Raw genomic sequence first — 72,089 nt, 5'->3', positions numbered from 1 at the left:
ATATAGAGGAGCATTACGTGACCGCGTGATGACCAACTCTAAAACGGCTGAAACAAATCCTATTGTGTTTGGTATCAAACATGTTGGAATCATACCCCCACACCGGAAACCAGTGTGGGTGGTATGTTTCCACCCCTCAGAAGCATGCTTTGTTTGGTTCCTGGTGTTCCCGGTACCAGCCTTCTAGTCCCGGACAGCACAAAATAGTTGCTGCTGACCAGAGACACATGTCTGCCCTTGTGCTGCTAAGCCAAGCTCGAGCAGGGGGAGGCAGAACAATAGGCATCCTGTCACAGGGAGATATGACCACCTCCCAGACAGGATTTAGTGTATTAGGGGTGCGTGGGGGTGCATGCCAGCGACTGAAAGTCTGCATGAGGGGCACATTTGGTATCCCTGTGCATAGTCCAGTTCAAACCAGTCCTGGAAGCCACTGGCTCCCGCTCTGGCGTGACACTGGACAAAGGACATGGGAGTAACCTCCCCCGTGTACAGACCCTCCCCCTGGGAGGGTCCCCTGAATCTTTCCAAGCCTCTCCCGCGGGTACTTAAGGGCTTACCTGGCTGTAGGACCTTAGATTCGTCGTGGACAAGATTCTAACCTGAAACTACTGCACTTCGACCGTCTGGACACTCTGGACTTCGTTTGGGCCTGAATTAATCTCCCTCTCAGTCTGCTGCATCGTCTGTGTCTGTGCACCATACAGGATCCGTGCAGGTCCTGTGGAGCATCAAGGACAACCGAAGATAAACTCTTTTGGAGTGAAGGAGTCACTACCCTGCATTCGCAGGCACCTCAATGCTGCTGACCGGTCTGTTGATCCAGAGCTCCTACGGACTCTGAAGAGTCCAGCAACATAGGAGGTGGGTTTCTACATCTTTCAAGCCCCAAGCTGCCCTCTTACCGAGTTTGAGGCCAGTATCCCTTGTGGGGGCTACATTACCCAAATCCTGAACGTATTCATTTGCATGTGCATGTGCTTTTTGACATTCCTTTAACAAGTACATTGGGCTCCATGTAGCCCCAACTCTTTGGCACCATTTCCTAGAAAGATCTTCGACCTCCTGGCACCAAGTGCTCCGTGGCCTGTTGTTTGGTTAAACTGCTTGAGGTCCTCACGACTCCTGTGCCTCCAGCCTGTGGGTCAATTTGAGGGTCAACTTTGCTTTTCTTGGACTCCCCTGGTTGCTCCAGGCCTGCCCTGACTCTCCTTGCTGTGGCGAGTCTCTTGGATCTTGCCGGTCCGAAACGTAATCTGTATTGAGATTCTGCATTGGTTTCTGTTGCCAAGGCTTGTTAGTGCTCCCGCCGAACACCGAGCCCTCAGTACTCAACATGCTTCATGGGACAGCTAACATCCAGCTCCTGGTCATCTTCAACGTTGATTGGTTCTGGAAGTTGCAGAGTCAAGAGCACCATCAACGAACCTGAAGCACCCGACATTGTGGGCATTCGTCTACCGAGCCCCTGGTCCCTCCTAAGTGACCTGGACTCTGTCCCCTCTGCTTTCAGGTACTCTCCATTAATAATCCACATTTGGATTCCACCGGACACTTTTCTCCCTTCCAGCAGCGGCACAATCTCGAAGTCCTCCATTGAGTTTGAGGACGGTTCCCGCCGCCATTTCATCCCTAGGCACCCGGCTTCCCTGGGATAGGTAACTTGGCTACTTCAGTATCCACAGGTGGGGTGCCTCTCCACCCTTCTGTCTTACACAGGGTTTCTTTGAAGTCCACTGGGAAGGGTCCTTAATCTCTAAATCTTCAACCGTGACTTTCCCATAGAGTTGTACAGAGCACGCAGTTGTATTCCCACACTGCACCTGTCCTCCGTGGGGTCCCTACTTACTCACCTTGGGTGGTTTCTTGGGGTCTCAGTGATTCTATGTCCTCTCGACATCGTCCTGACTCGAGTTGTGGTTTTTATACCACTTTCTTAGTATATGGTTTGGTTCTCCTCTGGGGCCCACTGTGTATAAGTGCTATTTACTGTCATTTCTATGCTTAAGTATTGTGAGCTTTGTGATTGTCTTCATGTAGGAGATTCTGTGTCATACTAGATAGTGTTATATTAATAACTACTTATTTTTTTCATTATTGTGTGGGTCTCCTTTCATTTAACCAATACTATAAGATTGCATTCTGGTAAAACAAACTGCTTTACATTCCCTCAAGACTAAGCCTGAAGGGTGCTCTCTACAGCTACCGCTTTGATAGCTTTCTAAGGTTATCTTAGACCTCTTAAATCACCATAAGGGTTGTCTGAACTGGTGCAAGGTGCCCACTTTAATTAGTGGACATCATATACCAGACCAACTTCTCACACTGTGGATAGGTCTATTCAGGGTTGATTGTTCATCACTGTGACCAGATTCCTCAGTGATGCAGCGCTGCCATGTCAAGGGTTTCTGGTAAGAGAGCCAGCTGAGCCTTCCCATCCGAAACTCTGCAGGTTCCCTAACTTTAACCTCGTGCGCGCTAGCGGAATTCCGCTCGCACGCTGAGATTTTTCAAATCGCATGTTACGTGACGAGCTGGGCTCGTCATCAGCGTGCGAGGAGGTTACGCCATGACGAGCCCAGCTCGTCATCAGCGTGGAAGGGGCTAAATGAGGCTGGAATACTGCTTGTTCACTGGGCCAGAGAACCACCTGCATGTGGGGTCTTCCTGCACCGCCAGACTCTAAAGGAGTGCCATATATGTGCTTTATGTCCACTTAGTATTTTGCTCCTTTATTGAGGAAATGACAAAAGCGGTGGAGAAAGTAGTGGAGCATCAATTGCCATTCAATCCCTTGTCTCTTCTTAACGAAATCACGTCTACTTGATAATTGATTGGAAACTTCACTTTCCATGTCCAACCTGTTGTTGGCCTCTTTGCAGGCCCATTCCATCTTTGGCCACTTTGCTACAGTCACAATCATACACATGTAGCACTGCAAATAAGTGAATACATCTTTTTAAGGACTAACATGGGTTGCACTTTGGGTTACCAGAGCACCCCGAGTACAATGAGCACATAACCAGTAAATGGTGTTCAGTAAAAAAATATCTCTGTTATAATATGTTCAATTAGGCAAATAAAAACAGCAATTCCCAGAATGCATTGGTTTACTTACTGCACTACCAGGTCTAATGCCTGGGGGTTAGAATATCTGGATAGTTCTGGCAATCCAAAATGTACAATGCATTTTGCATCTGGTAACTTTATAAAGTTTCATTTTTCACCTAAGCATGCATGCCATGTTACTATGACCAGACAAATCTATTGATATGACAGAAAAGCAAACCACCTATCAACCAGCACCAGGCAAACGAATGCAGCAGAAGCTGTTTGAAGTGTTGAGAAGACCCATTGGTCCAATGGCTTAACCAATCACAAATCGAGTAATTTCACATTTAACACCAGGTCCAGGCGTCTCTGATTCTTACGTGTCCAAAAGGATCTGACATTGATAAAGCCGAACTTATAAGAAATGGTATTATAACAATACACATGTTTTGAGGAGGTATTGATAATCTTCCAATCTGTATCGGAAATGTTTTTTTTATAAAATAGGTATATCTGTATGACAGAATATTGTTAGAAAAACACCGTATGCCAGAAATGCTATCTTAAATAGCGTTTTAAAATATTGTGAACATGTTATCTATTATTAACTCCAATAGTGCAAAACTTTTGTAAACAATATTTAGGTCACAATGTTTCGTTCAATAGTTTTTTCTTGCACCATACCAATAGGAATATCAACTGACTTGAGCACTTACAAAAAACATAGCTGACTCAGATTTTGTCGTCAGAGTTCTGTGAACTTCCAAAGAGTTTTCAACTGGTGCATTGAATGTCACAGGATGCGGGTTGGTAATACTGATTCTTTGGGGGAAAGATGTGGTCTAGTTAGTGCCTTGTTGCAAACTTTGAAACTAAAAGACACGGCCCACATTTAGTATTTACTAGTCACAATTTGCGAATAGCATTTTTACAGCCACTAACATTTTTTAGATGACCTGTATTAATGGGTCAGTTCGTAAAAATGTCAATTCAGAATGTGTACAAATCTGACCTACCTCATGAATATTAATGAAGTAGGTCCCAAATTGCGACTCATTCTGACTGGAGGTCATCACAAGGGATGGTGACCTGCTAGGGTCAGTAAACCACTACGCATGTGATCATCTTTTAATAAAGTAAACTATATATGTTTTAAATGCTGCCCAATTTCATTAAAGATAATGAGGCTGTGTTTATATAAAAAAAGGGGGAAAAAATTAAAGACTTTCTGAGTTGTCAATTTATCTGGACCACTGCCTATTCCTCAACAGACTTTTTTTTTAAAGTTCACAAACGAAAGAGGTTCATTTAAAGAATGATTTCACACTCCACCTAGAGAGTCTAGCCCCAGATGCATCAAGAACACATTTTTCTATTCCATAATAGCTGATAAATAACGATTCGCTTATTTAGGAATAGCTAAATGCAATGCATGAAGAAATCACTAAAAAAATAGCGATTTCTTAAAATTCCTTAATTGCGACTCGCAATTAAGCAATACCTCCACATTCATTCCTATGTTCCTAGAGGCCAATAGCAATGAATGGGAAGACATTCTCAATTTGCGAATCGCAAATTGAGAATGCGATTTCAAGGGTGCAGGGGTGTCCAAAGGACACCCTGTTGCACCCCAGAAATTGATCTGTGCACATATGTTGCGCACACACATGCCCTTAGGGCATGTGTGTGCGCAACATGAAACTTTGAAAAATGCACTTTAGTACATTTTTCAAAGTTTTTGCAAATTACCATGAAGTTCAACTTCATGGTAATTTGCGAGCGCTATTAGCGAAATCGCTATTTTTTAAACTTTAATGCATTGCATTTAAGGAATCTCAATTTGACATTCCTTAAATGCAAGTAATCACAATTTTGAGATTTCTTAATTTGTGATTTTTGCATTTGGGATGATGCATCCCAAATGCAAAAATACCGGTCGCAAAGGGGCAGATTCTGAGAATCTGCCCCTTTGCAAGCGGATTTTACCTTGATGCATCTATGCCTGTATCTTTTCAATATTTTGAGACAAAATTTCAGTTGCAAAACATTGATACCCTTCATAGCAAATTGGAATTTGGAGGAGAGGCGTAGAACACGACCCTTCCAAATACAGATTCGGTACACATTTATAACACATTTAACAATTCAGAAAAAGTACTCTGAATTGCTTTATGTATTTAGCACTTAAGAAAAAGGGTTTTAGAATTTTCAAACTCTCTGATTTACCAATTAGGAGGGTTTGCAAATGCTAAAACCGTTTGTACATCTGGCCCATCGTTCTAAATCCCAGTTTATCACTTTCTATACCTGTGCCTCAGATCGCTTTCTGGTGTGTGCACAGCAAGAAAATTCAGTTGGTTTCACTGATGCCATGCAAAGTTCCTGATGCAATCTGGCTTGAAGTATGTCAGTTTCATTTCCAGTGAAGCTACAAATTGTCAAATCTACAAGCATTAACATGTGCTAGGCTAAGGTGATATGAAGGTCTATTGACAGCCATCCACGCCTGCCATGATTGGTTGTGTGTTCCAAGCTACACCTCTAATATGGATTGACCTCTTTTGCCAGTCTTGTTACTGAAAGCCAGAACATCTGAACCACCTAACTGCCTCACAGCGGCTGACCAGGTCTCACACTTGTCCAGAAAGCCAATCTCCCTGCCCATCTGCTGGGGTGCCATTGTGTGCACATACTTGGCAGACCGGCTACCTTCTTGCAACTTCTGCAGCCCACCTATGCCCCAGGTGACCAGCCAGATGAGCCTCAAACAGAGGCTGGCAGTTTTTAGATGAAGGTGCCATAATAGATTAAGTTCATTTATGCCTGGTCTAGCAGGAAAGCCTCATCTATGCTCAGCAAAATATTTCCTCCCAATCTGATCCCTCAGTGAGCTCCCCCAGAGACCACCGGTGGATATATTTAGCAATCCGCGCCGTGTTGGTTTATGAGTCAGAGGAGGCTGGCAGTATGTGTGAAAATTCTGCTATTGTATGCGATCACAATCGCTGAAGACATAGATCTTTGTAGCGAATACGCAAATAAATCTGTCACCTTATACTGTAAAATGTTAGAACTAGGAACACACCGTAAAACAAGCCTCAGACAAAACAGACTGAACCCCCATAGCATCTGCTCTGTTACAACACCATGGAACAGCGGCGACTGAAGAAGCCACTTGTTTGAGCTGTTGAATAGTATTTATCAGAGAGTTTACAACACTTCCTTGGGTGCTCTTTAGTTTTTATCCAAGTATTTATGCCTTTTTTGTGGTCATGGAGCTCTGGTTCAGTCTAGGGTCTATCGGGTGCAGAGATAGTCTTTCCTCCACAGGTCCAACAGGGCTCTTCTCTGTGCCTGTTGTCTCTTCCCGACAGGTAATAGAAGGTACAGACTCATTGCTCATGAGCAGGGCCTTTTATAGCCCTTTCTTGCTTCCCATTGGTGGATTCTGCCAATAGCCTCTGGATGTGTGACTTTATTGGTGAATTTGAATTTGGGCACTCCCAGTGGAAACCAGTCTTTTCCTATGAGAACTCTAATATTGTTCTTTCATTCAGGGTTGGGCAGTGCCCAAGGATCTTTCCTCTCAGTCCAGGGTTGGTGGTACCAGCTTTTTGCGAAGGACTTTCGGTTCCCTGCCACATGCCTGCACGGCCGCCTCTCTTCTAGATGTTAAGCCCGCTGAGTCTGTCATTTCCATGAAGCCCTTCCCGCGGCTTCTGCACAGCCCAAGCCCATCTGAGGCAGACCTGCTCCCGCCCTAGGCAGCAAGCCTATACCTGCACTGGTGCAATCCACAGCGCCACCCCTGTGCTTCTCCAGCATAGTCCAACACTGTAACAGACTTCCATATGACAGGACCAGCAAGGTGTCCGAACTACGACACATGGTGCTCTGCCTGCTAAAGGTTGAACCATCTCTTCCCCCAGACTAATGAAGCCAAATTATAGACAAGGGCTTCCTAAGCGAATTCATTCTGCAGAAAATCAGGTTGGGACATCCCTTTTAGCCCGGTCTCACCAACACTTTTAAATCTCATCTCCCTTTACCTTTCAAAAGGGGAATACACTCTTCAGCTATGACACTCACACCATTACATCTTTCAGAGCTGAAACTAGTGGGCATTATACCTCGTAGAGTCGAGACACTTCAAGGAAGCATGCGACATGGGGGGTAATATAACTCAGAAAACTGAAACCTATTCAGGGCACCTGCAATATTCAAGGCATTACTACTTACAGAACTGAAACAACTTCTGGCACTAAGGGCACTATACCATCCAGAGCTGAAGTCCAACCAGGACACTCACAATATTCAGGGCACTATATCCAGCCAGGAGACTGGTGACATTCAGCTCATTACACTTTTACGAGATGAAGCCCTACTAGGGCACGAGCAACACTTGGAGCACTACACCTTCTAAAGAGGACATGTATGACACACATAGCACACTGTCACCCAGAACTAATATCCAACCAGGACTCCTAAGACACTCACAGTACTATACCTTCCATAGCTGAAACCCTAGCAGGACAACTGTGATTATAGACACTATTCCTTCCAGAGCAGAAATCTGTGACATTCAGCGCACCATACCTTCCAGAGCTGAGACCGTACCTGGACGCTTGCGACACTCTAATGACTACTCCTAGAGCTGAAATCTGAAAAATATACTAACTACTATCCTGGGCTCAAACCTAACCAGGATACCTCAGACACTTGCAGCACTATAACTTCGATAGATGGAACCCTAGCTGATCACATGACATTTAGGGCACTATACATTCCAGAGCAAAAACCTTTGATATTTATACCTTCTAGGCCTGAGACTTAACCGGTGCATCGCCAACATTTAGGACATTTGCCTTCTAGATCTGAAACCTAACCAGGAAACCTGTAACCCAAAGGGCACTATCCTTGCCAGAGCTGAGACCCTACGAGGACATGGAGGATACTATACCTCTGAGATCTGAAAACTAACCAGGGCTCTTGCAGCATTCAGGGCAATACAACTTCCAGAGAATAATCCATACCTGGACATCTGCGACACTCCGAGCACTATATGACACCCAGAGCTGAAATCCAACCATGGCACCTACAACATTCAGGACGCTATACCTTCCAGAACATGAACCCCAAACAAGAGACCTCTGATATTCAAGGCACAATGCCTTGTAGAGTTGAATACCTACTAGGACACTTGTGTCAGTCAGAGGACAACACCTTCAAGAGCCGTAAGCTGCGACACTGAGGGCTTTATACCATCCTGAGCTCAAATCCGCTGTGAAACTCATAGGAGTATAATTTCAGCAGCTGAATCCCTACCAGGACACCTTTCACACTTAGCACGCTCCACCTTGCAGACCTGAAATATGTGCCACACCATAGGGCACTATGCCTTCCAGATTGAACAGAAGTCCAACCAGGACACTTGCAACACTCATAGTACTATAACTTCCAGAGCTGAAAATTTAGCAGGACACATTTGACACTTAGGACAACACCTCTCAGAGCATTAACCTCTGGCACGTAGGACTTTATCCGATCCTGAGCTCAAATTCAAGCAGGATACCTGTGAAACTACAACTTCCAGGACTGAAATCCTAGCAGAACACGTGACACTCGCAGCACTATACTTTTCAAGACGTAAACCTGTGGCATTGAGGCCACTATGTCTTCCAGAGCTCAGACCAAATGAGGAATCTGCAGCATTCAGGAAGTTCTACCTTCCCCATCTGAAAGCTAACCAGGAAGCCTGCAACACACCGGGCACTATAGCTTCTGAATCTGAAAATGTACCAGAAAACCTACAATTCTCACAGTGCTACACTATCCAGAGCTGAAACTCAACCAGGACATATTCTTTTCAGAGCTAAAACCTAACCAGGATTTGAAAGCTGATCACCTTCCAAACCAAAATTCAACAAGGTTGAGAGCGGATGTTATTACATCAACAACCAAAACAAGGGAAGAAATTTAACCTGGTAACATGTTTTGACACCTGGAAGACAACTGATGAGTACTACGATACCTTATGTGCTAAGATTTCAGAGACACCAGATAGGGAAACACCTATCAAAAATAGCAAAACCCATCAAAGGCCTTCATCACTTTGGTACACAGAATTGATAAAAGCAACACAACAAGCATGCGAAAGTTAGAAAGGAAAGGGTGCAAATCCCACTTAGAAGAAGACAAACAAATAATAAAGATTGTGCTAAATGAATACGAAAAAGAGGTACATAAGTAAAAGAGAATTACTATGCTACGGCAAAAGTATGTATTTGTGGCACACAACATACCTTCCGCCATATGTGGCTCCGTTACATGTATAATACAAACATACAGCCATTTTTTTTTAAATGGGACAAATTTAAAGGGCAGAAAAATGTTCTGCAAAAATGTTCAGATATGGAACATTTTTCTGCACTTTAAATTTTCCAACTTCAAGAAAATTACTGTCATTTTCAGTTATAGATATGGCACAGTGCTAACTGGCCACCGGGAGCAGGAGGCCTGCTGTTTGTAAATACAACACTTTGAAATGGGAGACAATTAAAATGAAGAGTTAACTTAATCATTAAGGTAATTTTTCATTTTAATTTTCTTCCATTTCAGTGCATTCAGAAACATAATTTTGTTCTCACACTCCAATGCTGAGTTCACAAGGACTTTTGTTTAAGAGTTAAATACCTCAATTCTCCAGGCTCTGCTATCTGCAGCCTGATAACAATGTAAAATAAACACAGCCTTCCCTTAATTTTAAAAGGAAAATGTGACCCTGCGCTTATTTTCAAAATGAACTCAAGGCTGTGAGCTACTCTGAAAGCGTCTGGGAGCTACTGGTAGCTCACGATCGACTGGTTTGAGACACCTGATCTATATGCACGAGCACACTACTATCACTGCTGGTTGCATCCTACTGTGTTTCAGCCACACACTGTGGTTCAGGCTGATATGATTTGGCCTTGCTCACTCAAGACAACTATTTGTTCCCGGACTGGGCTACTCGCTCAAGAAATACACAAAATGCAATGTATGGTTGGGTTTAGGACAGACTCTAGTCCTAGGGCATGCATAGAGCAGATTTATGCACCTGGTATCCCTCTAATTAACAACCCCATGGTCCTACTTGTGAACCAAAGGGTTGCACACAACCTGAGGGATTATAACTGAACAAACTTGCGGGCCTGTACCTGGAGAATCAATTGCTCTCCCTAAGCCGAGTTCGACATGTGTTGGACCACATGTCCCCTAACACTCTTCTGTACATTCATATCCGGTAAACTTTCAGGATCATTATTAGACATTTCCCTTGCCCCCTGCTCGCACTTCATGCTCTGACTTTACTTTTGGCATCTCAGTCCCCCAGGCGCCTGGCATCTAGGCTCTAAACTGCAATGCAAAATACTGTTATAGACTATACCCTAACTGCTAGGTCAAAATGGTCAGCGAGCTTGGCCTCTCGTCTGTCTGACAATCAGTGGACATTCAGTTGCATCCTAACACAATACCTTTCGCTCACCTACAAATTTAGGCTGGTCAACATTAAATCCCTGCATAGAATATATTATGCACCACACCAAAATACATGCATAGGCTGGGGCTCAGAGATTACACCAGGTGTCCTAGATGCGGCACCATAAATGCGTACTTCCTTCACTTAGCATGGTGATGCCTGGAAGTGATGGCCTATTTGCTTGGTCTACTGAAGATGATAGCTGAAATTACTAGACTCGTGGTCCCGCAGTGCCACTGGTGTTAATTTTAGGAGATGTCAAAGAGATCGCTGCCACCAGGGGCGTAACATAGGCCCCCGCATCCCCCGCGGTGCGAGGTGGGCCCCAACTGCAGGGGGCACCCTCAGCACAGTACTCCGGTCTGAGCGCTCCGGATAAAATCCGGAACGGGGCACCCTCCATGTACATTGCAGGGGGGGCCCTTAAACTTTTGTTACTTCGCTGCCTGCCACAAGTTGTAGATTTGTAACCAAGGTGCTGCTTGTGGCTAGGCAAAGAGTGGCCATGTACTGGGGAAGGGGTGTCTGTCCTGCAACACGATTGCCTACTTGACCTAACTGTCAAGAACAACTGGACAGCTATTGTGAGTTGACGCTGAACTGATTGAGACCTAAGAACATAGGGGATCCCCTTCGAGCATATGCAATAAACCACCCAACTCAGCTAGTCCCTGATTCTATCCAAATTGAACCTGCTAACCAGGAGTCTGGTTCTCCAGCAGGACCTGTGAAGCAACCCGAAGAGGATACATGAGCGAGACGAACCAGAACTAGACTGGCCCTTGCAAGAATAACAAAGTGGGATACAATTATTATAGATTTTCATAGATTCTTGTTACATAGTAGCTTCCTGAACATGTGCATGTGTTAGAACTTCTGTTGGTATAAACTAAATTGTGATTAACAGCTGTAGACTGTAAAATGCTTGTTTTACATTGTGTGAAGTGTTATTGGTTGTTGATTTACCTGTTTATTTGTAAAAAAACAATAAACAAAGTTTAAAAATATACAAAGGCAGTCCTTTGCTGTAGGAAGCTGGCTCTGTATATACTATACCAAAGTAAGGTATAGTATGCACAGAGTCCAACGAATCCCCAGAGGCTTACAGAGGCTTAAGTAGATAATACTAAAAGCTTTATTTGTGGTAGTGTGGTCGAACTGTGAGGCTTATCAGAGGGTTGTGTTAAGCATTTATTGTAAATGTTTTACAGTAAAAAAAAACTTTTGTAGAATCAAATGATCGGAACACTAAAACTTTGCAATAGACGTAGATGGAGATTTGTATGCAATAGGTTTGTAAATGCAATGTAATCCTATGTGAGGAAAACAGTGTGATGCATTAGCAGGTAAGTATTCAATTTACAATCCTAGTCTTCGGGGGTTCTGACCAACACTGGGCAAGGTTCAGTTTCAGGTCGGTACTGCACCACCAGCTGCACTGGAGCAGCCATGTGCAGAGGTCACTGGGCCCAATGTAAATCAATGGAGGCTTGGGATTCTGTGAAGAGGCACGGTTTGCAGGTAAGTACCCACTGTTTCAGGGCACAGGCCCCAGGGATTAATATCAGCCTGGGGGGTGCAAAAGGCAGCAGCAAAAGTACACCATCAGTGGCACAGAGGCGGCCAGAGCCAGGATGAAAAATCAGCGTGTAGCGCCCAATGCATTTCAATGGAGGTTGTCAGTCTCACAAAGGCTCGGACCAGGAGTCTGGTTGAAGGTCACCACCAGCTGGGCATGTAAGTTGGAGGGCTGGGGGAGATTGAGGCACTGTCGTTTGAGCTCCCCAAGGCAGGAGGGCTGAAGATGCAGGGGTACCTTTTGGTGTGGGATCTTCTGAGTTGGAGCCATCACATTCAGGGTGGCCATTCGGGTTGAGGCTGCAGGCGGTTTTGTGGGGTCCAGAAGAAGTCAACCACTGATGGATACATGGTCAGGATCGCTGGGGGACTTCATTGGACTGATGATCCACTCGAACTCGGGCCGTGGGCGTCGGGTGCACACTGGGCCAGGGTTGCGGATCTGCCTGGATCCGGAATCCTTGAAGATGGATTTTTTTGGACAGGGCTGATGCCCTCACAAGATATGGTCTTTATTGAAGAGTGGCAGTAATCCTGGCGTTCTTGGAAGTTGCTGGCCACGGGACAGACATTGTCTTCTTCGCAGGCTTGAGAAGCAGGAGACAGGCCGTTAGGGCTGGGTCCAAGGCATTAGGGGCCCGATGTAGGTGCTCTAATACCGGTCGGAAACTGCCGAATTCGGCCGTTTCCGACCGGTATTACGGTTTTCAGATGTAGGGCATGCATTTACAGAATCGGTATTTTACCGATTATGTATTTACCGATTCGGTAAAATTAGCGAATCTGTAAATACAGGCTCGGTAAAATACCGATTCTGTAAATGCAGATGTAGCTGGCACATGTCAGAGTGCCACAGGGCTTTAAGAATCGGTATTTTACCACCCAATCCTATTGGGTGGTAAAATACCGAATACCGAATACAGGTGTGCATGCACATCTGTGCATGCACACCTGTGCAATGTGACACACAGACGTGCCCTTAGGGCATGTCTGCGTGCCACATGGCACACAAGTCCGGAATTAGGGTGCTAGAGGGTGTCAAAGTGACACCCCCTGCACCCTTGCAACAATCGGAATTTACCGAATCGGTAAATACCGATTCGGTATTCCACATTGATTCCTATGGGCTTCAAGGCCCATAGGAATCAATGGGGGATACCGATTCGGTATTTACAGAATCGGTAAATACCGAATCTTACCGATTCGGTATTTACCGATTCTGAATTACCTACATTCCCCCCCTCTAATTTACCACTTCTTAAATACCGAATCGGTATGATTCGGTATTTTAGAAGTGGTAAATTAGAATTACCTACATCGGGCCCTAGGTGTCTTCTTGCTTTGCTGCATGGCGTCCTCTTCATCCGTCTTCTGCTTAGGTTGCAAAATCTGAGGATTAAGGTTCAGGGGTGCTCTGAATATTGAATTTAGGGGCGTTTCAGGTACTGGCAGATGGTAGCCAATGGGCTACTTTGCTTTTAGGGTGACTACACCCTTTGTATGTCCCCTCCCTTTGGCGAGGAGGCATCCCCTAACCTGACTGGGTAGAATCCTTCCATTCAACATGGAGAATTTCCTAAGGAGGGGGTCACCTCGGTACAGGGCCCCTTAGGGGTGGTCCAGGCAGAGAGGGGACACACCTTTGATGACTACTAATTTTCCACCCAACTTTGCCTCCAAAAGTAGGGCTTACTACATTCACACACGTACTCACATCAGAACACAGAACCCACATTCCACTTCATGCTGATCAATACTCACTTCACAGCCATGTACACAGAATACATGTCTGACCTCATCGCCACAACCTCAATGTCATCATCTTTACTGAGACCAGCTTCTCCTCAATTACTACTCACACTCCATATGTCCAGCTCCCACAAAGCTACTGCATCTGCCACAGAAGGTGGCATTGCAGGTATCCATCAACCAACATGGCCCTGAACTTCACAGCAATATATGTCCTTTACTGCATTTGAGCTCTTTTTTCGTCACTTCCCACTGGCAGGAACACACTGACATCTTCCATCTGATCTACTGGCCTTCCCGTCCTCATCCAGCAATCAATTTTGAGATATTCGAACTGATCAAAAAGGCCTCTAATACCTACATAAACAACTTCTTCCATGTTTTGTTGGGCAGTTTTCATAACGCCCTCGAACAGAATATATTGGAGAATTTTAAAAGAGTACAGTTGCATTACACAAGGTCACGTTCATTTGTTAGGCACAAGGAGATTAAGTGATTTGCCCAGAATCAAAGTTATGTTGACAGGACCACTAACATTTTGCCTTCGACCTGCCCCATTCCTTATCCATCTGTCAAGGAGAACCTAGGTCATCAAAACAATAGAGCAAGACAATCAAAATTGCTCTCACCAATGCAGTCCATGACAATCTGACCTCTGTAGTAGTCACTTCCAGCTTAAACACTCATGTTGAGACATTGCTCCTCAAATTCAACCATACACTTGAGATGATAGCAGACATCCAGTCTTCACTCAAGTTCTGTCCCCAGTAAGGTAAGTCCTCCACACTCTGGTGCAGCAAAGTTTTCATCAAAAGCAAATATGCCATTAGGCAGGGGAAGTGGTTACAATCACAGCTGCAAAAAGAACTGACAACCATGAAGAGTTTGCTTCAACTACAGGAAGCTTAACATGGAGGCCAAGGCCACAGAGGTCAAAATCCCCATCAGCTCAAAGCTTCAAACATGAGCAAAGCACCTTTCGAAGTCAACAAACACTGTATGAACAACACACTGGCCCCAGAACATGAGCACTTTCTCTGTCGGCAACCTAGCATACCCCCCCCCCTCCCGCTGAAAGCCACCACTTATGAAAAAAAACATCATCCCATCACTGATGATGGAGAACATTTATTTATATATTTTTATGACCAGTGAACAATTCCTGCCATATTATATGTATGGGAAAATATCTCATACAACACTTCCTTTATTTCTCTTGGTCTGGGTCAAACACTGATGATGAAAAATAATTCCCTTCTTTGCCCAAAAAACGAGTGTCAATGCCCACCGCCTGAAGCCTCAGGCATAACTGTGTACCAGGCCCCGCAGTCAGGACTTGTGTGAAGGAGCTGTGTTTTGGAGCAGAGATACGAGGCAGATTCAAAGTCCCCGTTCCCCTTGTGGAAAATAAGATTTCCTTGCGACCTGGGGGCGTGTGTACGTGTGCCCCAGCTGCTCTGTACCGCGTTACGCATCCCTGCGTGCATGACACAGATTAATAGAAACTGCGAATGCAGCACATTTCATTTCTCATTGCTTCGTTGCCCACGTAAGCAGATAAGCTAACCACGGGCTGGATACGTGTTCTAATGAAAAAGAACAAATGTGTCATTTTTATCTTTTCTGCCTCGTCTTTGTTCTTCAAGTCCATTTATATTTTTATATTATTCTATTGTTTCCTCGCACGCTACTTACAGACATATCCACTTTCTTGCCAACGTCGGGACCTCACCTCACTCGTCCCAGCTCCCCGTAGTCCCTCTTTAGTGTCACTCTCTTGGGTTGCAGGATGTTTCTATAGTACTTACGCCCTAAGAGCTTGCTTTACAGCTCTAAGGGAGAAAAATCAGAGGAAATGAGGGAAACCGAGAGAGGGGAAAGGGTATTAGGAGCCTGATCGATTTCATCCCCAGAATCTGCCCAAACCCTGCTGACTTGGAGTTGGCTTGGAGTGTCCCTTTGAGAAGCAAGGGGACAACAGGGCAGGAGCCTTCTGAAAGAAGGTGAGAGAGTAGAGGCATATAGACATATGGCCTTCATAAAACATATGTACAGCTTTCCTCTGCCTACATTTTCTGCATCTCTTCTACTGTGGTGTACACTTATATAATCCCTCTGTTTTTATTACCTTACCTTCAGCTGTTCTGTGTATTTTCATCTATGTTAGACCTGGCACCATTGGCGTGGGTCTCCCTTCCATATTTGCTGTTGCCTCATGTATTTATGCTGGTGTTAGATGCTTTGGGCAATGTGCCACTGCTGTCAAGTGCCACAGCGCAAGTGCTCCCTATTGTAAATTGATATATTAATCAGTGGTTCCATGTTTGGCCATTTGGTTTACTTGTCAGACCCTAGTACAGTGCACTAAATGTGCCCAGGGCGTGTAAATCCAAATGCTGCTGGTGGGCCTGCAGCACTGGTTGTGCCACCCACAGAAGCAGCCTAGAAAATGTGTCTAGGGTCTGCCATTGAAGAGCCTGCATGCAGTCTGGTACTGTCATGCTGACTGGGCAAGTGCACCCACTTGCCAGTCCCTATACCATCCCTTGTCTTCATATCAGACACCCCTATGGTAGGCCCAAGGGCAGGGTGCATTGTAAGTATAAGGTAGGACAAGCCCTGATGTGTGTGGCATGTCCTAATAGTGAATTGCAGCCATTTTCGTTTTTCACTATTGCACGGCTACCTGTTCTCCATAGGCCAGAATGGGGTTTAAGATTATTACATGTTTATAATCCTAACTGACTCAGAGAACATGGTAGAAATTTGAGTTTAGTATGCCTGGACTCAGAATGATAGAATACATCTTTTGGTGAAGTTGGTTTTAACATTCTGTGTTTGAAAATACCACTTTTAGAAAGTAGGTATTTTCTTGTCTAACTATCCAAAGCCTGCCTCTGTTAGGTTATGTATTTCTTTGTCTGGTTTTGTGAGTGACGGGCTGGGGGATTCCAAGAGACATGATGAGTCAGCCCAGTGGTGAATAGAGAGATCTGCATCTAGATGGGAGGGAGGAGTTACACCTGAACCTTGAATAGGGCTGTGGCTGCCTTCCACAATGCTGGCTCCACCTCCTGAGGGGCGTCTGATGTTTCTGCCCTGCACTGTGAAAAGAAAGGAGAAGTCTGGTAAACAGAGTGCTTCAGAACTGGTTTGGACTGGGCAAAGGCCCCTCTCACCTCAGAGAACAAAGGGTTTGGGGGTATAAATATTGGGACCCTGATCCCATGAAATTAGATCACTTTTGGACTACAAGAAGAAACCTTTACTGAGGAGAGGAACCTGAAGTAACTGAGGAGAGGCTATTCCCAAGCCGAAGTGCTGCTTGGGGGATTGGCCCGCAGTGGTTGCCTTACTGCCAAAGGAAGCAGAAAGGAACTTTGTGTACTTTGCTTTCAACTTGTGAAGGATCTCCAAGGGCTTGGAAAAGAGCTTGTCTCCTGCTGAAGTCTCAGGGACAACAGACTTCACCCCCAGCTCCCCAGAGTCCTTGTGGAAGTGCCTGCTGCTGTTTTGGGCCTTCTGAGGGACTGCGTGTCGCAAGTAGCTGTAAGCACAACTCAATGAAAACGAAGCGTGTCGCCGTTGCTACTGCTGCCGTCACACTTCTGAACAAGGGTGTCGCTGCTGGAGTAGTCGCACTGCACCCCATTGAGAGAAGAGTCTCGCAACGAGGTCAAAGCATGTCGCCGTTGCTGTTACTGCTGTCGCACTTCTGAATAAGGGTGTCAGCGCTGGAACTGTCCCATTGCACCGCATCGAGGAAAGCGCCTCGCATCCCCTGAGAAGCACGGCGCCATCGGAGCTGCTGCTGTCGCATTTCTGAACAAGGATGTTGCCGCTGTAGTTGTCGCATTGTGCGGAAGCTTCACGCAAACGAGGGAGAAGAGTGTCGCAGCTGAAGCTGTTGCCGTCGCACTTCTGAACAAGGGTGTCACCGCTGCAGTCCACGCATCGAACCGAGAACTTCTCGCATCCCCGGAGAAGCATGCCGCATCTGGAAGATCTTCACGTCTTTATTTCTTTGCACCTGAACTTTGCAGAATTTCCCTCGCTGCGCCATTGCTTGTCGTGGAAGGGCAACGCATCGTAAGGTACATTGACGCAAAGTGTCGCATCTTAACAACTGAACTAAACTAAGCTAAAACTACCATCTAAAAGTAAAAGTATTGTGTATTTTTGTCGTTTATGGTCTTGTGGTAAATCTATATAAAGTATACTTATTTTTTTATATAAAACCTTGTGTGGTGTACATCTGTAGTGTTGTCACTGGGTTACTGTCTGTGGTCACAAATGCTCTACACATTGCCTCTGAGATAAGCCTGTCTGCTCGGGCCAAGCTACCAAGGGGGTGAGCAGGGGTTATTTTAGGAGTGTACCTCCTTACCCTGACTAGAAGGGTCCCTATTCGCCACAAGTACATACCTGTGCCAACTAGAGACCCCCAAATCTAACAATCTACTTTCCCCAACATCATATTTATGTCCTATCACTCATCCATCATTGTATGCCTCATCTTCCACATCTCTGTATATTTTTTCCATCTTACCTCTTTATTCATGTGAACCTCTCCTTCCACTGCTCTAGTTATTTGTTTCAAATCACCTCTATATTGATGTGTACCTCACAACTGCGGCCCTCATTGCTTTAAACAGGTACAGCATTGAGGTAGGCATTGCACAGAGCCTGGGGCATGCACTATCAAAAAACGCTTTTAAGAGGTTTCCACCTGTGTTCCTGACAGGCGCCCCCGCGCCTATGGGAGGGGTGCCCTTAGTAGCGCCACAGGGCTGAGCCTCCTCCGGGTCCCCTGAATAAGGAAGGGGGTTGGCTGGCCGGGATGACGTAGAAATGCAACTAGCAGGAAATGAAACCTAGCAGGCTATTTAAGGCTGTGCCACAAGGGCTTTCATTCTCTTTGTCCCCTTGGTGTACAGCCTATTTGGAAGAAGTGTCGTTGACCACCCACCCACCCAGCAGAAGAGTAAGGCGTTGCAGAGCACTGACAGTTAACAGCAAAGACGGATGCACAACAATGGAGGTGCAGTCATTCCATGGACCCCAGGAGGGGGTAGATTCCACATTTGCAGTGGATCGGCGAGGAGAAGGGACTGAGCTGCCGGTAGTCCTGGACTCTACTGCCCTAACCCACGACGTATGGACTGAGAACAATTTTGGGGAGGTTGCCTGTGGGCAGGTACCCCTGTGGGCCGGTGCGTTATGTGGTGCCCTGGATCTCAAGTAGTACAACTGTTGGCTGTAGCACGTTGGGGCCTTCCAGCACAATGTGCGCAGCAGAGTTGGACATTGGTGGCCGAGACGCCCAAGTTCAAATGTATGGCCAAGTTCTAGTGTACGGCCGAGTTAAAAAGTTAAAGTGCAACTGTTGGCTGTAGCGTGTTGTGGCCTGCCGGCATAATGTGAGCAGCAGAGTAGGACATTGATGGCCGAGACGCCAAGTCAAATGTACGGCCAAGTTCTAGGGTACGGGCGAGTTAAAAAGTTAAAGTGCAAAGTTCAAATATACAGCCATGGTATTCTAGTGTACGGCCGAGTTAAAGTTAAAATGTAATGTCGTACTTAATTTCCTTACTGCCGTTAACATGTTGATGCAGCTAAAGTGTGATGCTGTGAATAATTCTTATATATCCAAGAAATATACTTTACTTGGTAATGGTCTGTGGTTAATTCCTTGGCTTGATGTGAATAAAAGGCTACGCCATGGACAACCTACCTTGATTCTGAGAGTTCTTGGGCGTAGTGGGGCTAAGGTGACAGAATTTGGGGGAGGAGGGAATGTCACGTTGTGCGCTTACTATGTCTAGACCATAGTTACATAGGCTGTGGCTGGGCTGCTAAAAACACTTATAAGGTAACGGCTACTTTTCTATATATGTGGAAAACCAAAGAATCAACAAAATACACAGATCTCCATGTGACAACAGGAGGAATTTTCGCATGCTGATGTGGAATCTTACCCAAGTGAGAATAGTTGGCTTAACAATACCTCCTCACCTCTCATTGACCTTCTAGTTCCTCCCGTTCATGACATTATAAGATTGGACAGATCTGACAGAACTGGGGAGGTATCTCCTGCATCCACCGCAACAATCCAGCAGTGAAACACACTGTCACAAACTCTTTCCTCATGCGAATAACCTTTGCATCAACATTGCAAGTAACAACAGATTACTATGCAAACTGCACTCGATTTATCTTCCACCAGGGGATAACCTACTGTTCCTTGGACAAATCATGTAAATCGTCTCCTCCAACGCAGGACAGCACTGCCCCCAGATCTTCCTTGGAGATTTCAACCTCCACTGGAATGACCAGAAGGACTCAGCAGCAATCAGCCTAGAAGCCTTCCTAGAAGACCTCAGCATCATCCAAATTTGCAACAGCCCTAAACATAACAAGGCTGAGACCTTAGATCTATTCATAGCCAAGTCCAATTCCATTCTCCTCGAATCCATAGTGCCTTGTGATAGGACCAACCACCACTGCATCACTTTCCTCATCACTGAATTGCTGATATCTAATAAGGCCCAACCAAAGAAATCTCACCACTGTAAAAGGAGCTTAAGAAATATAAATTCAAATGATCTAACAGGCATCAGCAACAACAGCGTGCCCTTTCCAGCAGAACTGCTGGATATCCACGAACTCACAAACCATTATAACAATTCCGTGATGAACATCCTGGACTCTAGTGCACCTCTTTAGTGGAAAAGATTATCCACCAAAGACTCCATACCATGGGTACTGCCAGTTTTGGATTGGTCAATTGACCACACCTAATCTAGGCACAGGGAGTGTGCCCAGTGTTGAAGGATACTATTCTTGAGGATGCAACCTTGCATCACTTTTAATATAGTCTCTGAAGACCACACAGGAGCGGCAGAGGAGCCACCCTCAGGAATGAGGACCATGCAACCAGCCATAGTATGTATATTCTCAGTGGAGCCTACTCTGGTGTGGCAGAACAGCAACCCATATGAATGGGAATTATAACTAGCCATAGTATATGGTCAGTTAGATGCACTATGCAGTGACAGACGGAAAACCATTATTTGACCAGCCTTGTGTACAGCTGAGAAACCCACCCAAATGTGGCAGGTAGCAACTTTTCGCAAGGGGCATATAGGGCTATTCTGATGGGTGACAGTGGAGTGACACAGAAGCAACCCTTATCTGATCCATCATAGTAAATGCCTGAGGAGTCCATCCATGTGCAGCAGGGAGCAAAGGGACACTGTAGCCAGAATAGTAAATGCTTTGGATAGTCTATAGAAGAATGGCAGAGGAGGAACAGCCACACTATATGGTGGAAGGACCCACCCAGTAGTGGCAGAGAAGCAAACATATAAAAACACGCATTAAACCACCAAAGAACATGCTCAGAGGTATCCACTGAGGAGCGACAGCAGAACAACCCATAAAAATGGCCATTGTGTGATCTCATTTACTGCATGGCAAACACTGACTCACCCACCCCTATGGTGTTTGCCCCTCAGTAAATAAAGCTTTATTTTTGAACGGGGTGCCCTTGCCGTAGATCTGTTAGCCTTCCCAACCTGGTGCATTTCCCCATCTACAACTGCAGCACTATTAAATTAGGCGCTGCAATGTAGTCAGCAAAATGTCTGTCAGCAATAACGACATGACCCAAAGTCCACATACCATGCTTTCTGCTACAATATGTGCTCTGGGGAGTTCACCCAAAGCTTTAGGGTGCACTCAATGCAAGCAGGCATTACAAAACCAGCCATAATACATGCTCTGATAAGTTGACCCTGTTCTGAGCCTCTCCTTCATATGACTTTTACATTGCTTTTCACCGCTTCCACATGTGTTCCTCATACCTTATATCAGCACTACATTGCTCCCCATATCTCTCTACAACGTCGTGTATCTCTCGCTGGTGTCACCCATCCTTTGCTCTTTACATCTCTCCTTTTTGTTCTGTATCTATAACAAGGTCAGTAATGCTGGTGTTAACTACATATACCACTGAGCCTCTCAGAACAGACTCACCACGCCTGTGAAAAGTGAACCATTTGGTGATCTAGACTGAAGAACTAATTGGGAATGGGGAGCAGGGTCAAGGCTGATTTGCATATGGCTGGGTCCAAACTGGGGTGGCAGGGTGAGCAAAAAAACAATGGATTTAACCTAGATCTGTGACTGGGAGTGAATGGTTGCAATGTTCAGAATTCTGTTCATCATCTTTTTGTGTTGGTGCAGTTCTCGGTCCAACATCATTTCTTCGTTCATCTTCTTGTGTCTGTGGATAAGACTGTTCAGGGTATGGGGGTGCCATGTAAATACTAAATTAAGGGGTGTTTATAAGGGAGTGACAAACGGGCCCCTTATCTAGGTGTCTACACGCTCTATTATGTCCACCTCCTGTGGAAGGGGAACATAGCTCCAGCCTGATTGAAGAGGCCCACCATCTTCAAGAGGGTGGGCACTGAAAAATGTACTTCAACTCGCCTCCAGCACCTGAGAGGTAGAGTTAGCAGAGGGGGACATGCTGCCAATTCTTCGTTTTCCCATCTGTCTTCCCACCAAAAGGGGTGGGGACATGTGGGGAGGCTGCTCCTTCTATCAGGTTAGGCTGGGGTTGCGTTTCGAAGGCGGTAAGGCCTTTAAAGCTTCTCCCCACAGATGGCTATTTCTGATCAGGGTGAGGTGTGCACTCCTTACTCTGGGACAGGCATTGTTCTCGACCTCTGAACATGTAGGCCCTCACCCCATGAGGCCAGAACCTTATCTGGTGGTGACAGGCTGGCTTAGGCCAGTCAGTGACACACTAAGAGTTGGTAGGTTTCAGGGGACCCCTCTAAGGGGTACTCTGTGTGTAATTATTAATAAATCTGTTACTGGAATCAATGCAGGTTTATTAAGATGAGATGTTTGCTACCAAACATTCCATAATACAGTGACGCCATCATGGATCTGGGGAACTCATAATGATGAGTGTCCAGCCCATGTACTACGTATGGCTTCCCTGTTCACTTACAATATCCAAGAATCAACATGGTGATTGCAGGGGCATATCTGCTCATGCAGATATGTCCTCACATGAGATATGATGCACCCTGCCTTAGGACTATAAGGCCTGCTATAGGGATATCTTACCTGTATACCATGCAGTGTCTTTGGGCATGGAAAATAGGGATGTGTGCCATGTTGACTCTTCGGTTTTGTCTGCACCAAGGCATGCAGTCTGCAATGGCATTGTGCATTCCTTGGTGAAGGGTCCCTAAGTTGACACAATTATTGCTGCTACCCTTGGGGTACCTCTCCAGTAATAATGTCCTAGGTACCCGCGGTACCATTTACTAGGGACTTACAAGGGGCACTGAAGTTGTTCCAATTGAGAAACAAAAGGTACAGTTTAGGCACGAGAGACCTAATTGGCAGGGACCGTGTGCACTTCTAGTCTAAGTTACATAATTTTTTAGGTACAAAGTGGGGGAACCATGTCCAAAAGAGGCACTTTCCTACAGGGTGATACCCCGAAACCAGTCCCAGGATGCTCGTTTTCTGGTCAAAGGAGGACCTGGCCTGGCAGTTCGGGCTGGATTGTTCCCAATGTTCAGCATTCCGTTCATCATCTTTTTGTGTTGCTATAGTCACCCTTAGTGGGAAGGGTATCTGGATGCTTGTTTTCCAGTCCAGGGAGGGCCTGGCAGTAAGGGCTGAAGTGTTCCCATGGGGAGCAGGTTCATGAAGAATTGCATATGGCTGGGTCCGAACTGGGATGGCATGGTGAGCAAAAACACAATGGATCTATTTTAACCCCGACCTGTGACTGGGGGTGAATGTTTGACATCGTTCAACATATTTTTGTTTGGCTACATTGGGGAATATTGGCAGGATTTTTTCAAATCTGCGGGTTCACAAACACAAGACATCAAATGTGAAATATCTGAACAGTTGCTAAAAGCCAACCTTCGATTAACTTAAATATATTCACTGAAAATATTTCACCATTGCCAGTGTGTGTTTGGTGTCTGCAGGGGACTGGTTATGCCCCTAAACAGGCCCTGCTCTTACTGTGCCGTTGTACACCATTTACACTCCCCTGCTATTGGACTGTGGCTCAGAGTTTGCCTGTTTAGGGGAGTAGAGGCACAGCTTCAGTCACACAGCCAAGCAAATAACTTCCTCTCAAAACAACTCAACAACATGAAACTACTCATTGACTTTGCTCTCGGGTGGACCTGATGAGTATTTTTTTTAACTGGAGCTTTATTTGGTGCATTTTTTACACAACACTAAACAGAGTGCAGCTGCAGGTTGCATCTGGTCCTTGAGGAGCAGGGAGTTTGCAGAGCTGGGACCGATCATATAGGTTGATACACCTTGCTTCTCTATGTTTTGTTGTAAGTAGCTGTTTTGTGCATTTTTTCGGGCCCGCAGGTGGCGCGATGGAGAGTGCATCTATTGTCTCCTGTTGCGGGTACAGTTTAGGGTTGGATTCACAGGAAAGACATAGCCTTTGTGTAAAATATTGCTTTTCATATTAGGGAACACAGGGTCTGGCTGCAAACAGGAGTACCCACAATATGGGCACAATGAAGTGTGAAATCTCTGCACCTCAACCTTCCTGACACAGCACAGCAATTAGGGACAGGCAAAAGAACAGGCCTGGCCAGGAAATGTCCTCACCTTGAACAACAGAAACTACAGCCCCACCCTCATCCCTACGCTACACCAGAATGGAAGAACTCAGGATGAACTAATATGATGTCCCTTGCTAACAAAGTCTTCAACAAATTTCTTAAGGTAGTCCTGTCTCCAGCCCTCTCACTTCAGTGTTGGATCTCCCTTACCTCACACAGAAGTGAAGACAATGAATTTGCACCATCTGGGAAGGCTCTCCCCTCCCCTCCCCTATCTTGTGTCATGCTAAACCAGGGGCATCCAAATGGGTCAACTTTGCATTTTAAAATGTAATATTGAGAAAAATCTTTAAGGGTAAACAACAGCAGACACCTGCCCCAGACTTTGCACAATTTCTTTTTAAATGTTTGCATTATTTACCCTACATAGTCTGTAACATTGCTATGATTATGATGTTACTGCTTCCTTCAAGCTCTGCCTAAATCTTACTCTTGATATTTCCCAATATATGCATCCAGCCATTGCTTTACACTTCCAACTCCTGAGCTGATCAGCTGTATTTGCTGAAGTGGTGGTCCAGTGGTAGAAGAGCAGGGACAGACTGTCTGAGTCTAGTGCCTACCCAAGTACTAATAGATCACAATACCACCTACAAATAATGTTGGTCTTTCTACAGTGTTAATCCTCAGATTGTACGCTTCCTCAGAAAGCCTCCTTTATATTCCAACACCGCTGCATGAAATCAGTTTACTTCTGTTTGTTGCGGCTCTCTTTTGTCCTTCGAATGACACTTTCATATTTCTAAACTTGCACGCCTCCTCTGTTACTTGTGTTTGTCTTAATCTCTATTATTGCATTTGTGCCCACTTCTCATTTCCAAGATCATAATAAACTCCTTTTTAAGTTATGCTCCTACACCTCCTCTAGGTCACTCAGGAGCCCCCACGGACCCCTGCCCGCTGCATATCTACCACAGAGCCGCCATAGCACCATAGCACCTGAACTAGGCCGGACCATCAATGCCTTCTCGAATCCGGCATCTTCCCCGACGATTGGAAACGGGCTGAGGTCAAGCCCCTCCTCAAGAAACCCTTGGCTGACCCCACAGACCTGAAAAACTACCAGCCCATCTCCCTCCTTTGCCTTTGCAGCCAAAGTCACAGAGAGATTTATTGACGCCCAGCTGACCACCTTCGTTGAAGAAAACGCCATCCTTGACTCCTTCCAGTCCGGATTTTGAAGCAACCACAGCACCGTGACCGCCCTCCTTGCCACCACCGATGACATCCGCATGCTACTCGACCAGGGCCACACTGCGACACGCATCCTACTAGACCTCTCTGCAGCCTTCGACACCATCTCACACCACAGACTCTATGACGCCGGTATATGAGGAACCGCCCTTGACTGGATCCGCTCCTTTCTCTACGGCAGAACCCAAAGGATCAGACTCCCCACCTTCCTCTCCGAACCTACAGAGATCAACTGTGGAGTACACCAAGGATCCTCGCTCAGCCCCGCGCACTTCAACATCTCCATGGCTCCCCTCGCCGCTATCGTCAGACAGCAAGGGCTCAGCAAAGTATCTTACGCCAATGACACCCAGCTCATCCTTGCTCTCACGAAGAACCCCGAAGACACCAGTCTCAGCTTCCAAGAAGGAATGAAAGACATTGAGCATGGATGAAAGACAGCTGCCTAAAACTGAACTCGGAGAAGACTGAGGTCCTTGTCATCAGACCCTCATCCACTGCATGGGACAGCTCCTGGTGGCCCCTTGCGCTCAGAAACCCACCCAAAGCCGACAGACCACGCCTGGAACTCTGGCATCATTCTAGACTCCTCCCTCACCTTGTCCTGCCAGATCAACGCCGTCGCCTCCACCTGCTTCAACTTCCTCTACATACTCCGAAAGACCTTCACGTTTGACTACGGCAACACCCTCTATGCCTGAATCAACAACACCCTGCTAGAAAAGCTCCAGACCATCCAGAACACCGCAGCCAGACTCATCCTCGGAACCCAACAACACAAGCACATGACCCAGCACCTTCGAGACCTACACTGGCTCCCCATCGAGAAGAGATTAACATTCAAGCTACTCACCCATGCCTAAAAATCCCTCCACAACATCGGACCCAAATACCTCAACAAAAGATTCCGTCCACGTACCCAAAAGGAACCTCCGCTATGCTGACCTCACCCTGGCAGAGACCCCACGCATCCGCAGAACCAGAGCCGGCGAAGGGGCCTTCTCCTACCTTGCAGCAAAGACCTCGAACAAACTGCCAGTCAACTGCAAAAACAACAATTGATGGACAGAATGCAGAACAATGTCATACATTCACCCCAGTACAGAGATCTGGGCCTAAATCCATAGTTTTTTTGCACTGCACACCACCCCAGTTCAGACATGGCCATATGCAAATCAGCCTTGACCATGTGCCTCATGGGAACAGTCCAGCCCGAACTGCCAAGCCATGTCTTTCCTGGACCGGAATCAAGCATCCTAGGACCGGTTTCTGGCTATCAGCCATCTTCAGCCAGGATAGCTTGACTCCCCATCCCACTCGGGTGACAAATGCAAAAACAACAATTGGTGGACAGAATGCAGAACAATGTCATACATTCACCCCAGTACAGAGATCTGGACCTAAATCCATTGTTGTTTTGCACTCCACACCAACCCAGTTCAGACATGGCCATATGCAAATCAGCCTTGACCCTGTGCCTCATGGGAAAAGCCCAGCCCAAACTGCCAAGCCATGTCTTTTCTGGACCGGAATCAAGCATCCTAGGACCGGTTTCTGGCTTCTCAGCCGTCTTCAGCCAGGATAGCTTGACTCCAGTGGTGTGGAGAGCATGGGACTCACGTCTGAGCATACCCATCCCACTCGGGGTGACAAATGCAAAAACAACAATTGATGGACAGAATGCAGAACAATGTCATACATTCACCCCAATACAGAGATCTGGGCCTAAATCCACCGTTTTTTGCACTCCACACCACCCCAGTTCAGACATGGCAATATGCAAATCAGCCTTGACCCTGTGCCTCATGGGAACAGTCCAGCCCGAACTGCCAAGCCATGTCTTTCCTGGACCGGAATCAAGCATTCTAGGACCGGTTTCTGGCTATCAGCAGTCTTCAGCCAGGATGGCTTAACTCCAGTGGTGTGGAGAGCATGGGACTCACGTCTGAGCATACACATCCCACTCGGGGTGACAGATGCAAAAACAACAATTGATGGACAGAATGCAGAACAATGTCATACATTCACCCCAGTACAGAGATCTGGGCCTAAATCCATCGTTTTTTTGCACTCCACACCACCCCAGTCAACATCAGACACTCCCCCCACTCTGCACACCTTCAAGTAGAGCCTTAAGACCTGGCTCTTCGAATGATTGGAGCTTCACCCACCCCCACCCCAGCGCCTTGAGACCCTCACGGGTGAGTAGAGCACTCTATAAACCCCTGATTGATTGGTTGATAGCTCATGTATGAATCCCAGTACTCGTCAGCATGACCTCCAAAACCCCCACGAATGACCACACCTGGGCCTAGATGTAGGTAATTTTATTTTACCACTTCTTAAATACCGAATTTTACCGATGCGGTATTTAAGAAGTGGTAAAATAGGGGGCGGGATGTAGGTATTACAGAATCGGTAAATACCGAATCGTTGAGATTTGGTATTTACCGATTCTGTAAATACCGATTCGGTAATGCCCATTGATTCCTATGGGCATTGAAGCCCATAGGAATCAATGGGCATTACGAATCAGTATTTACCGATTTGGTAAATACCGATTCCAGCAAGGGTGCAGGGGGTGTCACGTTGACACCCTCTAGCACCCCAAATACAGGCATGTGTGCCATGTGGCACACAGACATACCCTAAGGGCATGTCTGTCTGTCACATGGCATAGGTGTGCATGCACACATGTGCATGCACACCTGGATTCGGTATTTTACCACCCAATTGGATTGGGTGGTAAAATACCGATTCTGAAAGGCCTTTGGGAATCAGAAGAGTCCCACCTACATCTAGAAGTTACCGAATCGGTAAAAACACCGATTCAGTATTTTACCGAATTGGTAAATTTACCGATTTGGTAAATTTACAGATTCGGTAAAATTGGCCTCCTACATCCCAAAAACCCATTTACCGGCCAGTAAATGGCCACCTACATCTGGCCCCTGGTTCCTATTAATTCAATCCACCACAAATTAATTTGAGTAATGCATGGAATGGTGAATGGTGTTTTTGAGAGCACATGATTAATCCCAATAACCAACAAAAAGCAATAAACATTGGACCAACTACTAACCTTAGGCTCCCAGAGCAGCATGCTGCCTGGCATAAAGTGCTTCAAGGTTGATTACATAGGCCTATTTAACATCCAGTGATGGTAGGGATGGACTTCAGAGGAAGCGGCTGCACATGGTGTATGGCATGACGCATGAAATACGGGGCAGTGGGTGTGGCGTCCAAGGATGAACTCAGTGGACGGCCAATCAACCTGGAAAGCAGCTCCTCCCATGCCAAAGACATTGGGCGGTGATAGACCCTTTGGCGTCATCACGATGGCACCTCGGCAGTGACCAAAAGCATGAATATCGCTCGGGGATGACTTCCAGCATGCTGTGATAGCTTTTAACCAAGATCAGAGCCAAGTCTAGTAAGCGAGCTGCTGCTCTACACTTCTGCGACCTGACATAAATTCCCAGTGGGATATTAGGGATTGCTGTAACATGCTCCAGCTGTGACAAAACAGTAGTTCAATATGGTCTCAAATTAGAGGAATCTCATAACAGATGTTTCAGGTCTGCAACAGGGGCACATCCAAGCTTCTCGGAAGATGTGGGCTATTCGCTGAGGGGATAGAGTCCCTGTGCAGTATGTAAAATTTAATAAATTTAAGCGATGAGCTACAGATGGCCCATCGTGAGTTGGCCAGGGCCTTCGTCCATTCTTTGTCATGAAGTGGTCTACCAAATCCAGCTTCCCACGTCTCCTGTTGGGGTTGAAGTAAACGCTGTGGGTGAGCCAGGAGAGCTCTGGTGAACAACGCAATAAGTCTGCGCCCGAGCTCATCATGAACAGGGTATAAATTGTTGGCATGTGGCCGGCTCCGCACCCTAAGTTGTCCAAACATCAGCTATTTTTTTTAAACTCCTATGTTACACCATGGAAGTGACATACTACTGCAAAGTGATGTTATAAATGGGGCGCATGCTGGCCATGAAGGTAAATGGAGGGTTGCTTCTTGGGCAATAAGCTTGAAGGGAGGATTTCAAAGGCCACATTTCTGTTGAAGACAGGGACATGAACGCCATGTCCCTGTCACACACAACCACAACCACAACCACACACACAACCACACACACACACAACCACACACATACAACCATACACACAACCAAACATACAACCATACACAACCATACACACAAACACACACACAACCACAGACACAACCACACACAACCACACACCCACACCCACACACACACACACAACCACACACACAACCACACACACACAAACCACACACACACACAACCACACACACACAACCACACCCAAAAACACACAACCACACATCCACACACACACACAGCCACAACCGCACCTACACACAACCACACAACCACACACACAGCCACAACCACACACACAACCACACATACAACCACACACAACCACACACACAACCACACACACAACACACACAACCACACACACACACACACACAACCTCACACACAACCACACACACAACCACACACACACACAACCGCACACACAACCACACACACAGCAACACATACAACCACACACACAACCACACATACACACAACCACACACACAACCACACACACCCACAACCGCACATACACACAACCACACACACAACCACACATACAACCACACACAACCACACACAACCACACACACAACCAAACACACAACCACACACACAAACCACACACACAAAACCACACACACACACCGCACCCACGCACAACCAAACCACACCCAACCACACATCCACACACACACCCACAACCACACCCACAACCGCACCCACAAACAACCAAACACACACACAACCACAAACACAACCACCCACACACAACCACACACAACCACACACACACACAACCACACACACACAACCACACACATAACCACACACACAACCACACAGACACAACAACAACCACACATACAACCACATGCACACAACCACACACACAAAACCACACACACAACCACACACAACCAAACACACAACCAAACACACAATCACACACACAACCACAAACACAACCACATGCAAAACCATATAACACAACAACCACACACAGAACCACACATACAACCACACACACAACCACACACACAACCACATGCACAACCACATGCACACACACAACCACACACACAACCACACACACATAACCATACACAAAATCACACACAACCACACCCAACCACACATCCACAACCACACACCCACAACCACACCCGCACCCACAACCGCACCCACACACAACCACACACAACCACACACACAACCACACGGGCACACACACACACACAACCGCACAACACACACAACCACACACACAACCACACCAAGCATTGGCATAGCCAATAGGTCTCGCCTTTGGAACCTTATAAATGATTAGCCATGCAACAGTTGATGTGGTTGCACCAAGGATATTGTGCTGCATAACTAAATACTTAGAAGGTCCCAGAAGCGAGACCTATTGGCTATGCCAATGCTTGTTTCTCTGGCTGTGGGTGTCATTCTTTGTTTTTTTCTGTCCCTAACCTGATGGACAGAAACAACGGACATCACACTGTCCACCTTAAATGGGGCCTTTCCTCCACTGTCCCTTATTCCGTTGGAGTAAGCTTTCTGTCAACAGAGCCAACTGGGTTTCTGCTAATGTAAAACTGGTGGCCCTCCCGACTCAAAATAGGGCGGTGGGCTGTCAGTCTGTCAGACAGGGTATCCTTCACGTTTTTGCAGAGTACCTTGTCCTCCAAACTCTAAATCTGCAACTAAGTGGGTAATAGTTGCTAAGAGGCTGTTGATGGGGCCCAATAAAATCGGCAAAGATTATGAGTGACAAAACAATCAGAAGGATTTGGGAGTTGACAGTGGAAGATTAGATGGGCATAAATCAAGCAGTGTGGATCTTTCAAAAATGTTTCAATATTATTTAACACGGTAACTTTTTTCCACAAAAGGGAGCTGATTTAATGTGTTTTATCCACCATGTTTGTCCCTTTCTCTGAAGCCTCATGCACTTAGATTAGAATGATGGGCACAGGTGGGAGTCTAAAGATGATGACTGGAGCTGTCAAAACTTAGTTGTGTGAGGGAAGCTCATAGTGGTACGTGAAGCATTAGGTAATCTTTACACAAAAAGTGGAGATGAAGACTATAGCTAGCATGTCAAACTCCAGGAGAATCACTATACGCATTCCATGGCTGCCCACAAGTGCACATGATCATAGGCACAAAGAGGAAGTCAAATTGCAAACGCTAGTAGGATGCAAATCCTCCCTGCTGCAACAGCAGTTTCTCAAGAAAGAAATATTAAAGCCTCCCCAGCGATGCTGGCGCTAGACAGATACACCAAACAATCTCAGGTCTCAGCTGCCTACACCAAGGCCATATTCACAGATATCCATGTAAAAGAAGTACCCGCAGTCCAGGTGAATGAAATCACCATCAGAAGGGGCAAGTCCCAACCACCACAAAGAACCCACGCCCAAAATAATGACAAGACAAACAGACTGGGCCTTCGCTGCCCCTATATAATGGTCAAAAAGAGCATGAAAGACATTCTCCCGATGGTCCCCTTCCTTTGTGCTTAGGGAGTGACAGGCACCATGATTATCAAGTGAAATGAAGATGGTGGCACCAAGTGCCGTTGAGAGTAAATTGATAACTATTTTTTATGGTTATTCTGTTTAACCCACAATATTCAGCACTCTAAACTCAAATGTTTTCTTCGGTACAAAGTACATCAAATCCCCCTCCTATGAAGACAGTGCTAAGATCAGATCAATTTGTTTGTTTTATCACAATTAATCTTTTACAGTGTCCTTCTGTCAGGAACAGGTGAGGAGAGAACTGTGTCTCACCTTCTGTTATTGAAAGCGAGGACTCCTTACAGAGGACAACAAAGGCAGATGGCGCACGAAGCACATTAGGACTAGCTCATGAAAACATATGTTCTTTTAATATCACGCATTCCTGGAATATTTTATCTTCTGATGTTTTCTTTGAATTAACTTTTCAATTACTGGCTGCATATGAAGGATTTTCAACCCAGATCAAGGATTTTATGTGGTGGCGGCTCCAGGCGAGATTTTTGCATCGCAAATTAAAACAAATGTGAGCTGACGGACTTTTTTTGGACCTGTAGCATGTTGAGATACTTACTATGAAGATCTTTGTTTGCCAACCATTGCTTTCTCTCTGCTCACATTTAACTCAGCTTGAACATCATTTTTGTTCAACAGAAACCCTGGATCCGTGCTTCCAGTCTCCTTAACTCCAAGGCTTGGAGCACTTTCTTCGATGGTAGTTTTCACCCAGAAATCTTTGCTATCATTTCAAAGGATATGAATGTTTCTACATTGGAAGTATTGCATTTCTGAATGCGGACTACATGAGAAATACTTGTTGAGTTGGACTGCATAGCGTTGTAAAATCAACAGGCTTCTCCTGACAGACTTTGAACTATACTGGGATTGGTTGCGGCCATACGGCCATACCGTGAGCTGCATTCAACATTCTTTTACTATCGGGTAGTTTGGGTAACATATACAGATGCAATATTGCATTTGTATTACATTGACACTATAGAAGGGTTTAGAATCTATTTTAACCATAGTGTTTTGTGTCACAGGAGAATCACTAAATCTACACACGGCAAACATAGCTTCAGAGAGGTGTCCAACTCACAAAGGTTTATCATAAGGTAATATCATAAAGATAGTGAACACCATGAGATTTGCTGAAATGTTGCTTTTGTTTACTTTTTGTATGACTGAGATACTTAAACCTCAGGATAGGAGAAGAATCTATATCAGGTCCAGTTAAGGCGACAATGCACCCATTGTGTAATTTCTTAATTCTCTTTCCTCCTGTGTCCTAAGGAGCAGGCTTGGGCGTAGTTCACTTAGTTTGGCTACGGCTAACTCCGCGAAGCGACAAAAAAACTCCACAGAGTTCCGCAAGTGGCGGAGTGCAGTGTGAACTGCCGTTCGCGCTGGTCTTCCTGCCGCTCGGGTAGGAATTCTAGGTGAGCGGCAGCTCGCGCTAGCAAGCTTACCATTCTCGAGCGGGGAAAAAACTCCACTGCACTACGAGAAGCCGAGTTTTATGCACTCTGTGAGCTATGCAAAGCGCAGAAAACTCAGCAAACTCTGCAAACGGAGCGGAGCTCACTGCCCAGGTCCACTCAGGAGGGGCTTTTACAAACCTCCTCCGAGAACAGGGTAGGCGAGACGGAGCAGCATTCAAGCCCTGATACCCCTGTAGTGGAACCCTGAGTCGGATACCTTCTAACTATCAGACGTTATGAAGATTTGATTGTAAGTATTCTTTTAGTTTCCTTGTTATTTGTAGGGACGGAATACAATCAAACAGCACAACTGACTTGTGATTGGTAGAAATTGTATTTTCTGTGCAGTGTTGCAATATGCAATGTTATCAAATAAGAGACATCCAAAGTCCATGTCTGCTCTTTTCCAGAACCAAAAGCAAGAAGAGTGCCATTAAATATTTTGTTTGAGGCCTGATGGGTTTCCATGTATGTTTGCCCAAGCCACATCAACATATTTTTAGAGAGGCACTAGAATCTAGTAAGGAAGGAAGGTCTGTTTAATCTACCTGCATTTTGTGGGTTTCTTTTTATAGACTAATTGTTTTCTGACTAGTTGCTTTTTATAGAAAAAATAGACCTGAGGAATCAATGTTATCACTGGGAATTCTCATTTTACACAGGAGGAAGCCATTCAGTAACTCTCTGTCCCTTGAGCCTTGTAAATGGTGAACATTCCCCTTCCCTGAATTATTTCCTGGGATCTCGAAGCACAATCAAATCAAATGTCCTTAGTCTCTGCAGCATTAACATATCACTTGATAAGGTATTTTTGTCCTCCCTGGTCCTTGATGGCCCGAACTGAGGTGGCATTGTGTGCAAAATAACGATGGACTGAGATGCAGCCAAGTAATTACCAATGGCTGAGATTAATTCAAGCATTTAATCCATCACTTTTTTGCATTCTTCATTGTGACATCCTAAAAAGGATGGGTATGCCCAGAAGTAGGTCCTGTGCATGCTTTGCGACTGAAACAAAGCTATGGCCTGTCAGTTTGGGGGGACTTTTCCCATTGGAGCAGGGTTAAGACTGATTTGCATATGGCTGCGTCTAAATTGAGATGGCATGTTCTGCAAAATTACAATGGACTGGGATGTGGCCAAGCATTACATCCATCACTTTTTTGTGATGGCTTAATTTACCCAAATTATGACCATAATCTACTGTCTAGATAGTGGACACGGGGGTAAGGGGAGAGAGTAATACGTTTACCTTACTTTCACCAGAGCCCCTAGCACTTTTGTTACACCACAGGCCCCTCTCTCAGGGGCCTCGCAGCTCTGATTCAGTGCCGTAAAGTCCAGCGTAGGTTTGCAGGGTGCAGGATTGTCCCTTATTTTAGATGTTTCTCCTGCAGGACGCCAAATGTCCAACTTGTTTTTGTTCACCAAGGAACTGATGCAAGAAAACAGACTAATCATTAGGGGGTATAAAACAAAAAGGCCACCTGCGAAGCCTGGAGTTGCCCAGCCCAGGAGGATGCCCCTGCACAAACTCTGGAAATAACCACCATGGAGAGGTGCAAAGGGACATCATTTATCAACAGGGTAAAGGAGAGGGAGGACATGTAGCATCGGAGGTGACCTACACATGACACTTTATTAAAATCTTTACCTTTAGTGGTGCTAAAATGATGAATGTAAAAACGGTGCATAAAACAGACCTTAACAAGCAGGCACCCAACCTAAAATCGTTACTTTAAGATGATGGCCAGTCAGCCAATGAGATAATGGGACATAAGGAGAAAAAGGCCAAGAGAGAACATGGTTTACCCAAGATCAAATAATTTGGTCAAGTAGCAAAACCTCAGGACTGCTTTCTCAAGACACATAGCTTTCTAATTATACTACATACTTTGGGCCATATGTAGGAGGCCCAATACCGGTCGGTAACGGCCGAAATTACCGAATTTCGGCTGTTACCTACCAGTATTTGGCATTTGGAATGTAGGTGGCATGGTTGTAGGATTCGGTATTTTACCGAATCGGTAACTTAAGGAATTGGTAAATTACCGAATTCTTAACATACCGATTCGGTAAGTTACCAAATCCGTAATGTAGGGAGTGTGAGAAGTTGGCCCGATATGCAGCGTTCGCTATTCTAGCGACCACTATGTATCGTTCCAAAGACCCTTATGGTGATTGGTTGTAAGTCAACCTTAGACCAGCTATCCTAGTAGCGTGGATACGAGCAGTCTTCGGGCTAAACTCTAGAGGGCGTGTTAAGCCAGCTGTAATACCATCACATACCCCTTGAACACCAAGTGAAAGGACACCACACAAGTGTTATGAAAATAAACAGTATATTTATTAGAATCACAACAGCCCTGTACTCTTTATGAGGACAGGGTACTAAGCACAGAACTAAAGCTCTTAGAAAATACTTCAAGTGCACAATTTAAACAAGTGCCCGAGGGCACGGAAAGTTTAGTGGTCTCGGGCGGACCCGATAAGGCAAGTCGGAAGCGAGGGACTCGGGACCCTAGAGTAAGGAGGCTATGCAGGCACCGAAATGCCGAAGTTACCTAGCCACGAGGGCTGCGGCTGCACAAGTCTTACAGGCGTCGGGAGTCTTCGCTGACGAGCCAGGAGCCGGAAGAAAGGGAGTTGCTGGCCGGCGACCAGTGATGAATAGTTCGTAGAGATCCAAGCCTGGATCAGTGATCGTTGATACCTGAAAGCAGAGGGGACCAAGTTCGTACTACTAGCCAGTAGTCAGAGGGTACCGGGAAGGCACCGGATGGCCGTCACCTCGACTAGGTGAGTGGGCGACGCTAGGCTCTGCAGTCTCACGGACCAGGAGGCGTTGTCGGCGACCAGGATGGAGGTGCGAGCTGTCCCACGAAGGTTGATGCTGTCGGCGTCGCTGGGCCCAGGATTGGGGCAACAAGCCTTGGCAGATCTCAGGGCCACGTGGTGGGCCTAAGATGGCGTCTTCAGTGGACCAGGAGGGTCCGGGGTGCTCCTCTCGAAAAAGGGAGCAAGGGCCGGTCTGGAGCAACCAGACCAGCAGCGTTGGTTGTCGGATGTCGTCAAAGAAGGGCACAAGCTAGCGGCTAGTGACCAGACAACGTGCTGAGCAGCGAGCAGAAGGGCCCCACGCAGATCGTGGAGATGCTGGGAGACTGCACTTCGGTGCTGGAGCTACTCAGGGTTGGGGCTTCTCGGACCCCAGAGCACTCACCAGAGAATTGCTTCGATGGTCGTGCTGGTTAAGAAAGCGTGCAGGTTTTGATGATGGCCGGTCCCTCGAGGTCTCGTCGCACCCACAGATCTCAGCTGAGCTGACGACGTGGGTAGAGGTCAGAGGTGCCAGGGAAGCCGGTTCTCGTCGAGCTGGGCCGTCGGATCCTTGAGGAAGGACTTGCAGCAAACCGCAGAGTTCTTAGGTGGTGCCTGCGGATGCAGGGTGACTACTCCTTAGCCACAAGGAAGAAATCTTGAGAAGAGTCTCGAAGTCCTTTCGTAGAAAGTATTCTTGATTCAAAGATGATCTAATCTGGAAGGGTCCCCGCTCCGGCCTTTATCCTAAAGAAAGGGGCGGGTACATGACTAGGTCCTGCCCTAAGGGTGGGACCAGGAAGGGGGGTAGTTATACCCCTCTCCCCCTGCTGGACTTTCCCCAGGTAAGGGGCTGCGCGCCCCTGGAACTGGTTCTAGCCGGCAGATGCGTAGTGAGCACCGGGGTGCCACTCCGCAGTCACCTTCTAGCAAAGCTCTACCTACCCAGAATACACAAACTCTGTCTGGGACGGTGCGAACACCGCCCTTGACAGGAAACCCTTTGTCCAAGCTCTCCTCGCTGGAAGGACTCCCAGCAGCAGGAGGTCAGACTTGTGTCTGTGGTGGCAGCGTCCATTTTGTGGAGCTGAGGCTTCAGTTAACTTTAACCGGGGTTCACAGTTACGTACATGTCGTGTCCCTCTAGAAGGGCGGAATGCTAACCTCGTCGTCAGAATTGGCGAGGGGTTAGTATTCCAATTCGTATGACACCTTACTCGACATGTTTTGATAAAGCAATACCAAAGATAGCATTTAACCGCGAGGATTATAATGCACTTAAGAGTATATGGTATGCGATATCATGGAACAGCTATTAGGACTTGGTTCCGCAAGCTGCAGACAGGCTCAGCTCATGCCAGAGCACCATCTCACACGATTCCAAGCACTCTGCCTTCAGGATTGTCAAGGCCTGCCATAGGAGTGACTGATAGGAATCTGTGTGTCCATTTTAGGGTTAGATATAGGGATACTATATCTACAGCAAAGAGTGGTTACACGACTTTGCCCCAGCTGTCATGCAGCCAGTTGTGTCAAATTTAGGAGGCCAGCCAGGGGTGGCATAATACATGCTTTAGCCCCTGGTAGGCCCTGGGTACACCTATGCCCTGAGTTACAGGGTCTGATAAGGTGGCCCAGTACCAATTGGAAATGTACCTAAGGTACATGGAATCCATTTTACAGAGAGAGCAGTAGGCCTGGGGTCCTGATTGGCAGGGCCCCAGGTCGACTATGTCAAAAACCAGCTAAAACACAGGGCAAAAAGTTGGGGGCAACCATAGTCAGGAGGTACCTTCCTACACAACCCCCCCCCCCCCCCCAAACGAAAGGAGATAAGGCTATCCTTGTCCAGGTAAGCCTCTATTACCTAAGTGGCCATATAAGGAAGGACCAGCTCTGGCTTGGTTTCCCCCTGTGTCATGGTCCACTAGGCAACCCCTCACCCTAAGGGTGTCTGAGGGTCTCCACCATAGGGAATGTCTGTCTCGGGTGTGTCTTGGGAAAGAAAGAGGCTGATGCTGGGATGGAGTGATGAAGTGAGGCTCCTCTACCTTTGGGCTCAACTTCCTCCAATCACCATCCATCATGTGTGCCTTTCTTTCTTTAGCTGAGATGCACTGAGCTCTCAGGGTCAGCCTCTGGCTACCTAAAGCTGGAGGCTGAGTCCCTCTGTTTGGCTTACTGGAGGGACAGGTCAGGTCTGGGGTTTTAAGGCCCCATGTTTGGCTGTGCCCAACAGTGTCCAGCTGTGGGAGGTCCCTAATTACTTTTAAGGGGGATCCCTCAGGAGTCTGATTTCTTTTCACTTGGCTAGGTTTACCAGCCTCAGTGATCCTAATCTGCTGATTAAGGAGTTCTTTTGGACAGGGGGCCCTTTGGGGTCCACCACTGGCCTCCCTGACCTCTTCAGCCCTGGGCTGACTGAGGCAGGGTAGAGAGGGGCAGGTTGCCTGCTCCAGACTGGGTCCCACCTTGGAAGGGTCCACTGACATCAGGGGCTCTGCCAGGCTAGGCCTGACTACCTCTGGGGCAGTTCCTTCACAAGGGGTCAGATCAGTTCCCTGAGGAGGCTGATCCTTTCCTAGAGTCTGGTGGGAGGGAGATTTCTCTTCCTCCTCAATGCCCTCTGTCTGAGTGGAGTGATCCATTGTTTCAGGCTTCACAACACTATCATCTGTTTGAGTAGAGGCTGAGACCATTACAGCCTTGCCAACCTTTTCAGGAGGGCACTCAGTTTGCGTGTGGGCTGTGACTGTCACAGCCCTCCTATCCTGTTCAGGAAAGTCTGTCTGAGCCTGGGCAGTGGCTACCATTGCTCTTCCAACCTTTTCAGGGAGGAATGGTGCTTGGACTGGGGCTGTAGCTATTACTGCCCCACTAACCTTTCTGGGTAGGCCTATCATTCTGGAGTGAGTTTCTTGCTCCACCTCAGCCCATGCTGAGATTTCCAGGTCATTCCCCAGTAAGCAATCTACAGGTAGGGTGTCTGTCACTGCCACTCTCATGGGCCCTGTGACATTACCCCAGCTGAGCTCAATTACTGCCATGGGATGCCTTCCTTTCACTCCATGAACGTCTGTCACCTGATAAGTGAAACCAGGGGTCAGTTGAGCAGAGGGGACCAGATGGTCAATCACCATGGTGATGCTGGCCCCTGTGTCTCTGTATGCCTCAACTTTCTGACCATTGATAAGGGGCTCCTGTCTATACTTTCCCAAAATGTGGGAACCAGTAGTGAAGTTGGCAAACTTCAAGCCAGTCTCACAGACAAGAGTTGTTTCAGGGGACCTGGCTAGGCCATAGTCCACCTGGTTTCCCAAAGTAATGCCCACCACATTCTTGGGGGCACTCCCACCACCTGGGGGATTACCACTAGTGGTAACAGGAGGTCTAGGAGTATTACCTGGGGGTATGTTTTCCTTATTGCTATTTTTAGGGCAACTGATATCACTTTTGTAATGGCCCACCTGTTTACAGGTATGGCAATAAGGTTTCTTTTGGGCTTTGGGAGAAGTAGGGGACCCACCCTTGTCAGAGGATTTTTGGGGCCCTGTGGTTTGATCAGCAGATTTATTCCCACCCTTCTCTTGAGGCTTGGTTGATTCCTTCTTTTGGTCACCACCCTGGTTCTTAGGCCTGACCCTGGTTCTGACCCATTTGTCTGCCCTCTTACCCAATTCCTGTGGAGAGGTCAGATCAGAGTCTACCAGGTGCTGGTGTAATAACTGGTTCTGACAATTACTTAAGATTTGCTCCCTCATAATTAGATTGTACAATCCTTTAAAATCAGTAACCTTACTACCCAGTAGCCAGCCTTCAAAAGCCTTAGTGGCACAATCAACAAAGTCAGTCCAATCCTGAGACTGAGTTTTCTGGGTGTCTCTGAACAGCATCCTGTACTGCTCAGTGGTTAAACCAAACCTATCAACCAGTGTATTCTTCAGGACTTGGTAATTGTTAGCATCCTCAACTCTAGTAGTGAGGAGCTTATCTCTACCTTTACCTTCAAAGGAGAGCCACAAGATAGCTGCCCACTGACTTTGGGGAACACCCTGCACAGTGCAGGCCCTCTCCAAAGCAGTTATCCATTTGTGGATGTCATCCCCTTGTTTAAAGGGGGGCACTATCTTATTCAGGTGCTTTGTATCAAAACTCCTTTCCCTATTGCTAGGTATATTGCTGCCACCAGTGGGTTTTGACCCACTCAATTCTTGCTCTCTAGCAAAGGCAAGTCTTTCTTTGGCCAGGGCAAGTTCTTCCCTTTTAATCCTCAGATTGACTTCCCTTTCCTTAGCTTCATAGATTCTCCTCTGAGGGGAGGTCATCCTCCTCAGAGCAGAGTTCTGAGAGCCATTGGTTTGAATGGATCTGTTAGAGCCTCTTGATAGAGACCCAACTCGTCCACTCCCAATGTTAAGCTGGCCTGAGAGGGGTCCCAGGGTTCCCCTAGTACCATTCTCATGCCTGCTTAAGTTGGACCTGGTTAGTCTACTGACTTCTACCTGTCCCTTGTCTGCCTCATCCCCTGATAACTCATCCTCATCCTCATCCTCAGCATCATCTGCCTCCTGGAGGGGATGGTCATGGTTATCAAAGGGACCCTGTAAGCAGGGCATACTCCCATCTGGATTAGAAGGATCTGTGTTAGCAGCCTTCTTAGCATCATAAGTCTCTAAGAGACCAATCAGAAATGTGATTGTGGGGTTAGACCCCTGTCTCAACTTCCTGGAGGTACACACTTGTCTCATCTCCTGGAAGCTAAGAGCAGCATATCTGGAAGTGACCTGTGGAGGGTCCACTGACACAAGGGGAGACTCAGAGTTTCCTCCTTTGTCTGACATGCTGATTCTAGTGTGGTGTAAGTGATGCACCTACCTACACTATGTGTTTGCCTACTGATCCCTTGCTAAGAGTTGCAGCCAAGGTGTGCTAAGCCTTGAGGAGCTGCAACAGCTGGTTCAGTAGAACTCAGAGTATTCTAAGCTAAGTTATATGTACCTACAAGTACTTATGTGATCTTTCAACAAGATATTCTTAGGATACGCGTGGTAAAACAACAGCAAGCTCAAATCCCACCCGCTGCTCACCAATGTGAGAAGTTGGCCCGATATGCAGCGTTCGCTATTCTAGCGACCACTATGTATCGTTCCAAGCGACCCTTATGGTGATTGGTTGTAAGTCAACCTTAGACCAGCTATCCTAGTAGCGTGGATACGAGCAGTCTTCGGGCTAAACTCTAGAGGGCGTGTTAAGCCAGCTGTAATACCATCACATACCCCTTGAACACCAAGTGAAAGGACACCACACAAGTGTTATGAAAATAAACAGTATATTTATTAGAATCACAACAGCCCTGTACTCTTTATGAGGACAGGGTACTAAGCACAGAACCAAAGCTCTTAGAAAATACTTCAAGTGCACAATTTAAAAAAGTGCCCGAGGGCACGGAAAGTTTAGTGGTCTCGGGCGGACCCGATAAGGCAAGTCGGAAGCGAGGGACTCGGGACCCTAGAGTAAGGAGGCTATGCAGACACCGAAATGCCGAAGTTACCTAGCCACGAGGGCTGCGGCTGCACAAGTCTTACAGGCGTCGGGGGTCTTCGCTGACGAGCCAGGAGCCGGAAGAAAGGGAGTTGCTGGCCGGCGACCAGTGATGAATAGTTTGTAGAGATCCAAGCCTGGATCAGTGATCGTTGATACCTGAAAGCAGAGGGGACCAAGTTTGTACGACTAGCCAGTAGTCAGAGGGTACCGGGAAGGCACCGGATGGCCGTCACCTCGACTAGGTGAGTGGGCGACGCTAGGCTCTGCAGTCTCACGGACCAGGAGGCGTTGTCGGCGACCAGGATGGAGGTGCGAGCTGTCCCACGAAGGTTGATGCTGTCGGCGTCGCTGGGCCCAGGATTGGGGCAACAAGCCTTGGCAGATCTCAGGGCCACGTGGTGGGCCTAAGATGGCGTCTTGAGTGGACCAGGAGGGTCCGGGGTGCTCCTCTCGAAAAAGGGAGCAAGGGCCGGTCTGGAGCAACCAGACCAGCAGCGTTGGTTGTCAGATGTCGTCAAAGAAGGGGCACAAGCCAGCGGCTAGTGACCAGACAACGTGCTGAGCAGCGAGCAGAAGGGCCCCACGCAGATCGTGGAGATGCTGGGAGACTGCACTTCGGTGCTGGAGCTACTCAGGGTCGGGGCATCTCGGACCCCAGAGCACTCACCAGAGAATTGCTTCGATGGTCGTGCTGGTTAAGAAAGCGTGCAGGTTTTGATGATGGCCGGTCCCTCGAGGTCTCGTCGCACCCACAGATCTCAGCTGAGCTGACGACGTGGGTAGAGGTCAGAGGTGCCAGGGAAGCCGGTTCTCCTCGAGCTGGGCCGACGGATCCTTGAGGAAGGACTTGCAGCAAACCGCAGAGTTCTTAGATGGTGCCTGCGGATGCAGGGTGACTACTCCTTAGCCACAAGGGAGAAATCTTGAGAAGAGTCTCGAAGTCCTTTCGTAGAAAGTATTCTTGATTCAAAGATGATCTAATCTGGAAGGGTCCCCGCTCCGGCCTTTATCCTAAAGAAAGGGGCGGGTACATGACTAGGTCCTGCCCTAAGGGTGGGACCAGGAAGGGGGGTAGTTACACCCCTCTCCCCCTGCTGGACTTTCCCCAGGTCAGGGGCTGCGCGCCCCTGGAACTGGTTCTAGCCGGCAGATGCGTAGTGAGCACCGGGGTGCCACTCCGCAGTCACCTTCTAGCAAAGCCCTACCTACCCAGAATACACAAACTCTGTCTGGGACGGTGCGAACACCGCCCTTGACAGGAAACCCTTTGTCCAAGCTCTCCCAGCAGCAGGAGGTCAGACTTGTGTCTGTGGTGGCAGCGTCCATTTTGTGGAGCTGAGGCTTCAGTTAACTTTAACCGGGGTTCACAGTTACGTACATGTCGTGTCCCTCTAGAAGGGCGGAATGCTAACTTCGTCGTCAGAATTGGCGAGGGGTTAGTATTCCAATTAGTATGACACCTTACTCGACATGTTTTGATAAAGCAATACCAAAGATAGCATTTAACCGCGAGGATTATAATGCACTTAAGAGTATATGGTATGCGATATCATGGAACAGCTATTAGGACTTGGTTCCGCAAGCTTCAGACAGGCTCAGCTCATGCCAGAGCACCATCTCACACGATTCCAAGCACTCTGCCTTCAGGATTGTCAAGGCCTGCCATAGGAGTGACTGATAGGAATCTGTGTGTCCATTTTAGGGTCAGATATAGGGATACTATATCTACAGCAAAGAGTGGTTACACGACTTTGCCCCAGCTGTCATGCAGCCAGTTGTGTCAAATTTAGGAGGCCAGCCAGGGGTGGCATAATACATGCTTCAGCCCCTGGTAGGCCCTGGGTACACCTATGCCCTGAGTTACAGGGTCTGATAAGGTGGCCCAGTACCAATTGGAAATGTACCTAAGGTACATGGAATCCATTTTACAGAGAGAGCAGTAGGCCTGGGGTCCTGATTGGCAGGGTCCCAGGTCGACTATGTCAAAAACCAGCTAAAACACAGGGCAAAAAGTTGGGGGCAACCATAGTCAGGAGGTACCTTCCTACAGGGAGCACTCAAGTTAGTGATTTTCTGAGTTAAGGATTCGTTATTTACCACCAACTACAAGTTAGTGGTAAATATCGAAAACCTTAGAAAAAGCACATTTTTTGCTTTTACAACAGTGCGATGTGGCAGACATGTATGTGTGCCACATGTGCACGATTCAGGGGTGCAACAGGGTGTCAATGTTACACCCTGCCACCCTTGAATATGTGCCCCCTATTACCGATTCGATATTTAACAAATCAGTAATTCCCATTCGTTCCTATGGGCCTCCAGGCCCATAGGAATGAATGGGGAATACCGAATCGGTACATACCGAATCGGTATTTACCGAATGTTACCGACTCGGTAAAAATTACCGAAGCTATACCTACATACCATTTACCGATTCTAAAATACTGAATCAGTAAAATTCGGTATTTTAGAATCGGTAAATAGTATTTACCTACATATGGCCCAAAATCTGTTAAAGATTTAAGGGAGCTCATTTTGGACACAGTGCAATGGTAAGAAACCCCCAAAATTAACTCTGCAATATTTGGAAATCCCCATATAAAATCTTCTTGGTGAAACAACAAATGTGTTAAGGTTCCTGAGAAGGGATAATGGAAAGTTGACTTCCGTACTAGGAAGGGGGCCCTAGGTATTGGGTGGGTGATGGTGGTCGCTGATCTTCCCTTTCAGAAGTTATGGATTGATTCTTGTTGTTAACGTTTCTCGGTCAAGGCCCAACTCTGCAAGGCCTAGCAGAGGAAGGGCCCTCCCCTGGGCCTTGCAGAGCTGGACTATTGATGTGAACCTTGGGGGAAGGCAGTTCCTTCCTTGGGCATCACAGACATGGTTAAGCTCTGCAAGCCTCGAGGGAGGGCTATATCCTGTCAGTGCAGCACTGGTCCATCTTATAGAGGCCCAATGCAGGGCTCCTCCCTTGGACCTTGCAGCCTTCGTTAAGCACTGTGAAGGAAAAGAGGTTTAATGAATTTAGCTGGGCATAAACTGGGAGGATGACACCTTGGTATCAAGATAGACCCCATCAATCAGTATGAAAGAGTTTAAAGTAATCACTGTTTGGATATTGTAAATTGTCACAGTAAGGTTATTAGGTGTAGGGATTTGTTCTGCCTGGATGTTGTCATGTATTACCTGTAGAAGAAGAATTGAGAAGATTATTACATAGTTGTTTGGAGTGTTGTAAGGCAGCTGAGGAAGTTGAAGGAGACTGTAGTTCTAATAAGTTGAGGAATAATTCTTTCAACAGGGTCAAATCCAATCATAGAAGCAGCATGCCTTGGCTTTGCATATTTTAAATATATAGGTGACAGCCATGATAATAGATTGTATTCTTTGTTGTATCAAAGAAATACCAGGTTTTGTTCCTTTATCCATTTTTTCTTCTGTTTAGACATTAACATACTGGTCATGCTGGTAGAATACTGGCCAGGTGGCAGCCCTAGAGGTCTAATCTCCCTCCCGTATGCCTTTCAGCCATACTGCAACACTGTGAGACCCAAGGAAACAGGCTGCTTCGGGAGCCAGGCTACCAGCATCATTTAATTTCATTTGGATGTGTCCCTTCCAGGTATGCTACAAAATAAGGCAATATAATTGTATGCAGGTGAAAAGAGATATATCTCAAAACTGTTAATTGAATTGGCAACGTGCTAATTTACAATATGAAATCCTCTTAGGAGTATCCAAACTTTTAAAGGCTGCAGAAGGAGTGATGTCATTAAACCATTCTAGTCTACATGTTGTATTCTGGTAGTTTCTGGTATTCTACAGTGACTTGAGTGATGCATTTAATAGTCGTCAAGCTATTTTCAGCGGTTTTGTTTGCTTTCATATCTTTCTTGCTCAAAACGCTTCTGTGTCACATGGTATTCAGTCAAAATATTGAGTTAGAAATGTCGACTTACACTAATATTGATTTTAAAATATCCAGACACAGAAATATCGACAGCAAGAATATCGTGGTAAAGAATATTGACTTTAAGGTAAGAAATGTTGATTTTAATGTTGTTTGCAAAAATATGGTTATTTGAAATATCGATTTTTTATTTGGTGTTAATTCTTTTAGTATATATTCTAAATGTATATGATGTATTTATTTTGTACAAGTATTGTTTATGTCTATACTACTATTATAAAGGAAGAACTTTGAGGATTTGAGGAGGGTAAACTCGGGAACCACAGCGCCAATTCACACACCCGATACATCGTTGTAATCCTCAGGGTGTGCAGATGGACATAGGCTATATAAATTAAAAATAAATACGTTATTAAAAAATATAAGTTAAAAATAAGTAGTCCCTTTAAAGTAGCGCCGGCCGCGACGTGCGTGCTGACATCAGAAGCGGCGTACACGCAAGGAGCGGCGTACAGGAGCGGCAGAGATCAGCGCGGGGAGGAGCAGTGACGAGGAGCGGCAGAGATCAGGGGAGCAGCGGACATGACCGGCGGACAGGCAGTGAGGATCGGCGGGCAGACAGTGAGGGGCTGCAGAGATTGAATATTCACTGTACTGTACGGCTCTAATAATTTAGTGAGAGCTGGTACCGGGGCCTATCGGAAGAGCTGCACTTGCTCTCCTATTAAAGGACACGCACCGGGGTTTATAAGGCTGCAAACACTGCGAGCTCTTATGCTTTCTTCCCCATGGCAACCACTGTGCCACTGCCATATTTTCAGCCCCCTATTGCAGCCATCCGGACATCGCCACCAGTGCTGGGAAGGTACAAGTATGCCATCTCTGCATTGTTTTAGTATGCTGTTTTATGTTAAGGTAGAGGCTGTTTGTATAGCACCTGTGGCAGCCATGGATTGCTTCTAACCGCTGAAAATCATGTTGAATCGTCAGGTGTGCGCCAGAGTGGAGCAGCTGCCGTGTTCTTCTCGGATGAGAGCGTAAGGTGCTGATAACATGGAATTGTGAAACGTGCAGAGCATTGCTATCAGGCCCATGAGCACAGTGAATATAAAGCGTGTCTGCTATTCAGAAAAGGCATTTCCTTTGAAATTGAATCAATTAGTTGTCGGGGGAAGTGACGGGACAGTACAGGAACTTCTGCGGGGCAAGCAGGTACTCTGTGACGCTAACTACCTGCACTTTTCCATTAAGGAGACAAAGGAGGCTCAATAAAAAGAGCATTTATAAAAAAACTAAATAATAAGCTAAGAATGTATAAAGAAAGAAAGAGAAAGCACACATAGACAATCTGTTCTGTTATGTTAATCACTGGCAGGTGGATGGGTAACGTTCAACACAATGAAAATAGAGGGGATTAAAAATATAAAAAGGTAGTGGAGACCGCCTGTGCGTCACGCAGAGCACCCGGGTCACCCCTATGCGGAGAACAGTAAACAAGTCCTAATAATGTGTCTCGTGGGCAGGTACCAAACGGGGCATTACAGCAGGAAAAAGTGACGTGAGCAGTGACGTGGGCAGGTTACACAACGTCAGGGCAGGCGGGGGCCCTGAGCCATGATTGCTCCCGGACAACGTCGGAACGGGCTGCTAGTTCTTTAATATAGGTGTTACATTTTGAGTAGTTATTAATCTTATTTTAATTACATTTTGCAATTTTCAGTTCCGTAGCGGGTTGTGTGTTTATATGGGAATAGGGTGGGTAGTAATTTATTTATGATAAATAATTAATATTTTGTATTTATTAATATTTATTTAATTGGGATTTTATAATGTTGAGTTTTTAATTATCTTTGGTAAATTTTAGGTGAAGGTTGTGGGGTTTATAGGGGTAAAGGTGGGAAGTAATTTATTTTTAATTCATTTATAATTATTTATTTAATATTAATTAATTAATTGACAATTAAATATGGAAATGGTGTAATTAATTTTAGTTGCAGGCTGTGGGGTTTTTAGGTGTGTAAAGGGTGGGAAGTAATTTATTTTTAAATCATTGATAATTAGTTGCTAATACATATTAAATAATTAATTGATCATTAATTAGGGTAATTGTTTAATGTTTTGGGGGGGTTGGGTTTATAGGGGTGAAGGGTGGGGAGTGAATTAATTTCACTTACTTTATAATTAGTTGTAAATACTATTAGTTATTTAGTGTAATTTTTCTTTATTGTGTAATTAATTTTTTTATAGTTTAATTTTAGGTGTGGGTTGTGGGGATTATAGTTGTAAAGGCTGGGAAGTTAATATGTGTTTTAATTTGTTTTTAATTAATAATATTTGTTTAGTTGAATATTAATTATGTCAATTATGCAAATACATTTACTTTTATTTTCGATGTGAGTTGTGTGGTGTCATAGGGTAGGGAGTAAATAGCCTACATTTATGTAATAATTAATGTTTTTGTAAATAATTTCTAAATGAAAATATTTATTTGTTTGAAAATTATTGTTTTTATTTTATTTACTACAATATTTGTATGTATTTGTCATATTATTTAACATTAAAATGTTTTTTGTTTTATATTAAATATATTTTTATTTTTAACATATTTATATATCTTTTTTATGTACTTTTTTCTCAAATATTTTTATTTTGTTTGTTTTTATTTTTGAAGTGACTGGAATTAGAATAGTCCATTTTACCCCTCTGCAATGCAACACTTTCCCTATTGATGCACTGACCGGAGTGGGAATAGTAAATGTTATCCCTCCGCTATCCAACACTTTACCTGCTATTGCACTCCTTGGAGTGGGAATAGTAAATGTTATCTCTCCGCTATCCAACACTTTCCCTACTAGGAACCGCTGGCGGGGATGCAACATCCTAATCTGGCGGACGGTGCCTACTTGGCACCGCCACCATTTTGTGGATGAGGGATGGTGCCGACAGGCAATTTTAACGATTGCCTGTATTGGACCCGTGACGGACTTCCTGATCGCCAGAAATCCAGCCATCATCCTTATCTGGCGGGCGGAGAATGGCCGCGCGATGGCGGCGAATCCACCACAGGCAGGCTGCTGGTGGCAGATTCACGGCTATCGGAATGATCTCCTTTGTCCCTTTCTATCTCAGCATGGATGGCACTGTTCTAATCCTACGCTTAAAGACTTTTTGGGGGGGGGGAGTTTTCTGGGTACATGCAGTCATACAGAGCAACAGGTGCGAAGTGGCAGAACAGCAAGTAAATCGGTAAGCATTGGTGTGCAATACAGCACGAGGGTAGCGCCCATGATTATGCAACACATATCCATACATATAATTGTTCATATAGTGTAAACAGGAGACATCATATATCATATCAGTACATAATCAACATACCCATTAAGGAAAAAAGCATGCCAAGAGAATGCAACCAGGCTTCCAACGTGTGAGCATAATTCCTTATCAATATAATCCCAGCAGGCCACATCCTCATTATCCGACAGTACTGCAGTCAGCAACAGTGTCTGATTCAGGTATATCTGGGGAAGGCCCCCCATCTGGTGTTGTCTCTTGTTGTAGTAGGTAGGACTGCAAGGGCCCCCATATATCTTTAGGCTTAGAGGCTGTGGGTAGAGTCTCTGCATAAATCTTATTCTGGTCTTGACAATATACCATATCCTGAACCCATTCCTTAAATGTAGGAGCTCGCCCCTCCCCCATCTACAGGCAAGACGTCGTTTGGCCACCAGTAATGACACATCTAGGAATTTCCTGCTGCTCTTGGGTATCTGTGCAGTGTAATCAAACAAAAGCAGCAATGTGTCTTTGGGAATACTAACTTCTAGCATCATGTCTAGTGCACCATGTACCTCTTCCCAATATCGTGCGACCTAAGGGCAGTCCCACGCTAAATGCAAGAACCCGGCCCCAGGCCGCCTGCATCGCTCACAGCAGCCCGAGTCAGCGGGATGAAAACGGTATTTACGCGCAGGAGTGTAGTATATTCTGTGAAAAAATTTATAGTGAATGATTTTAAAACGACTGCTTGACGTTATGTGTCCCGTGACTTCACAACAATATTCCCATTGCTCATCCGTAATTTCAATGGCCAAATCCTCACTCCAGTGCCCCCTAGCCATGCTTGTCACCTCCAATGTATGGGTGCGAAGGCTATCATTTATGCGTGAAACCATGTGTGCACCATCGGTGCTACCTAAGACAGTGTCTAAGGGGGCAAGACTGATCGGTTCTCTTGGACAGTCCGGAAGGATAACCTTCATACCTTCCCTCAAACGTATATAATAAAACAGCTCCAACGGGTTAGGAGCGTGCTCACCAAAGAAACAATCACAAGAGCGAAACTCTCCTCCAACGAACAGATCCTCCCACGAAGCTATGTGGAGCACATGGCACATTTTCTGAAATCTTACCTCTTGCAGGAGTTCTACACGGGGATGATATGTAAGAGGCAGTCGAGGGGCATAAAGCATAGGAACTTGTACTCTATTCGAAATTCTTCGCCTGGCATCTATCGTGCACGACACCGGGGTCGGAGAAGTGTCCAATACACTAACTGGCCTGTGAACAATTCCATTTAGGGTTACGGGATGAGCAATCCAATCTTCCACAGCGATCTGGGGCATGTAGCGAACGGGCTTACCCCAATGATATAGATAATGGGCCTGCGCACTGATCGGGTATGTCAAAGCCCCCTTTATCATATGGCTGCGCCATAACGGCCCACTTAAGTTTCGGCTGACGACCCCCCCACACTAGTCTAATTAATTCGGACTTCAGAGTCTTAAAGAAAAAAAGCGCCTGGATAATAAGGAATATTAAGAAAATAATATAAGAAGCAGGGTACCACAACCATCTTAATAAGGGAAACCCTGCCAGCCATCAATAAGGGAAGAGCAATCCAACGCGTGATAGTGTCAGACAATTTCGTAATAGCCATACCATAATTTAATCGTAACGTCTCCTCTCTATCCCTGGAGATCTGAATCCCCAAATAACCCAAATCAGAGTGACACCACCCCAGCGGGAAGTCCAAGGAAAATTCAAGCACCGTGGGAGTCAATGGGAAGAACTGTGACTTCCCCCAGTTAATGGCAACTCCCGATAGCCTGCCAAAGACAACCAATTCACGCAGCAATGCATTCAGATTATTTTGAGGGTCCTTGACATACAGGGTTACATCATCAGCGTACAATGAAATAGACAACTGACGCTGAAAGCACCGAAACGCGCTGGCTTGATGTAACTGTCGGATACGACATGCCAATGGCTCAATCGCTATAGCGAAAAGTAACGGGGAGAGAGGGCACCCCTGACGAGTGCCCCTCGTAATCTGGAAGGGCACCGATATATGCCAATTGGCAAGGACTGTCGCCGTAGGGTCAGTGTACAACAACTGTATCCATGCTACAAAAACCGAGGGAAACCCCATTTTGCGTAACACAGTAAAAAGATAGCGCAATTCCACTGAATCAAACGCTTTGGAGGCGTCCAAAAACACTGCTGCAAGTGGGATCTCAGGAGCGACCGTTTGTATGAGCGAAAACAGCGTACGGAGGTTGCGAGACGTCGCGCTCGTCCGGACGAAACCTGATTGATCGGGTAGTATTATCCTAGTCATGAGTAGTGACAACCGTGTGGCCAGCACTTTAGCCAGGATTTTAGCGTCACAGTTGATTAGGGACAGTGGCCGGTAAGAGTCACATTGTGTGGGGTCTTTTCCCGGCTTCAATAGGGAAGTGATCACTCCCTCCCGCATCGACCGGGGCAGTACTCCCATCTCCAGAGAATCCTCAAACACCCCTTTCAACACCGGCGCCATAATATCAATGTAACATTTGTAGAGTTCAGCGGGAATTCCGTCTAGCCCCGGAGCCTTACCGTTACTCAGAGACATTATGGCCTCCCTTATTTCATCCACTTCCAGTGGGGCACTCAAGAATGTTCTGTGCACATCGCTCAACCAGCACAGTGCCAACTCCACTAAAAAAACGTCCAGAACAACTTCCCCCTCAGATTGTGTAGTGTATAAGTGCGAATAGTGTGTGTGAAGCGCATTCAGGATGCGATCATTGTCTCTACAGGCCTCACCTTCTCGGTCAACAATTTCCAGTATGTTGTTCGTGCCCCTGGTCGTCCGTATCACCTCCGACAATGCTCTCCCTGGTCGTTCCCCCTCACTATATTTGCGGGCCACCCAATGTTTACTTATAAATTTCGCTTCACGTTCCGCCTCCTCCTCAAATGCAGACAATTTATGTTGAAACTGTTTGATGTGCAGTCCCCGCATCCCGTCCCGTCATCTGCCTCTCCAGTGCCCGTAGCTCACCTTCAAGGTTATGCAGCTTGCGCTGGATATCACGGAGTACCCCAAAGCTTTTGGCAATACAATACCCCCGAACCGTGGCCTGAATGCCTCCCACACCATCTCAACACTATCCACTGTGTCTTTATTACGAGGGTAGAAGTCATTTATATCCTCCTCAAGTTCTGCCGGGAACACAGTGTCCATCAGAGCAGTTGGTTAGAGCCGACAGGTGCGTCTAGGACAGTCGTAGCCAGGTATAGCCATCGTGACCAGCACCGGGCAGTGATCGGATTGAGTCCTGGCCAGATGCCTAGCCTCAGTGATGCCGAGTGCCAGGTCCCTGGACAAGAAACAATAATCTAGTCTTGCCCATGTACCCGTGTAAGAGGGGAAGTGCGTACCTTCCTGAAGCGTTGGATGCAAATATCTCCAGCTATCTACCAGGCCGCCCTCCACCACAATGCCCTGTAGCGTCTCTCTAATCCTAGGATGATACTGTGCTTGGCCATCCGCCCTATCTAACGCGGGTGCCACTGCCACATTAAACCCCCCCCCCCCCAAATAATATGCTGAGATCCCACATCCAATACCTTCCCCCATAATAGTGTAAGGAACTCCGGAATGTCCGTGTTCGGAGCGTAGCAATTGACAATGGTGATCGTGTCTCGTCCCAGCCTACCCCACAATATCACATATCGTCCTGCCTTGTCCACTTGTTGTCCCAGTAATTTGAAGGGAACCACCCGGTGTATCAGTATGGCAGTGCCTCTAGCATAAGAAGAGTAATTAGAGAAGACTCTGACCCCCGCCCACTTGCTAGCAAATGAGGAGATGGCCTGGGGGGGTATATGCGTCTCCTGTAACAACACCATATTTACCTTGTGCCTATCTAATTAGGCTAACACCTGCCTACACTTCCGGGCATCTTTAAGCCCTTGTATATTCCAGGATAGTATTGTATACCTGTCTGTAGGGGGTTCACCCATCACCGTGCTGTACCGCATGTGCAAGATACAACCACCTTGTTCGCACCTGTACCATCAGCAGCCAGCAACTAATATCACCCATAATCCGCCCTTGGTCAAACAACACCACAATAGCAACATGAAACATTACCCTCAATTCCCCTTCCGTTACGAAGCATCTCCAACTGTTCAACAAGTCCCTCCCCTGCCCAGCCCCCCCCTGCAGTGCAGTTAAACAATAGGGGTAAACATAGTCCAATCCACCCCCCGAACTCTCCACCCACCAAAACAACCAAACAAACTGCATTGTCCCCACTGTCTTCCATCCTCCCACCCACTGAAGCATCCCCAACGTGCCAGATTCTTCCACCCTCCCCCCACCCCTCACCCTCAACGAAATAAACATCGCCAGCACGATAACATGAACCAATACAGGGAAACACCCATAGGGGATCAGCATCAGACGTTCACACAGCCACCGTCCCCGTCCAAGCCCTTGAACCTGTGTGACCACCGGGCCCTAACGGAGAAGGGACGGTCGGGCCTGGAATACGTTACCACAGGAGCCACTGCAATCGTCCCAGGCCTGTTGAATACATAATGTCCCCAGCCTGCCTGCTATCTCGAAGTGTTCCAGTACCACCCATGCAGGCCATTAGTCAGGCTGCCAATGACAGGCTTAATAAGTCAAGTGTCTTCATCTTCCTCTTGCAAGTTGTTGTGCTGTGGCAGGTCTCGCCCAGTCGCTCCCCACTGCATCCGTTTCAGGTGTCGTAGATAGTCCTCTACTTGCTGCGGGGTAGAAAAAAAACGTTGTTTGCCATGGTGTGTCACACGGAGTCTCGCTGGGTAGAGTAAGGCATAATCGATCTGCACCTCCCGTAGCTTCTTTTTCACAGCTAGAAACTTGCGCTGTTCTTCCTGCACTAATGGGGTGAAGTCAGGATAGATAGAGAATGTCACACCTTCATACACCAGTGTTTGCTTCGTGCGCGCAGCGCAAAGGACCACATCGCGGTCGCGATAATTGAGTAAGCGTGCAATTATGGGTCGTGGCGGTAGTCCCGGTTTCGGTTGTGGGCCCAGGGACCTGTGTGCACATTCCACTATGAATTGTGTGGCGAAAGCATCAGCGCCGATAGCAGACAGGAGAAGCTTCTCAATGTAGTCTTCCATCCGCCCCGTGTTGGTTGATTCCGGGATGTTAGTCACGCGAATGTTAGTACGCCTACTACGGGCCTCCAAATCCTCATTCTTTCTTGCTATGACCCGCAGTAGGTTGTCCATCCTCGCTAATTGCGTCGTATGACTCGCAGTGGCATCATCCGCATCCGAAATGCGCCGCTCCGCCTCTTTCAGCCGTTCCTCATGCTGGTCCACCTTGTGTACTATTGCGTCCATTCTAGAGGACAACCGATCCACCTTGTCTACCACAGTAGTGAACCCCTGACGCATTTCTTGCAAGATTTGTTGCATGTCCAGCTCCGGAGGCGGCACTCCGCCGCTCGCCCCTTCCACGCCATGCGAAACAGCCACTGACGATGCTGGTTTGGGCCCCTTCTTTGGCGCATCAAAAGATTACTTCGGCTGACGGGTATCCTGCCTCCCCATAGTGCAGAGCATGAGCTAGTGTCACAACCCCGCCGCAGCCACACAATCGCTAGCCGCTGTGTTTCTGTGTCGAGAGAGGTCCCTGTACCGGCAGGCAGCAAGTCACCATGTCCCCGGTCCCAAGAACACCAAGTGCCCGCACCAGGGCCTCATATAATCTTGGCAGCCACACTCCGAGAGGTCAGGTACCTGCAGTATCAGGCCGCTGGGCAGATGAACCACTTTATCACACCCTGAACGTATAGTGTGGCACAGATAGGATTGCATCAGCAAAGGTCATCGCCGTCCACCACTCGAGCCACGCCGTTAGACTCAATCCAATGTCGCCAGCATCTCGGCACCCACCAGCCCCTCCATGCGTCTTGCCCGGTATTCCACCAGTCAATGCAGCACCACGTTATCGAGAGTTCGCCAGTAGTTTAGCGGGGATCCCGGGGAGTGGCTGGTATATGTCCCCCTCCACCAACAGACAGTGCCACAGCAATGATGTCCAGCGCTACTGTCCGGGGTCATAGCACACCGCATTGGCGCTCACTGTTGCCGCCTATAAGCTCTGTGGGCAGCGTCCGCCGTCTTGGGGACCTCAGAAGCGCACCCCGCTCTCATACGTTGTCCCTCTGACCTGCCGCCGCAGCAGGCGGCCCTCCACTCCGGCGCGCATCTGGGTGCCACTCGGTCTCCGACTGCCCTCAGCGGGAGCCTCACCAAATGGCGGCCATTCCGCTTGTGCGCCCTCTAGCGCCCCCGACGCTTAAAGACTTTGATAGAAAAGCAGACATTTGAGGTGAGACTATTTAGAGTGTCGCTGGTGTTGAGAGTGCTCTATACTGGAGCTGCTTTCCACCTAAACTTGAGACCCCACCCAGAGTTCTCTGCTTCTTTTTTTGCATAATTTATGCGTCACTCTATGCCTGAAAGGGTATTGTTTTGACTTATAATAATTATTAGAACATTGAAATGTTGGGAGCTCTATTGAAAACAATGGAGTGCTCTGGGCTTATAAAGGCTGGTATAAGCCTGGAGCTCCAACATTCCAACATTCCAATGTTTCTTTGTTCACAGCTCTGGCTGTGAACAAAGGCTTCAGGGAGCTTGAGGGGATTCCAACCCCCTCACGCTTCCAAAAGGCTTTGTTTTTTTGTTAGAACATTCTGTCCTCTAGTGACAGAATGTTCTAATAGCCTTATAGCCCTTCGTAGATGGGCTATACCACTATTAAAGTCCCTCTCCCTTGTTAAAGGCCCTCGCCTTCGGCTCGGGGCCTTTAACGCTGGAGAGGGCCTTTAATAGCCGGTATAGCCCTCGACGGCTGGCTATAAGGCTATATTATACATGTGTTTAACTTTTTTAAAGTACGTTTATTTGTTATATTTTTAAAATGTATAATAAATCTAATTTATTTGCTAATAATTTTAGTCTTTAATACATTTGATATTTATTATTTTATCAATATTTTTCCGATATTTTTGTACTTACCATTAGAAATATAGGATGTCGATATTTTTGACATCTATATTTATAACGCGATATTGTGGTATGGGGATGTTTTAGTTGTCAATATTCTGTCAGTGAACCATGTCACCCCTGTACCTTGCACTGGTTATGTGTGAAGCCATCATGACTCACACCCCTGCATTATTGGAAGACAAGATCCCCATTCCGGTGGTTCTCTGCACACCTGCAGAAAGGACACCTTTCAGACGGATAATGAAGTGCAGAAAGGAAAAAAAACAAGGCAAAAGGCCTTCCCCATCTCGAACAAAATCCTGACGGACAATCTCAACCCAGCTGGAATTTAGAAAATAGCTAAATACTTACTGGCACATGCATAAGGAAGGGTTTTGCGATTAATTAATTACGATTATTAAGGAATCGCAATTCAGGAATCGCAAAAGCCTATGCATGTAGGAATCGCTATACCGATACCTAAACATTCCTAATTGTGACTCGCAAATTGCGAGTCGCAATTAAGGAATGGCTTTCCATTTATTCCTATGGGACTTCAGGAAAGAATGGGAATTGCATGCGCAATTTGCAAGTACCCATTAGGTACTCGCAAATTGCAGATGCAATTTCATGGGTGCAAGGGTGTCAAAAGTAAGCATGAGCGAATTTTGCGGATCTCGCGTTCGCGAATTTTGCGGATTTGCGGATTCGCAATCCGCAAAATCCGCGAATTCCCGCGAATTTGCGGATTTTTTTTTTTTGTGTTCGCCCGTGTTTCTGCCAGTTCGCGAGGGTTTTGTACACTTTCGCAAATTGCGAACTTACCTGTCGGGTCGCAAGTTTCGCGAACTTGTTGTTTCTACGTGTCCAGCCTGTTTGGGACACTCTTCTTCATCACTGCCACTCTCTGTCACCACTGCCACTCTCTGACTACTCATGCCACCCTCTGGCCCACCCATGCCACCCTCTGTTTCATCACCACACCCTCTGGTTGTCCAGTGTACATTATTTTCGGCAAAGCAAAGCACACCTTCCCTGCCTCAAGTGACCTGAATTAATTTGGGGCTGATTAATGTGTCACTGAATATTTTTTTAGCTGGCACCTGCTTCCTTAGTGCGCCCTGATTAGTGATCTTTTGCACTTGCTAAGTGCTTTCATTGTTGCAAAATTAGTTACAACACCTGCCCTGCCCCAACTGACAATAATGAATTAGGGGCTGATTAATGGATTTTAACTTCCAGCCTGGCTCCTGCTTGTCTCCCTTAGCTGTAATTCAGGACCTTTGTGGCATATGTGTAACTATTCTGAGGTTCAGAGCAGGGTCACATAATAGTTTCAACTGGCAACTGAACTCTGGAGGGGCCCCTCAGGAAGCACTACAGGAAATGGCTACTAATGATGAGCCTGAACTTTTGAACCTGGTAAGTAGTTACTTTCAGTTTTGCTAAAATCGTATTTCTGCAATTTTGCACTTATTCGCGGGGCGCGAACTCACGCGAACTCACGCGAACAGTGCGAGCAGTGCGAGCAAAATCCGCTGCTCGCGGATTTGCGGATTTTGCGGGAGATTCGCAAATCTCGCGGATTGCGGATTTCCCGAAAATCCGCAAAATCCGCGAGCGGAACGGATTTTCCGCCCATGCCTAGTCAAAAGGACACCCTGTTGCACCCCTGAAATTGTTATTTGAAATTGTAATTTGCGCCCATGTTGCAGTGTGCATGTGTGTGTTTAACGTGAAACTTTGAAAAATGCACTTTAGTGCACTTTTCAAAGTTTTTGCAAATTACCAACCTGTTTTATTTTTCAGTGATTTACGGCCCCTAATAGCGAAATCGCTATTTTAAATTGCTTCTAGCATTGCATTTAATGAATCGCAATTTGCGATTCCTTAAATGCAATCGCAAATTCCGATTTTTGCATTTGGGATGATGCATCCCAAATGCAAAAATACCGGTCGCAAAGGGGCAGATTCTGAGAATCTGCCTGTTTGCGACCGACCGGTTTTTAGTTTGATGCATGGGCTGCTTACTTCTCTAAAGAATAGTACATCATGACCAGTAGTATTCCACAAACCAGCTACCCCTCATATTGCATATTGACTGTGTCTATGCCTCTGACTATGTACATCTGTCTGCTGCCTTTCAGCTAGGTTTTCACTAAGTAAATGCCAAATACATAACGCATATAATATTGCACTAATGTAGAAATAACTTGCTAACATTTTGGGAAGACCTAAGCCAAACCTTTCCTCCAACTGTGATTGATATGATGTATTTCAACTTAAAAGAAGTTATTTATGTGTTTATTGATTAAATGATATCTACACCAGGAAAGTTACTTCTTGCAAAGTCGCATCAAGATGCCAGTGGACTACTAGCCAATTGACGGCACTTCCTGTGACGTCATTTCCTGGTTCATCACGCGGTGTGCAATTCAGAGGGGTCTCACACATTCCCTTTGTGCCCGGGTCCCCACCAACCCTAGAACCGTCACTTGTGTGATCTTAGTGCTGTGCCTATTTGAACTGCCATAGCCGGCTGCTACTCAGAGTAAATGTACAGCTTGAGAGGGCTGCCTGATGACCACGTGACAATCAGACAACGCATCGCGCTCTAATCTGCGCCCGCCCAAGCCTTTAATGTTAGGATGAGAAGAGAAGGCGCATGACTGAGCAGGCCTTTCTTCTAACTCCGGAGATGTGATAATCTGCTCCGGCCTCTCAGCCTGTCACCTTTCCAGCGTGTCTGAGCGCTCAAATCTCAGCCGAACTCAAACCTGCAAGCAAGAGCCTGTCGCGTCTGTTGCCAGAGGAGCGGCAGTGCGGAGAGAACAAAGCAACCCCAGCATCAGTTTGAGCCCCTAAATCCCACCTGACAACCTATAAAGGGAACAAGGACAGGCGAGCAGCAGGTTAATCAGAGGGAGTCTGTACAGCACCTGCAAAGACAATAACAGCGAAAAGTTATGGGAGATACTCAACTTCCTTGCAGAAAAGCTATGTTACGTTACGTTCAAGTTCGTTTTTTGAAAACAGTGGTTATTTTTCTTAACTTAAACGGTTAAGCAAGTTTATGGACTCCGAGTTAAGGTAGCGTATATTTTTATATTTTTATTTTTGTGGCATATGCTATCAATCAAATTAACCATGGGACCAGCTTGCCAAGACCAGTCACAGTGGCTTTGCCAGTGCTTGCTTTTGTTATCAGTACTTCAAGGACGTACTTACAAATTTACTTCATTTCATATTTCCTTACTTCATAAAATATATACAAAAAATTGTACTTTTGGCAGGACCTCTGTAATTGTGTGGCAATGGAAGACCAAATTATATGTCAGGGTTGATTCCTGCGAAGCAATATTATTTCACTATTTGTCATTTATACAAACATTGATGCTATTTAGCTTGTTTCATTTAGCCTATTAATACATCAGTGATTGTTGTTATTATTTTGAAATATTTCATTTTCTAGTCAAATCCCCAGGGACAAAGTTGATCACTTTCTTTAGTTCAATGTATTAGTTTTGAATTGCAGAAACATGTCAAGCATTGTTATACCACCATTCTTTCTTCCCACTCTGGGAGAATCATCCAGTGAATGGTACGTGTGACATAAAATGTTTTTAAGATGCATTAACGTTTTAGAGAGGGAGAAATGTACTTATCAAAGGAGACTATTAAAAACTGCCTAGGTGATGAGAGACTAAGATAATTCAAACCGTTATGCAAAACATCACAACTTGAATACCGTTGACTATGCCAAAACATAACCTGAGTTCAGGTATAGTCGGAAAATCAATACAGTCACGGAATGACTTAAGTTTTATTCTAGGAAATAGGAAATAGGAAATAGGAAATGAGGGAAAGCATTGAAGACTATGAGGTGGCACTTAAATCTTTTGCTGCAAATGGTAAGTTTGAGAATAATACTTAAGAACCACGTCCATAGAGACCACGTTTTGATGAGGACAAACAGTAAGAACATAAAAGAGAGATTGTGAGACACTTCTAACGTAGTCCTCAGTTCCACTATTGACCTAGGAAAAAGCAAAGAACACTCTAAAATGTGTGTTGAGAAGATTAGTGATCCATGTAGTAGTCAGGTTTATGTCATCAAGAGGTAAGGCAGTGTAGATAACGGAAAAGAATGACCCTATTAACAATCCTGAGAGGAAGTATCTGATGTCATTTTATAAGTGCAGCAGTATTAGCCACATTTACAACACAACGAATTGGCTTACTGGACTAATACTGCAATAAGTGCAAAAAAAAAGCCTTTTGGTAGAGTATGCAGAGGAGGGAAAGAAAGTATGATTTCAGAAGAGGTAAGTGATAATGCTATGGGTGTAAATCCCAAGGCAATTCATAGTGTAGGGTTAGAGGGAAAATGTAAAGGGTAACCCAATGCACTATTCATACAGACTGGTAACAAGTGCAGGCCATGGTAGGCTTGTGTGTGTGGTTTATCATTTTGCATGAGAACTTGGTTTGAGAGTTGTGGAAAGAGGGAATTTTTACCAACAGATAAATGCTTGGGTAGCTACAATCAGCATTGAATAAATATTCTAGGGTACTTCTGTGGCAATATGGATTTTATGTGGCGTAGGACACTGGGGAAGATGTGGCAGAGAAAGGTCACTCCATTCTGCATTGGCCACATCAGCAGAAGTTGGGGACCAAGCTGAGCCCCAGAACTGATCCTCCAATTTACGTAATTGACCTTGGAAATTAGGGTGTTGGGGAGCCTGGATCTTCTAAGGGTCCCAAAAGGGGGGAGAATAGCAGGTTCGTGAAAGTTTAAAAGAGAAGTTTAGCAATGAATTATTTTAATGTGCTCTCAAACCGGATAGTTAAGGAAAATGAGACATAGGGATGTAAAATGATAGGCCATGAATCACACAATTTGTGCAAGTGGGGAAGCTGGGATTTGTCAAGGGCTGTAAATTACATATTCAGAAACTGTAGATGTGACATCCTTATTTCTACTGTTTTACACTACAGGTCAGTGCCTTGTATACTTAGAATTAATGTTAATATGCAGAGCTCAATAAATACTCTTATCACACTTTCAATCAAACTGACACAAAATGCACATATACATGCAGGCTTTCTTTGTTTGTGATGTTTCCACAGACACTGAAGATCAAACACAGGTACAGAACGTGACTTTCTGAAGCTATGCTGCACTTTGCAAGCGTCTCCTGGAAGTGCTGTGTAGCCTAAGAAGAAACACTAGGGAGTCTGACAGACCTCTTAATCTTGAGCAGTCATACCCAAAGGGGCCACATGTGGCCCTCCTTGCCTTTCCGTGCGGCTCTCTGGTCAACAGCAGCACTGGGCTGCTGTTTACCCGACAGAGCACTCACATTAAAAATATGTTAAACAACTGGCAAGCGTTTATTTAAATGTTAATTGTAGTTAAACAGAGGAATTCTCTAGGGAGTCCTAAACTGCCTAACTCTAGGAACACCTTAAATTTTTAAAGACATCGTGCAGCAAGTGTGTAAACATATGATAAAGTCTCTTCAAAATTCTAAAAGAAAATTATATTAACATGCAGAACCCTTCACCTTAGTAAATCAGATGCAATCAGTGCACTGAGAAGTATTTTTTTTAAAAAGGGGCTAGTTCTCAAACATAAATTTAGAAACATTCATGCTTCCCCACCACCCTGGCAACAATGCCAATAGTAAACTAAGAGGCAAGTCAGTTGTTATGTGCACCCTTTGGTGGCTGGGGTTGCTATCATACATGAACAACATTATAGGTTATTAAAAGAAACACAGGAGAAGTTTTTGTACAGCGCACATTCTGAAGTCATGTATTTCGAGGTCCTCTTATATGTAGAAATAAAGGAAAATAAGGGAAAATAAAACAATTCTCCAGGTTCGCACAATTTGGTCAAGCAGGAAAGCCGGGATTTTTTAATGCAGCCGGAAAATCTACATGCTTCGCTTCCCCTACAAGCACCTAACACTACCCTCTCCCCCTCACCCGACCACCCACAGCTGGGATCTGTGCAGCCCTCGGTCACACCAGAGACCAAACTTTTTGGTCCCTGGGAAAAGTTTTGTGAGGACTCATTGGTCTTGAGTAATTATTTAATTGCGGTAATTGAGGTGTTGAGCCTCCCCTAAATCGTTTTTTTCTTCTCAAGTCAGAAGTGCCAGCAGCACATTCATCCCCTGGCTGGGTGGCGTCCCGACCAATCACAACGCTGCTTGCAGCATTGTGATTGGCTTTAGAGAGGGAGCCTGGCTGCCTGCTTCTGCTGTTTCAAAAATTGAGAGAGACCCCTTAATTGAGAGAGACCCCTTAACAGCCAGGGGAATAGGGTACTTTTGACAGTAAAGAAAGATCTTCCCTTAGCAAACGGATTCACGTTAAACAACCAAATTGGTTGTCAAAGCCGCCCAAACTATGATCACTAGATCCCTTTGCTATCTAGTACACTCGCACAACAGTAATATAGCTCATTGTTTATTTTCATAAAAAATATTCTTTACAAATACAATTTTTGTTAAAAACAACTCATTGCGCGCCTGCATTAAAACCTCATGAACAATTTCATAAAAATACAATTCTAATACACATAAAAGTTAAAAACACAATCAATTTCTATTTGACATTCATAGGCTATAACTGGAGGAATTAGATAAAAAGAGAAAAGGGAGAGACATACAAAGACATAAATTACTAGTCATTAAATTTTGCACGTTTTGAGACCTAACATGAGCAGAACCAGATCCTGGACTTGCTTAATTCTTTGTCTACAGGCTAGGTGTGGTCCCTTGATCGTGCAGAAAAGGCGCCTGCTTCTGCTCCCTGTTCCTGCCGGAGACAGGAGATCATGAGCAGAGAAGACGCGGGACCCAGTCGGCAAAAAGGTACGTTTAATTATTATTATTTTATTATTAAATTAAAACAACCCCGCGCGACCCCCCTCCCCCCCACCCATGAGCCGTGCCGACCGCAACTGGTAACATTTTAACACAAAATAGCATTTCCCACCTTCCTTTACTCTGCTGGCTTGCCTGACTTGACAAACGAAACAAGAAAACAAATGCCTAGGCACACATAGGAGAGATGAAAGTTCATGTAAATAGCAATGTAAAAAAAGACAAAAGATATCATCCAGATGGAAGGAAAAAGTCTTGAAGTGACGTCATTGTAAGGTTCAATCAAGTTGTATCATTTATTAGGTCTCGTCCTAATCCATTCCGCAAGGAATGAATAGGACAAGACTATAGGGGCTAAACTAAGAGCTAAACTAAGCTGTCAAAAATGCGTTATTTCCAGAAGTGCATGTGGTCTCGTGAACGCGCTTCTATCCGCCTGCCTCGCATCACCACATGAAAGCCATTTGTTGCTTGTTCACACTTCACGGCCGCAAGGCCGTGTCTCCCATTTCTCCTCCCCCGCCCCATGCTTCACACTTTTCACGGCCGCCAGGCCGTGTCTCGCATTTCTCCCCCCCCCCCCTCCGCACAGCAATGCCAAGAGCTTGTTTTTCTTTGACACTAAAGGCTAAATATTTATTCAAAGTACTCTTGGACTCGTGTAGTTACAGTTCACTTCGAGGGATACCAGTAAACAAACGAGCATTACCATAACTAATGTAGCTGGCCTGTGTAAGTTTGTGCAATGGTTAGGTTTTATTTTATTTGATGCAAATATCAGAAAAATTGTAAAAGAAAACATGCCATCGCCAAAACATGGTGCTGTATGCTTGGAATTAAAATGTAAAATGATTCAAATTAAATATTACATACAATTGTAATAGAACAGTAAGATGCTTACTAGCAGTAATGTGTACTTGGAGCAGATATAGAAACCCTTTTTGGTTTAAAGCACCTCACACACAATCCTTACTGGCACCTCGCACACAATCTTTACTGGCACAGTTCTTAACCCCTTGGCTTCAGTAGATGAACTGTGTATACTGGTTATATCCACAGTAGTACAGTCTCACTGCAGCGAATGTGGATAAACAGGACAAAAGAGAAAACTTCCCTCACATCAGAGTGTGTATTTTTTTGTTCTTTTTTTTACTGTCATGTGCAGCGCGCTGACGTCACAATAACTGCTGTTACTTTGATTGGTGCTTGGGTGGGGGAGGGGGGGGGCATATCTGTGCACTCCACCCAACCCCTCGAGCACCGATCTGTGCGTGAGCGATACATCGAAGAGGATCCTGCTTGGTGATCCATCCTCTAAACACTATGAAAGTTTTGGGGGGGCTGCACCCTGTGTACAGCTTAGTGCTCCTCGCTCCTACAGGGTTAGCCTGGCGTGTCGGCAGCTCATTCTCATTGGTCCATTTAATCTGCTGTAGAGGGTAAAGTTAGTCCTTGTTTTGGTAGAATGGTCACCTCACTGTATGTCATCATAGACACAGCATTTCAAGTCCTGGCCTTGCTTCTCTTTTTATATTTTGCAGTTTTATATAGCGCAAACTCGAGCCGAAGGTATCAGAGAGCTTTACATGAGTACCAGTTGCATTTGAGCCTGATACATTCAAGGCCAGGGGAAATTAAGGGATTTGCCCAGAATCACAGTATGTTTGAGAGTCTCTGCCGAGACTCAAACCTGCTTCAGATTCGGCTCTCGCCGTTAAGCCAAATCCTCTCCTGACAAACTATTTTGACCAGGGGTGTTCAACGTGGTATGTGAGGACTGATTCCAAACCACATTCCAGGATGATCGCAGATTATGCTAAAGACTTCCATTTAGGGTCTTTATATTAAATTGAGGTTTCAAAGAAAAGCTGAAGGGAGAAAGTAGTGATAAAATCAGTTCGAACGGATGTTTTCATCTTTTACATTGACGCTTTTATAGCATTAATCTATATTAAGTGTATCACTCGCACTTTCCGCTTGCGCCTGCAGCCGCCGCTGCCCGCTCGTCTTGATGCGTTTCAGTGGGTTCATGATCACATAGGTCTGGTGCCTGTCGGACAGCCTGTGGGCCACTTCCATGTTCTGCATGAGCAGTCCCTGTTGCTTCTGAAGGCCAGCTGCTGCGAGACGCTGATACACTCCCGCTTTCTGCTTGGTGCCACCAGCTCCCCTTCTCCCCCCTCCTTCCAGGGACGACCACCGTCTCTGGAGAGGTGGGAAATTATCTTACGGTGGCCCGTTTTTTTTACCTCTAAGAGCGATTTTCGAGATCTTATTTTGGTTATTTATTTAATACATCAGCTTGATATGGCTCACGCCTTGGGTGACTGACGCTCAGTCCTCATGAAATTAAAGCGCGCGCATTCCTCTGAATGCGAGTGCCTTGAGATGGAATACAAACTCCATGGCCACCGGTGCTGAAGCGCGCGCACAGCGGGAATAAAGTGACACGCTGAGCGAGGCATAGTGCGGGATGATACATTTCACGGCTCAGGTCATGCCATGACTATTTGTCACCTGCAACGGCTGCCGGGTTTATGCAGCAATGCCATTGTTCCACTATAGGTAAATCAGTGTTTCCCCTGTATATTGTTTTACGTCAAACGTTATTATCCAGACAACAGTGGTGCCACGGCCTTCTTTTTTTTTTGTTTGTTAACTCTTTTGATTGGAAAAACAAAGAAAAAGCTCTTCATTAGGAGATACAATGCCTCACCCCCACTAATAGTTATGTTATTGTAGAATCCGACTGTCCACGACAAACGATGGCGCGGACTTTGCATTAATGCCAGTTGAGCGTGTGATGTTTTGAGGCAGTGCCCCTGGGGGTGTCGGCCTTGCTGCCTTCCACAAATCGGCTGTCTGTAATTGCTGATATTGTCTTCTAGGCACTGGAAAGCCACCGTTTTTGTTGTGCCCCCTCTGAACTCCACGGCTTCCTAGAAAATGCAGTAGCCTTAGCCCCGTTGGTCATGTTCAATGAAGAAGAGGTCCCATTGAGTACTATTCCTTGGTAAATGAAGTTACGCGTTTGAGATAATGCTCGAGTTTAGTTTGATTTATATTGAAGAATGTTTTTCAGAAAGAATGAGCACACTATTGCAGTGCCAGAATAAAATGTATCAATCATGGAGCTTTACCGCTCACATCTTCTCTACTCCTCCCCTCCCCCTCCAAGAGAGCCTCCCTTCAGATACAACCCGTCGCATATTGTGAGTGCCCATCTCGTTCTTTGACCTGGATTTTTTTTAAAGGCTTTGACCATCTGCCAAGAGCCTTCTTTTAATGTCAACACTGAGTCCGTCTGCCCTTCTTGCTTTATTATGGAAGTCATCCTTCCTGTTACTCAGATTATTTTACTGTATCCAACGATGGAATCCTACTATTCGTCTTTTTTTTCAGGGAGGAAAGGGTACTCTATTTTCACCCAGCAAGCATTACCCCTCGAATTAGAGTTTAGATTTTTTATCTCGGATTGAAAAACGGAAAAAACGATTTACATGTAGTGTCTACTTTTTTAGATCTTGCTGAGCCATCGCGCACACACAACCAAACACATACACAACACCCCCACACACACCCCCCACCCACAACACACCCCCCACCTACAACACACCCCCCACCCACAACACACACACCCCACTCACAACACACCGCCCCCACCCACAACACACACCCCACCCACAACACACACCCCACCCACAACACACACACAACCCCAACCACACACACACATTCAACCACACACAATTAACCACACACAACCACCTATCCATCGCCCTCCCTCACTCTATCTATCACCCTCCCTCACTCAATCAATCTCCCTCCCTCACGCAATCAATCGCCCTCCCTCACTCAATCAATCGCCCTCCCTCACTCAATCAATCGCCCTCCCTCACTCAATCAATCGGCCTCCTTCACTCAATCAATCGCCCTCCCTCACTCAATCAATCACCCTCCCTCACTCAATCGCCTTCCCTCCTTCAATCAATCGCCCTCCCTCACTCACTCTATCGCCCTCCCTCACTCACTCTATCACCCTCCCTCACTCTATCGCCCTCCCTCACTCTATCGCCCTCCCTCACTCTATCGCCCTCACTCACTCTATAGCCCTCACTCACTCTATCGCCCTCACTCACTCTATCACCCTCACTCACTCTATCCCCCTCACTCACTCTATCGCCCTCACTCACCCTATCGCCCTCACTCACTCTATCGCCCTCGCTCACCCTATCGCCCTCACTCACTCTATCGCCCTCACTCTATCTATCGCCCTCACTCTATCTATCGCCCTCACTATATCTATATTAAAAAAACATTAAAAGCCATTGTTATTTGTAATATCAATACATCTAAGTCACGTAAATACAACATATATTGCATTACAAATGCTATAGGTGTCACATTTGCGAAAGTTATAACTATTGGCATTGTAAATGACAAAGCTATTAATTTCGCTATTTTCAAAACCAATACAGAAATAAAAAAATTGTAATTTACAATACCAATAGCTCAAACTTTCCTAATGCGAGACCTATTGCATTGCAAATGCTTGTTCCTTTTCAAACGTAAAGGCACGTAGAAGAAGCCAGCCTAGGTTGACAAACGAAACAATTTGAGCAAAGTACAGAGCATAAGTATTATTTTAATATTGTTGTTCTTTCATTTCTTTTGTTTGGTTGTTAAGGAGGAAGGTGTGTGATGTAGGCTTCAGTGTGAGAATGTGTGATGCCTTGTGTGTTTAGAATGGTTGGAATGTGGAGTGTGCTGATGAGTGGATGGAGTGAGAATGGGGATAGATTTGTGTGAGAGTGGCTGTTGAAGGAATCACAGATGGTGCACCTTGGACTATCCGGGTTAATAGTCATGCTAAGAACCCTACCCGGTTGCTACATTCTTGCTTGCCTGCATATTGCGACAAGAATACGTTCTAGAAAATATGTGGTGTAAGCCTCTCATCTTGTGTGAAATGCATGGTCCTATAGCATATCTACGCATGTTATACTGCCACTCACTGTGCTCGCCAACCATGCTGCACTCACTTGCATGTTATTTGTCAGTACCCTTCCTGCCAGCTGCATCCGGTGTTGCTCCCCTTCCAGGTGCCTCTGCTGCTGCAGGGCCAGCTCCGGGCAATAGGAGATACGGTGCTGCTCCTGGTCTCCCACTGGCTCAGGCTCTTGTGGTTGTTGCTTCAGAGTTATTTACAGAGCGAGTGATACCAGAGACAATTGTAGCCTGCCTGTGGAAGGAGTTAGAATTAAAAGGGACTTGCTACTGTTCGTTTCAAGAGCAGGGCTGAAGTCTTTCTGTTTTATCTGGGAACGCTCAATACTGTGTTACTCCCTGGGATATTGCAGAGATTGAGGTTTCCTGGATCCATCCCTGATGTGAAGTAAGGATTTGTTCTTTAGCGTCCAGTGCCACGCCCAAGCAAGGGACCCACATACTACTCTGCAGTCTCCTATAACGTTGCCTGGTCAAGCACGAACTCTGTTGCGGCCTCTGTAATTTGGTGATTTCTTGCTTAGCCTTTCCCTGTCTTCCTGGACGTGGCTAAATCCTCCTGGTGCCATCTTGCCTTCTTCGTGGGCCCCTACGTTGTCGCGTTCACACTATGCATCGTTGGGCGACTTCCTTACCGCAAGTCAGGTCCCAATAACGCCACATGTGGGAATGGTTTATTTAACCAGGGTATTTTGTATTCAGCATTGCTCAACAAATATATTATTGTTGTTTTTATACTATTTTGTCAAAGAATTATCCAATTCAGTGCCACTACTATATATATATATATTGTGTACGTTAATATTGTCATATTCCCATACCTAGATGGCTGAACCTCTTCCCAAATGACCTCACATACCGTTTAGCACCATAAGAGTTCATTTTGAGTCCACTTGTGTCACAATTGTTTCTACTGGATTGCTCTCTCACTTGACTCTGCAGATTCTCTACCTTCTCCAGTTCGTACTTATTTTGCTGCTCTTTGCTTGTTGCTTGGCCCAGGCAGTTGAAATGTTTTTCTGATCTCCAGGTTTTTTCTTCCCACTGGATATTATTTCTGGCGCACAACTATACTCCCAGTTACAATTAGGGTCTGGCACTGCCTCAGGAGATAGTAGGCCATTCTTATGAATGAAGAAGTCTTTCGAAGCGCTGCCAAAGAGGCCAGTTCTTGACAGGTTGCAATGCCAATGGATTCAAGTAATGGATCAGGTCCAGGAATTATTGACAGCATTAACCAACATAACTCTGAAAGTCCAGCCACTGAAAATTCCTTGTTACATCAGTCCCTTGCTGTACTGCAATAAGGCTCTTTGGACCTTCCCTGGCTGGAGTGGCAGAGTTTAAATTTGAGGGCAACCTAAGGAAAGTGAAGACCTTTCTGGAGAGTTGCCAAATCCATTACACATTTAAGCCCCACATTTATGCCAGTGATAGATCTAAAGTTGGGTTTGCTGTTAGCAACACCTTGGTTTGGGTTATGCCTCTAGTTTCAGATGCCAGACCACTTCTGGACAATTTTGCTGTCTTCCTTACAGAATTTAAAAATATGTTTTATTGCCAAGATCTTAAATTCCTTGCCAAGATCAATGGACCCTAGGCTGGAACTTAGCCAGGGGTCCATGGATCTACGCGCTTATATCTCCAGTTTCAAAAGACTAGCTAGGGAGATCAACTGTCCCTTTTCACCTTGTTTCAATGAGGACTATAGGAGCAATTGAAGGACGAACTAGCAAGAGTATCTAGGCCTGCATCCTTACAAGACCTTATTCAATTAACCATTCAAACTGATAACCAACTCCAGGAAAAATTAACTCAACTTTGCAAACAATCTTTGTCAAAACCTCCTTCCAAGCTTGTCTTGAAGTACCACCAAAGATTCCTGATTCAGAAGCAAGCCCATGAAAGTAACTTTTACTAAGAGTGTTTAACTTGAGGAAGAGAACACCATGCAATGTAAAAAGGGCTGTGTCTTTACTGTGGTCAGAAGGGTCGTCTACTGAGTTCTTGTCCAGTATGCCTTGTTCATCTTCCAGTGAAGTTGGAAATCTAGCAAGTTTGCTCTTTCTGCAGGAAGTAGAGCTGCGTAACAGCCCATCACCCATGGCTTCACCTTTGAAATCTTCAAGTTTTGTTCTTTTGCAAGAACTACTAATCCAACCGTAACAGCTTAACAATTGTGGAGCCTCCAAAGTTTATATGGCTATTTAGTGGGCCTCAGAACATAAGACCCCAGTCTGTGATAAAGGAGTTACTGTTGCTGTAGAAACTAAGGATGGAACTTTAAAGGCTTCTAACTTAGTTGAGGAGGAAACTCAACTTGTGTTGCTCAGAATTGCTGCTCATCATTAGAAACTCACCTTTAATTCGATTCTACCCCTCATTAGCCTATTCTTTTAGGTATCAATTGGTTAGTTAGACACAATCCTTATATCAACTGGTCTACAAAAACCTTATGGTTGGGTTCGGAAATGTGTGTCTCTCACTGTGCAGCAGATCTTCTTTCTTCCGTCGAAACTTCTTAAGATCTTCATGACTGCTCCTCTCCGTCAATTGCAGATTTGTGAGGAATTCCTGAAATCTATCACAAATATCTTGATGTTTTTTTTAAAAATCGACTATCAAGGAATTGCCTCATCATTGACAATTTAATTAAGTCATTGAGATCCTTCCTGCAATAGGTCCTTATGCCCATATCTTTTCCTTGTCCCCTTTGGAATGGCAAACTCTAGGGGAGAATCTGTTCCTTTAAACTTTTTATTGAATCATTTTTAACTAAATCTTGTTTTAAACTTTTTATTGAATATTTTTTTATCAAATCAATTAACAGAATATAATTGCTCTGTTCTTATTACATCCATAATCAATGGGCAATACTTTATCTGAGATGATACAGGGCGAACCTCTATCCAAACAATTCATCAGTTTAAACATGAGCAAGGCAGGCCAGATCTGAGACCCCAACAGTACAGCTTACAAGTGTTAGATGTAACAAAGAGTGGGCAGTGAGTACAGTCACATATATAAACATAGCAAGACCTACTACTGAGTCCAGCCATATTCCCCAAAAAAATGAAGAAAGAGCCCTTGGGGCTGCTTTACTAGGTTTGTCTCATCAAGCTCTAAGGGAATACCTTGACGCTAACTTAGAGAATGGGTTAATAACTATGCCTAAAACCCCCACTAGAGCCTCTTTGTTTTTTTATTTAAAAAGAACACTCCTCAACTCTGACCTTGCATAGATTACAGAGGTTTAAATCTAATGACGGTCAAGGATCCATATCCTGTACTTCTCATTTCTGATATCCTTGAAGCTGTGGAAGGGGCTAAGGTTTTCACCAAATCAGACCTAGGAGGAGCCATATTGCCTGATCCAGATCTGATCAGGTGATGAATTGTAACCAGCATTCAGAACACCATTTAGACATTTTGAATCTTGAGTGATGCTATTCGGCTTCTGTAATGCTCCTACTGTTTCGCAGCATTTTATGAATGCTATCTTCTCTGATCTGATCCTCCAGACAAATGTTGTATACTTAGATGACATCCTGTTTTTTCCAAATTATCCATTGGATCACCAGTTCGATGTCAAGCAAGTCCTACAGCGTCTAAAATAAATCAAATTGCTGCCTAAACCCAAAAAGTGTCTGTTTGAAAAGGATTCT

This window comes from Lissotriton vulgaris, chromosome 12 (assembly GCF_964263255.1).
Source record: "Lissotriton vulgaris chromosome 12, aLisVul1.2, whole genome shotgun sequence".
NCBI lineage: Eukaryota > Metazoa > Chordata > Amphibia > Caudata > Salamandridae > Lissotriton > Lissotriton vulgaris.
Note: the sequence above shows the minus strand (reverse complement) of the source record.